At 37.5% G+C, this 72,089-nt stretch overlaps 1 protein-coding gene and 1 long non-coding RNA gene across 2 annotated transcripts in view; both read right to left on the bottom strand.

The window, feature by feature from the left end:
• Nucleotides 1-4,530, bottom strand: part of LOC113078276 (uncharacterized) — a 12,532-nt gene extending 8,002 nt beyond the window's left edge. The window contains exon 1 of the long non-coding RNA XR_003281478.1: nt 4,490-4,530. This is a non-coding gene — a long non-coding RNA (uncharacterized LOC113078276). The remainder of the gene's footprint in view (nt 1-4,489) is intronic.
• Nucleotides 4,531-48,057: 43,527 nt separating this feature from the next.
• LOC113078275 (GTPase IMAP family member 7-like) lies at nt 48,058-66,846 on the bottom strand (the record flags this gene model as incomplete). The annotated part of the gene is made up of 8 exons (XM_026250603.1): nt 66,815-66,846; nt 66,234-66,275; nt 65,465-65,548; nt 57,061-57,102; nt 56,296-56,379; nt 51,163-51,228; nt 49,914-51,011; nt 48,058-48,089 (listed from the first exon to the last, which is right to left on the bottom strand). Coding segments are annotated over exons 1-8 (1,458 nt in total), but the record flags the coding sequence as incomplete, so codon positions are not given.
• Nucleotides 66,847-72,089: the final 5,243 nt, after the last annotated feature.

Below are 72,089 nucleotides of genomic sequence, written 5' to 3'. Positions count from 1 at the left end.
GAATCACATCCAGTTTGAACAGGTTGTTTCCATTCACCTGACAATCGTTCCGATGAGTCTAATACATCCCATGTATGTCCCACCAATGAACACTCATACATTGCTCATCGACAAAGACCTGCTAGAACACTTTGACCCTTTTCTGAACTTCAAACAGCTAAAAGACTTTGCTCAAGTGCAAGAACCTCTTTCTCTCCAGCCACACAGGTTGCTAGAGCCAGACTGTAAGGTCGCAGAGGTCACGGGAACTCCCACAGAGCCAGACGGTCAGGTCACAGAGGTCACGGGAACCCCAGCAGCCAGCCATGAGTACAACGCCCTAACGTCAGGCCCAAGTTCAAGCCTCTGTACCTTAGTCAACAAACAGGGTACGGTGGTACCAGCTTACACCAAAGGGGTCGCTGTTCGGCTCAACCTGCAATGTGGTCAAACCTTACACCACATGCTGGGTTTCTTCCAATCCTCACCTGAATGTGTGGAACTCGGACTCACACTTGCAAACAACAAGCATGTCAAACACCAACATCTGTTCCAGCAATGTGATAACATCACAAAAACACACAATGTGATCATGTACTGGAAGAAGGTAAAAGGACACTCGAAGTTACACGGAGCAAAAGGGGGATAATGCCAATATATTTCCATGACGCAGCATGTGCTGCACCACGCAGCACCAGAGCCACTGACAAAACACTGAAGCAAGCGTCATGCCAGCAGCAAGATGTGGCAAAACATGGGTGAGGGCGAGCTAAACCCAGTCGCCGTCCACTAAGCAAAGAGGCTGCCCTGTCCAACCAAAGACAGCCCTCGTTTGTTTCTTTCTCCCCTTTCTCTCTCTCTCTCCCTATTATCTGTACCAGGATGCTGCTGTGGTTTGCCGTGCCGTACTGGCAGCCAAAGAGAGGACAGCTGCCACCGAGAAAACCGCTGAGACTCCTGACTACCGATGGACAGGGCACACTACCCCAGCACTGTAACCGAATACAGCTGTACAAGGTTCCGATGGAGAGAGGACTCCCTCACTCACACTGAGGCCGATGTAAAACACATGTTCAGCCAACATGAGAAAGTGACTGTTACACAAATGGAGTTAAGTGGACACCACCACCGCTCCAAACAGTTCCTGGGAGCTTTGCTTAGAGCCGCTGCTGCCGCCAGAATGTTTAACATTGTTATGTCCAGTGTCAGTGCAGTGAACCAGACCGTAAACTCCTTGAAACCACTGTTTACTGTCTTCCAGAAGGACTTTACCCAGACTCAGCTGTTTACAGCGTTAACAACAGACATGCTGTGGGAGGTTAGCTCCTCCAATGACAGCCTAACCACGAGTAAAACCCCACCACACATGATACCCTTAAGCCTTTTGTTAACTGTGCTGGCTTACACCATCACCATGCCAGCTGACCTGCTACACATACACCTGGCCAACTCTCTGGATAGCGCCTTCCTACGGCACGTCAACCCCAAACAGAGAGAAGTGAACGTGCTCCTGAACCAACCATCAGCGAGTCAAGCCAAGTCTACAGACCTAAAGACATTGTCAGTGTCAGGATGTGGAAAAGCAACACCCACACCAAAACACACATTCCAAATGTGGTGGCCTACCACGACAGCGACACACAGCTGTACCTGGCCCCAAACATACACATGTGTGCTTTGTCCAAAGACATTCATTATCTCTGCCTTAGCAAACCCTTCCTCAGACACAACTCTGAAGGAATCTGCGAGCTGCAACCCTGGGTCAGCGATACGCGCTGCCCTGCCGAAGCCAAGCCTCGTACACAAGTCACAGAAACGCAAGCAGAGATTGTGGGTAACAGCCCTCCAAGCACAGCCTCGACAGCCCGTTCTGAACACGTCATCTGCGGTCCAAGTCTGGACTGCTCCCGACACTGCACGGTGCATCTCCACCGTCATTGGTCCCGCCCTGACTCGTGGCGTGACCTTCATCCTATACAGGATACTCAACGAGATGCAAACCTCTACAGCCAAACTCACGACAACTGTGGCTGGAGGTCTCCGATGGAATCCCCGGAAAGGGGGTGCCAAGTCAAAGACAACACCGAACCTCACCAAGCTGAATCCTCAGCTCCAGGAACCACCTGCCATCTTGAACCACCTGCCGTCATGATCCACCTTTCATTTGCCCATAGTGATGATTGCCGTCCGATGATGTCCACACAGGGACTTCACCCGACGGAAAAGGGGGAAATGTAACACTAATGAGCTGATGGTATTTCAGCCATCTGTTCCATACTAGTGAATCCTGACTCTTAACACATTCGGAGTTCAAAAGACCAGAACGTGAGTAAACAAGGACCTTCGTTGTTTACATAATTCACCATTTTGGCCGCCCTGAAGTCGGCCACATCCTGCCTTGAGTGACAGTTATTTACGACAAGAAATTCCAAAGTCACGTGGGCGAGCCTCAAAGGAGACAATAAACCAACCACATTCCAACATACACAAGAGGAAACCTTTCGTAAAGTTCCTTACTTTTGTAAGTCCTTATTAATATGTATTTTTAATGTTTGTGTATTGCATAAAAATGGTTAATCCTGGGTAAATGGTTAAAGTGCTGACTTATAAGTGGACATGTTCTCCTCAGCCTAACTCTTTCTCAAAGAGAGCCATGGGCTGCAACCCCCAGTCCCTTGCAGCTCGTAAAATTTTACAACCACACAGGACTTCACAGGACAGGAAACCTAATCCTTACAAAAGAATGGTAAAATATACTCAAATGTAGTCTTAATGTGTATATTATTGTTTTTGCGGTGCATTAGAGGTTTCCCATATAAATTGGGACTATCTGCAGTGTTATCATGTGTTAAGCAAATCTTTAAATATGTGTAATTCTGCATTTGAATGTAACTTCATGTTTTGATCATTTATATATATATTATGTTTAGTATTGTTCTAATCGTCATGCTCTGACAGACCCATTTATCTAGAGCAAAGTAATGAAAAATGTATGTAATCTGAATTACAAACTTGCTAGAAATATCCCTGAGGAAATCTGACATGCCCTAGATCACCAGGGGGTTGTTTTCTACAGAGACAAAGGAACTTTTTCCCGCTGCAGATCGCGGACGTTCATTGGATGTTCCCTCGAAAAAAGGGCGTGAACCATTTCAAGCTATAAGAATCGACCGAACAAGGTCCGCCCTCTCTTCTTCTCGTTCTTGGTCCTCGGACACGCTGCTCTCCTGTGCGACCAACATTGCTTCCGCGAGGCCTCATAGCGCAAGCCCCCTCAGCACAGGGGCTGAGAGAAAAAGCCATTTTAATGGCTCCTTTGGAAGCTTTCGTTTTTGTTGTTTCTTTTCTTTTCTTTACTAAGTTTATTTGACTATTCGCCTCTCCACACAAGGAAGACAAATTCTGGAACATTGTTTGTTGAACCTTTCAAATACCGCGCGAGGACAGAACAAAGGACCACGTGCTACACGCTCACGCCAAGATCAAGCGCAGCGTGCACGCGCGTCACATGGTCTCCAGGACCACGCACGCTGTTTTCAAAAGGAACAGTGCGCAAAGCTCACACGCTCGACGCCGATCTCACACCACGCACACTGGGCCATGCAAGTATCAGTTTTCTATGGAGATTTAAATGCTGCTTTAAATTGTTGCTATGATCTGATCGTTGTTGGCTTCCAAAAGTTACTGACTATGATTTCCATACCTGAGCTCCTTATGTGATCTCATTCTATTTTCTCTCTCTCTCTCTCTCTCTCTCTCTTTTATTTGGATTCCGTTATGTCTTGTATAAAGCTTACTGTTTGTATTGTCGTAAGCATTTTAACTCTGTGTCATTTGTAGTTTGATGTATTACTAGTTGATTTATTAAAAAAATCCATATACTGACGATTGGCTTGGACTCCACCCCACTTACATTACGAGTCACTGAGATGTCTGATCTTTAGCTACAAGCTTTAAATTTAGAAACTAAATTTATCATAATGATAGGATAATGTTTTCATGGCCAGAGAATATTTTTCCTTGAATTATAATAAGTGATAACTTTATTGGAAATTGATAGGTCAGTCTGGTTTGCTGGACAAACCACTGTTTGATTTGCAGTAATTTACAGTAAGGCATATCACAACAATTGATATGGAGAATGGAATATTGACATATTAATGAGTAAATTACAGTGCCCTGTGATTATTTATTGGTATAGGCAATTGAGCTATTTTTCATAATCAATCAAATTTAATGTAACTGTCATCTGAGATATTAATCATATTCCTGATTAATTATTCAAATTCCCTATATATCATTTGAGTTAATTATTCTGTAAGACTCATTGTTGTTACAAAGAATAGCACCAAGTGTTGACAACCGTACAAAGTCTCGTGTCATTTAGATAAAGGGAACATTTGTTTTTATTTCAGCAAACATCATTTGGGGTCTCAAAAGACCTTGAACAGCACATAAGAGTTAAACAAAGTGATTTTCATTATTTTGATTGTCTGTGAATATTACTGACCTCAATCTCTCCAGTTTACAGTGTGAATCCTTAAGTACGTCACATAAGTGATTCAGTCCTGTGTTTTTTATTTGATTCCTGCTCAGGTCCAGTTCTCTCAGGTGTGATGGGTTTGATTTCAGAGCTGAAGTCAGGATGAGACACTGTTTCTCTGTAATACTGCATCCACTCAGACTGAAGACAGAAAGAGAAAACACAATGAATCAGACATTTTATGTTCATGTGGAAGTAATTCATCATGTGTTAACACCATACAGTGCAATAAATAAAACACTGCCAAAAACTTTATTATATGACCATAAACAAAAACAGAAGAAAAAAGATGAACAAAGTAGACACAGGATGAACTACAGAACTACTTAAAATAACATTAAATGTGTCACATCCTTTCCTTTTCCTGAAAGTAAACAGTAATCTTTAATCTGACTGTAACTACTGTAGAGTATAATGATACAAACTGTAGTTTCTCCAGCTTGAATTGTGTGTTCATCAGTAGATCACTGAGGTGTTTCACTCCAGAGTCTCCTAGTAGTTCATTCCAGCTCAGGTCCAGTTCTCTCAGGTGTGATGGGTTTGATTTCAGAGCTGAAGTCAGGATGAGACACTGTTTCTCTGTAATACTGCATTCAAACAGACTGAAGACAGAAAGAGAAAACACAATGAATCAGACATGTTATGTTCATGTGGAGTTAAATTAATTTTGAGTAAACATCATACAGTGCAATAAATAAAATGTTGCTACACCTTGAATACAAAATAAATAATTACATAAACTAAAACAAAAACAAAACTAGGATTTGAGGATATTAGTTACATTTCAAGTCTGGAGAATCTTTAGCCAGGAAAAAAAAAGGTTTGTGATTTGTGATGTAATTAAGATATAAGATTAACTACAGAGAACACTTTACAATAAAATATATAAAGTTTAAATGTAACAAATCAAGAAAATTAAAATTTACTTCAAGACATTTTAAGATTGTAGTTTGCAGTCAACAAGTACATTTTGTTCAGATTCAGTTCTTTTGTGAAACAGTTTTTTATTTATTTTTTAATGCAGCTCAGGAATTAATTTTTGATGAAGAGCTGATAATTGTTTGCTATTGCTGAGATCTCATGTGACTTACAGGTTTTCCCACCTTTCTCCCATCAGATGAGAGAAGAGATTATTTTATGAGTGAAAGTGATAGTTATTTTCATTACAGATCACAAGGGTACATTCATTTTTGGAAATAAATGATGTATGATAAATCAATCTGACTGTAACTGCTGTAGAGTATAATGATACTAACTGTAGTTTCTCCAGCTTGAATTGTGTGTTCATCAGTAGATCACTGAGGTGTTTCACTCCAGAGTCTCCTAGTAGTTTATTCAGACTCAGGTCCAGTTCTCTCAGGTGTGATGGGTTTGATTTCAGAGCTGAAGTCAGGATGAGACACTGTTTCTCTGTAATTCTGCAATCCCACAGACTGAAGACAGAAAGAGAAAACACAATGAAACACAATGAAAATACATATTGTGCTTCAAACAGGGTAACAGTCAGTGAGGATTATGGGAAGTTAGTTTTTAAAGGGTCATGAAACCCCAGACTGTTTTTCTGAGATTGCATCAGAGGTGTGTGTGTTTCACTTCATAGAAGACAATGCATTCATTCATTTTAATTGTTGGACAAATCTGGTTAATTCTGAGTTTTTTTCTATTATTTTTTTCTTCTAGGTTTATAATCCACATTGTGTTGATTAGTTTGTGACGTGGTAAAGGACTATAATACTGAAGCTGTATTAAAGGCAAACTGATAAACACATTAATAAAATACTGTCTATTTCTAATGTGTTCACATTATTTTCTTCACCCCCTGTGCACTTAAAGGGATAGTTCACCCAAAAATGAAAATTACCCCATGATTTACTCACCCTCAAGACATCCTAGATGTATATGAATTTCATCTTTCAGACAAATATAATCAGAGTTACATTAAAAAATGTCCTGGCTCTTCCAAGCTTTATAACGTGAGGTCGGACTCAAATGAGAATTAAAATAGAGGACTGTAACATTACTAGTCATGTAACATGTGAAATGATGTAAGATACTCACTTCAGTGTGTTGAGTGTACAGTGTTTATCCTGCAGTAGAGCAGAGATCTGATTCACTCCTGTGTCTCCTAGTTCACGTCCCCTCAGATTCAGCTCTCTCAGGAGTAACGGGTTTTTACCCACAATTCCAGTCACATACTGACAGCCTTCATCTGCAGCAGGACCCAAAAACCTGCAGGAGAGAAGATGAAGCTGGAATCAATTCAATGTGCACTGCATCACAAAACATTTAAAGATTATCAAACATTGTTTGTAATGAAAAGCTATAGTTCAAGTTTAAACAGTTGAACATTTAAATACACAAATATGTTTAAGAAGGACAAAAGTCAATTATTTAAAAGAAACCCAGGGACAAAAGCTCACTAGATCATGATTCTCAAGCATCTGAAGATCTTTCTGGCTTTTAAGCAGGAGATGAGGAAAGTTAGCAAAGAGAGAACTAGCTTGTGACAGCTAAGCATTCATAGTGATATATTTAGTTGATCTTTTGATGCCGGCTCTTCCTATTATTATGTAGCAGAATTCACAAACACTGGATTGCTGATCCACTAACAGAGAACATGATCTGGGTTCAGACCATCTCTGGATAGTTTTATTTAACTGATGTCTGTGTTGATGCGACAGTAATTCTGCTCATTATGAGAGGAACTGCAGGTTCAGACGTGTGTGTGTGTGTGTGTGTCACTGATCCTCTCCTGACACACATCACATGTTTGTGATCTGCTGTAGTAGATCTACAGTGTTGTGAATCTGAGCTTGATGGAATTTAAAGCTGCAGTAGGGAACTTTTGACGCTCTAGCGGTCAATAAACAGAACTGCTTGCGTCTTGCAGAAGAACATCGTAGCCGGAACTACTTCTCTCTGTTTATGTCTATGAAGAATCACAAAGGTACTGGGTTACTCCGCCGCGGGTATCCCCGAAGCAATCTAAAATAGTCAGAATATAAACACTTATTATAGGTGCACCCTAGTGATTCAGGACAAGCTAAAAACACGGTTTGGAAAACGGATTCATGGTGTACTCGCTTATTATATACATTTTTCTACATTTTGAACACAAACAAAGTTACGGAACGCAGCTCTGATTGGTTATTTTTTACCGGGAGCGATGTATTTTCTGCAAATGGCAATAGGACCACTGGGAGGAGCCAGAGGAGCTTTATTTTTTCACAGATTATCTGTCTCATATTCTACTGTCAGGACATAATGACAGGTTTAACAAATATGTAAAAAATATATTTTTACAAAAGTTACCTTCAGCAGCTTTAATGTACAGTGCATTCAGTAACATTTAAACTATCGGGATACTAAATCACACAGATTGTTTTTTCATCAGAAATGTCCACAATAACACAATCATAATCATCACAATCATAAATGCAGTGTTGGGCAGTAGCGTCGCTACAAGCAGTGAAGCTATTAGTTTAACTACATTTCTTAGTAGCGTGGTCGAACTTTCGCTGCTTTTTTAATCAAATAGCTTGTCAGTAGCGAAGCTCTTTTTTTTACACACTCTTCCACACTAGCTACATTTTCGCAAGCATTTCTGAAGCCCAAACTCAAATCGGGAAATACAACTGCTAAGATCGCTGATCCTGGATCAGTAGTGACGCGACAGCGCTACTTCATCTTGTTCGTGTTTATGGTGGATAACAACCAATAAGCATTATGATGCATTACCGCCACCTTCTGCTCCGGATGGTACCACTCCTTGGCCAGTCACGCAAAAAATTACTTGATGAAATGATGGCAGAGGATGAGGTCGGAGAACAGTTAATCAAGAGGAGGGAGTCGCCGTGGCCGTATCCCGACAATTACATGACACTGACCGAGATAACAGAGAAAAAATATGTTTTCAGGTGCTTACTGTGCAACCCCAGATTGAACCTGCTTTCAACTTCGAAGACATCAAACAAAAATTTGAGGACACATATTCAGGTGATTCCCAAATGCACAACCATCACAATTCAGTCTTCAAACACAATCTATGCACTTTCTAGCTATCTTTTTTCTATCTGTTGGTAGAATAAAAAAGCGTTCTCCCTTGTTAATAAAAAGAAAATCACAATTCGTAATTGATATGATTATATTATTTAATTATAATTTAAATATAATCAGATTATATTTTCACATAATGTTCTTTAGGGTGATTTCATGTAGAAAACAGTAAATCAGAAAATAAATCAATTTAGCTGGGTTTCAAAAGACATTCACATTGTGAATTTGTAATCTGGGACAGGTTGTGCTGAAATCTGTGACATAATTTTTTTGTCTTAGAAATAGTTTAATTATAGCAACTATTAATAGTTTTATAAGCAAACATACTTTTTTCTGCATTAAAGGGGTTATGTGTATATGTATGCAGATAGTTTTGCAACATATTATGTACAACTACATCTCAAACATAATTCAACTATTTTTAGAAATCATAAAATTTCATAAAATAACATAAATCATAATTTCAAATGTTTTTAACATTTCCTAGAGGGTTCATCCAACTAAAATGGCCTCAATAGAAATGGAACGTGAGCACACCAGGGAATGAGGAGGAACACCCTGTTCCTCTCATACAAGGCAATGTAGGAAAGTATTTCAGAGGAGGTAACCCCACTGTAACCCAAGAGTGATTTGACAAGTTGATCCTTCATACAGGAGTATGTTCAGGTAAATATCCTCTTTATTTTGATATGTGAACTGGTGTTGATGCTGTAATTCATGCATCTGCTTGAACATAAAGGCAACCACTTACATCTGTGTAACTGAGCTTACTATTACTGTATAATGAATTTTTCTCATAGGTTGTTAACTGAATGTTAATCTACGACTACTTAGAATGAAGATGATTCTAAATAGGAAAACTCTTGTTATCATTACTATCACTATTATTGCTATCACTTTTCAGTAATTTATGTATTCCTTTTCTTTGCATCTTTAAGGTAATGGCACCTGTGGCCAAGGCCATTGATGTACTGCAATCTGATAAAATGGCCTACACTGGAGTGTTGGTGCCAACCATCTCAATTCTCCTCGATAGAATGGAGCATATAAAGCATGAGGCAAACATACATCACTGTAAACCAATTATAGATGCAATCATCAGTGGGGTGAAGCAGAAGTTTGGATACATTTTTCAAGATGCAAGGTTGCTCATAGCCTCTGCAGCTCATCCTATGTTCAGACTGGCATACATCCCCAGTGGAAAGAAGGCTGATGTTGTGTCCAAAATAAAAGCAGAAGTAAACCTGCTTCAAACTCAATGTGCAGATAATGATCACATGCATACAGATGGTGAGGACCCAAGTGATGACGATGATGAAATAACTGCATACTTCCTATCTCTCAGAACAAGACCAGTTCTGAATGAAGTAGACAGCTACTTGCACACACTTTGTGTGTGTTTTTTTTTTTTTTTTTTTTTTTGTGGGGGGGGGATGGGTACTGTTTGGAGGTCTTAATTATTTGCTTCAGTAGTTTGAGCTGAGTTTAGTTTTATTTAACTTGCATTTTGTTCTGCAAAGGCCTATATTAAGCATGCCCATGCAAACAGGTACGTACACAAACAGGTGCGTACACAAACTTGTGCGTACATTATTACATGGATTAAATGTATTTTGATTGTTTCCAAATTGATAACACAGCAAACATAGAATGTTGTGAGGACGTCACCAGTTAGTCGTCATTTGGTCAGCGCGACATTACTTAATGGCAACGTTTGTCACGACAGTGATCCAATGAGGCACGGAGATAGAACCAATTGCAGGTAAGTCGTTTATTTAGGGATAATCCAAAGGGGTAAACAGTCCAGGCAGGGGTCAAAACCAAACATAATCCAAACCCAACATAAACTAGACACGGAGACAAAGCAAGCCAAGGCAAGGCAAGAGTAGACGGACATGAATAATACACGACATTAAACAAGGACTCCATAACACAGACTAAGACAGACTGGGTATAAATAGACAGAAGAATAATGAGGGAACAGGAGACAGGTGGGGGACAATCAATTAAACAACAAGGAGGAAGGTGACCAAATAAGGGAACAGGAAGTGATCTGTTGACAGACACCGTGAGAAAGGAGGACATCTAGTGGAACCCCAGGGAACAACAACCCAGACACTGTGACAGTACCCCCCCTCTACGGAGCGGCTCCCAGGTGCTCCATGACAAGACACAACACAGAGACCAGGAGGGAGGCGGACAGGTGGAGGCTCAGGGGGAGGGACGGAGGGCCAGAAAAGAAAAACATGGGGAACAAACACCAGAAATGTAAACATAAAACATGGAGACCAGGAGGGAGGAGGAACGGAGGAGGTTCAGGGGGAGGGACGGAGGGCCAGACTAACTGAGGGGAACAGGCAGACACATAACAAAAACCTAAAACACAAAACAGAAGTCCATGAAGGACATAATGTGGCGTCCACCAGGGCGGAGCAGAAGACCACCACAGCCATGTGGTCGAAGCCAGAGCCCTCCAGGGTGGAGCGGAGGACCACCACAACAGTGTGGTCAGGGCGGAAGCCCCCCAGGGCGGAGCCGAAGATGACCACGTCCTCGTGGTCGCCACCAGAGTCCCCCAGGGCGGAGCGGATGACCACCACATCTTTTTGGTCAAGGCCGGAGTCCACCAGGGAGGAGCGGAAGACCACCACATCTTTGTGATCAGGGCGGAAGCCCCCCAGGGCGGAGCGGATGACCACCACATCTTTGTGGTCGGGGCCGGAGTCCACCAGGGCGGAGCGGAAGACCACCACAGCCATGTGGTCAGGGCGAGGGCCCCCCAGGTCCAAGCGGAAGACCACCACAGCCATGTGGTCAGGACGAGAGCCCCCCAAGGCAGAGCTGACCTCTGTGCGGCCGGACCAACAGGACTACGAAACTCCAGTAATCCCCTGGTGTCTTTACTGGACTCCAGAAGATCCGTGACTTGACCTGACTCTGGAGGGTCATCGGTGACTAGCCCTGACTCCGGAGAGTCCACCAGGACCTGACTCGACTCTGGAGAGTCCCCCGGTACCTGACTCGACTCTGGAGAGTCCACCGGAACCTTGTGGCACCTTGACTGGCGACTCAGACGTTGAGCCTGCCATCTTCTGCTGTGTCTCTAAGCTGGCAACCATCTTGGGTTGTTGCGCTGGACCGGTGGTCAATTTGGGTATTGGCGCTGGGTTAGCGGCCCTCTTGTGCTGTGGTGCTGGGCTGACCGTTATCTTGTGCTGTGATGCTGGATTGGTGGCCATCTTGGGTTGTGGTGCTGGCTCAGCAGCTTTGACGTGCACAGTCTTGGGAACCTCCAGGATCTGTGACAGCCTGGAGAAATACTCCAAGAATGAGTCAGCGGCCATCTTGGGTGTAGGCTCTGAGCTGGTGGCCATCTGGTACTGTGGTGTGAGGCTGGCCTCCATCTTGCCCCATGGTGTGGGGTTGGTGGCCATGCACCACAGCGGCGCTGGGTTGGCGGTCATCCTGTGCTGCGGCGCGGGGATGGCGGCCATCTTGTGTTATGGTACTGGGCTGGCGACCACTTGGTGTTGTGGCGCTGGGCTGGCGGCCATCTTGTGCTGTGACGCTGGGCTGGCGGCCATTTTGCTTTGTGGTGCTGGGTTGGTGGCCATGCACCGCAGCGGCGCTGGGTTGGCTTCCATTCTGCCTCTTGGTGCTGATCTAGCGGCCATCATGGGCAGTGGCGCCACCATGGCGGGCGTGCGCTTCCTCTCACCTCTCCGCTCGCCATGGTGAGACGGTGGCTCTGACCCATTCCACAGGAGCCCCGGGTCAAAGGGAGGCCATGGTTGAGATCGATGCTGAATCTCCTCTCGACCTCCTCCTCGGCGACCTCCCCTGGTCCCCCGGAAAATCACCAGGCGGGTTCCCTCAAAACCGCCTCTCTCCTGCTCTGGGGCTGGGGATGAGATATGGGCCAACATACCGCTGGTTCTCGTGTGACGGAGTCCCTCTGTCATGGCAGTGATCCAATGAGGCACGGAGATAGAACCAATTGCAGGTAAGTCGTTTATTTAGGGATTATCCAAAGGGGTAAACAGTCCAGGCAGGGGTCAAAACCAAACATAATCCAAATCCAACATAAACAAGACACGGAGACAAAGCAAGACAAGACAAGACAAGACAAGACAAGGCAAGGCAAGGCAAGGCAAGAGTAGACGGACATGAATAATACACAACATTAAACAAGGACTTCGTAACACAGACTAAGACAGACTGGGTATAAATAGACAGAAGGATAATGAGGGAACAGGAGACAGGTGGGGGACAATCAATTACACAACAAGGAGGAAGGTGACCAAAAAAGGGAAGAGGAAGTGATCTGGTGACAGACACCGTGAGAAAGGAGGACATCTAGTGGAACCCCAGGGAACAACAACCCAGACACTGTGACAACGTTGTGAGGACGTCGTGGTAAAGTTCCATTTTTTTAAAATCTTGGCTAACTTCCCAGAAATGTCATGTGCACGTACTCAAAAGACGTCGCTAGTTAGTCCCATTGGGGACGTTGTAGCGATGTGGTCAGCTGGTCTTCAGATAACTTTTAATATTATTGCACTAGATGTATTATTATTATTAAGATACCATTTGAACAGCATATTCTTTGGGAAATATAAAAAAAAATTATCAAGCATGTTAAAAGAATATATATATATATATATATATATATATATATATATATAATATATATATATATATATATATATATGCCATCAGTTTAAGAACAATAAAATAAAATAAACAATTTACTTAGCAAATGGTGATAATGTTTGTTAATGAAAGAGAGTACGGGACAAATTAACATTTAAACCTTAAACTAGCAGCGCACATCACTTTCCGAGTGAAGTGCGCGACGTGCGCGTGCCCGTCATTTTGTAACGGTCAACTTCCAGCGGACGGACACGGAGGAAAGGTTAGTCCTATAAATCTACTTTTATTCATATATTTTAACTGATAATGTTAAATGCCATCAAAGAGGAGTAGTATTTTGTATTTTTGTAGGTTTTCTCTTCCAATTTAATAAATAAATGCTCTGTTTGGTTAATGATCAAACAGCAGTCTCAGAGGTGGTCTAAGGTAACGTTAACTGTTAAAATTGAATATAACCTTAAGATACCTGTTTAAAATTATTTGAAATTTAACACTATAAACTATACAGTATTCACTTTCTAATTATTCAATTTTTAACCGTAGTAACGTTAATTAGTTTGTTTGAATGCCTGCCGCTCGAGCTTGATGATGCTCATGCTAGCCATGCTGTGATCTTGAATATAAACCGCTGTATAAAGTTTAACGTTAATTAGACCGAGGCTGCCGAAATCATGTTCAGTGTAACGTTATGTGGGATTAATAATTTCCCCTTTTTCTCCCTCAAGTGGCAGGCTTGTAAATTCTGTCATCTGTTCATTATTGTTGTTGATGGTGTTTTTCACATGCATGCCTTTTAATGCTAGTTTAAAGAGCCAGTAAGATGAAAATTCTAAGCTTCCTATCACTGTTTATAAGTCCTGTACATTAGGTTTAAATCCATCCAAGGTTAAAAAACATTGTCATTTTGTCAAAATATCATTTTAAAATTACCTCAATTCTCAGAGATCCCCAAACGGTTCGCGCGAAGCTGTTCAAAAGATTCAGTTTCCTTAAACCCCACCTTTCGGTAGCATACTGTGTTCTGATTGGTCAACTAACATAGTCAGGTTTGATTGGTTGTTCCGCACACACCTCCACGGTAAACTATGCATTAGCATCTGTTTGGGGTGAATTATGTCTTATTCCTCTCATCGCGAAGCAAACAGTAAAATAAAAAACTTGAACAGTCTCGCTGCTTTTTCTTCTGTGTGGGTGTATTCAAACCGCGCGCTTCAGTTTGAATCTGAAAAGCGCGTTCAGCGCGGGGGCGTGGTCACATTAGATATAATGAAGGGAGACGTGAAAAACGGACATCACATTGTTTTCATATGGATTACTTTATCACAGAATATTTTCGGCAGCACTTGTTTAGTTTTAAAGAAGACATGTCAAGCTTTCTATAGATATCTCTCTCATGTCTCTTCGTTGAGAATTCACGGAGTTACACTTCATTTTAATGACATGTTTGTACATGACGATCAGCGCAGACAGGCTGCAGACAGCACACATACTGATAAGACGCTCGGGAGAAAACAAACACATAACTTCATAATCATACTTCGCGTTGTGATTCGGAGATGCTCGTTGTTCTAAATAAAGTTGGTAATGAACCATCTTTTATGGCTAAACGCTTAGAAAATCCCGCTGTACTCACCGAGATTAGAAAAGCAGTCATCAGTGAAATGTTGTGAACACAACAAAAGGGATTTGTTGTACTGCTCTGGTATTGTGGTAAAAATTAATTTTAGCCATTGGTTCTTCTGATTTTCATTCTTTGGCAGTGAAAATAAAACAAACTTGCCTTTACAATTAAAAACACACTGTCTCCTCAACATGATGCTATCACACCAAACAGAGCATCTGTGTGTGTGTGTGTGTGTGTGTGTGTGTTGGGGGGGGTGGGGCAGGTCAGAGTTTTGTTTCTCCCAAGACGGTAGGCGGAGATTATTATGCAAAGTGCTCCTAGTGACGTACATAGAGATGGGCAAAAGATTTGAAATCTATAACGACTCGTTTCAGCGATTCAGAGTCGACTCCTTACTTTAGAAGCCAATAACTTTATAAATCGTGTACTTTTTGGATTAATTACTTTGCACATTGTTTACACTGATGGACAGCTACATCATACACTGTAATACAGGTAATTTTTGATTTCCCATATGTGTGTGGCTCTTTAATTCTCAAATTGATCTGATACTTTCGTTTCACAATAAGTAAACAAATTGTTCACTTTTTTTAGGTCTTTACCATAGACTGTATAAAACAAGTCCTTACTGCCACCAGTTGAGTCCATGATTCAGTGAGTTCCTTATAAGGAAATATATTTGTTACCACCTAGTAATTTAAATGTATTATTTATTGCTTTAAAATGAACACATATATTTATCTTCAGGGGAAGAGACAGTTTGGGCAGCAGCAACAAGACAACTATTACAAGTAGAGATGGGTTTCAAGAACTGGTACTAATTTCGTTCCTGACTTGTTCCGTACTGAAAACATTTACATAAGGTACAGGTACAGGTTCAATAGTGCTACTATCAGTATTCTTGTAACATTGATTCATTACCCTTTAGACACAACCACATATCCTCCAAATCATCTCTGCGTGGATGGCAGCAAGGATCCAAGATCAAGAGATTATTCTTAATGGAGACTGTTCCACAGGAAGCAGTTTCTCCTGGGTGAAAAACTAAACCTGGTTGTTTCAGCATCACTCAGGCAAGACTAAATACTTTTAAATTGATTTCAGTTGGTTATGTGTTTCAGGTCATCCTGACCATTCTGCTGTCCTGGATGTAAGGCCGTGCTGGAACTACATTTCTCGTGGTTGAAAGATTTGTGCAGCGGTATCCAGACATATAACGCCCCATCACACAGGGCGTCAGCGCCTCGTTTACTTTTAAATGAAGTGACGTCAAGCATGGTGAAATTAGTTTTAGAAATTAATTCTAAATAGTAGGGGTGTAACGGTACGCAAAAATCACGGTTCGGTATGTACCTCGGTTTTAAAGTCACGGTTCGGTTCATTTTCGGTACAGTAAGAGAAAGAATGCAAACATTAAACTTCAGGTTGTTTATTACTACACACTTCTAAAAAAAAATACTTTTTAATAAAATATATATAAAATAAAAAAAGAATATGAAATAAAATACTGCTGCAAGGTTCTCCACTAAATAATAAAATACTCTCAGTCTCAAACCAATATCATATAATAAATATAATGAAAAATATAAATAAATAACTAACTATGATTACAGTGCAGCATTACCAATCCCAGTTTGTAGGCCTGCTTCACCAGAACTGTGCCGTGCCTTCTGCTGTAGGTGACATAGGGGGAGACCGCCGATAGACCACGCTCTTGTCTTCATGACAACAATATCTGTACTTCATGTTGAGCATAAATATAAAGCCTACTGATAAAGGAAACCGTCAACAGTATTGACGGCAAAATAGACTACGTATGTTTGCCAGGTGCAATATTTGAAAATCGATAAATATTCATTTATTTTTTAAATTACATTTATAGGCCTAACTGAATTTATGTCAACCTATAGACTTTCGAACATCAAAGTGTCATGAATTAATATGTATCTGTGTACAAAGTGACATATAAACATTTTCCTATTCTATTTTGCCTGGAAACGCTTCCAACATGCTTGTGTGTCGCGTGAAAAATAGGCGTCGGTTCTATTTCTAGCTTGCACGCGTTTTCCGCGCGTCTCACTCAAGCAGTCTGCAAGCTCTAACCTGTTAACATGGGAGCCGCACGCAGCTGATGCTTGCGCCACGCATCCAGTGTGTCGCCGCATCCAGTGTGGCATTAGAATCAGCTGCAGGGCGGGCTTTGCACTGAACGCGGAGACTTCCGCCATTTAATATGTTCGTTTGGAAACACGAAAATGTACTTATTTTCCGCGCACAAAATATTGCATTCCGTCATTCGGTACACACGTGCACCGAACCGAAAGCCCTGTACCGAAACGGTCCGGTACGAATACACGAATGTTTATGTTGTTGCCGTTGAAACACACACACACACACACACACACACATATATATGTGTGTGTGTGTGTAATGCATGTGTGTGTGTGTAAAATACATTTCTTTTAAATGTATAGCTCAGTAATGAAGGCAGCAACATGTGGTAGATGGGACAGAACAAGAATCTTTCATTGTACTAATGTATTATAATATGAAGGGGTATGCGTGCAGCGCGTAAACACAACCAGTGCGCAGAATGATGCACTTGAAGCAACACAGAGTCACAGCGTGTAGCATTACTCACAGAAATGTTCAAAACACCAAAGGAAGAGATATTGCTGTGTATTATATGTGTGCAATATTTTGAGCCTTTTCTTTTAACAGTTTTAAATATCAGTTAGTGTGCGCTCTTGAAGAGAGTATCATTTTTTTGACTGTAGTAACTAGGGCTGGGATGATACGCTAATCTGCCAATTCACTTACATTTACATTTACATTTATTCATTTAGCAGACACTTTTATCCAAAGCGACTTACAGATGAAGACAGTGGAAGCAATCAAAAACAACAAAAAGAGCAATGATATATAAGTGCTATAACAAGTCTCAAATAGGTTAACACAGTACATGTAGCATGGGATTCTAACTAATATAATAAAAAAAAAGAAAACAGATAGAATAAAAAAATAAAAGAATAGAGCAAGCTAGTTAGAATCCAATACTATCCCGATACTTGTGTGCCGATTCAATATATATTTATAATTATATATATATAATTTAGCATTGTGATTATAGTTATATAACTATTGCAATTCGTGACTTATCCAAATTGTCTGTAAAATGATGTTTGTTTCTGTAGATTTGAGGGAAAGATTAAAAACAAGGAGGTCTGGGAATGACTGAAGGGAACTGACAGCAGTGAGGGAAGGAAGTAATCACCAGAATGTAAGTTCTTTGAGAATGTGTGCATTATTACAAGTTGAGTTTTCATTTAAATGTGGCTATGTACACAGCTGGTCAAAAGTAAAATATACTTTAAAAGTTTAATTTATTTCTATAACGCACAGCTATATTTTCAGCATTAATTACTCCAGTCTTCAGTGTCACGTGATCTTCAGAAATCATTCTAATATGATGATTTACTGCTCAATACATTTTTCTGATTATTATCAGTGTTGAAAACAGTTGTGCTGCCCAAACTTTTTGTCTACACTACAGTTACATTTATTTATTTATTTTTTTGGGGTGGAAGCCTAATAGCAAGGATGCATAAAATTGAAAACCAGTGGTAGAGAAGACTTTTTGTAACTTTGCAAAAGATTACTTTTTTTCCAATTTTTTGAACTTAGTGTTTTATAAAATAATAATGAAGAAAAAATTAAACTTTCCAGAAATGCAAAGTTTTCTTCCCATCATTTCTAATATGGGGTGCGTTTCCCTAAAACCAACTGTGGTCACAAGTTCCTTCGTTACCAATAGAGTTCAGTGGAACTAATGACCGTAGTAAGCTAACTGCAGATGTGATTCACATCATGAACGTCATGAGCAGATGTACACTTTGATCATAGCAGCAGTAATATGCGATTAGGTGCATGTAAATGCACTTATTTGTGATAATGAGCAATGTTTCCCGATCAGCAAATCAGTATATGAAAAAGATCATGTGACACTGAAGACTGGAGTAAAGTTACTGAAAAATTCAGCTTTGCCTCATAATTATTTCAATAAATATGTTTAAGTATATTAAAAAAAAGAGTATGAAAACTGTTATTTCTTTCTGTCTTTTTTTTACCATTACTTTTTTTTTTTTTTTTTGATCAAATTAATTTTGCCTTGGTGAGCAGAAGAGACTTCTCTTGAAAACCATAAAGAAAAGATTCCAGATGTTTGACTGGTTGTGAACATACATGAGCAACATTAACAAGATGATCCTCCCTTTCAGCTCAGAGGATGTTGACAGTGCAGGTCCAGGATGAAGAAGAGGAGGAAGAACACATTTAACAATTTTCTCATAAACTTGCCATGTGGTATAATAAACAATGAACATAACTACAATAATATGCTAAATGTTCTGCTGCTGGGGTAAGAAACACCCTCTTCCTCTTCTCTATCAGCTGTCCTGCACCTAACTCTGCCTCCTCAGCACTGTCTGAAAGAGTCATCTCCACAGTCAGTAATCACAGATCACAGATTCTTCTGAGAAAGTCAGTACACTCATTTTCTTAAAACAAATAATACAGGAGAGATGCTAGAAATCTCTATAATGTTCATTTTTCATATCTTTACGCTTTATGAATGTTTTTCTTCCGAGAAGCTCAAAAATTATGGTTCTTTGCTTTATTGTTTAGGTTTATCCTCTGATAGTGAGCACAGAGCCCTGATCATGACATGCAAGAAAAAGAAAGAAATCATGTCCATGATTTACTAATTTGTTCCCTCGATGTACTAAAACGTGCACAGTTACTTTTACATTTCATTGATTTGCTAAATCGTATGCACAATTTACTAATTCGTTCTCTTGATGTATAAATATTGTACACGTGTCAGCAAATCGAGGGAATGAAATAGAAAATCGTGTGCATGAATTAGCCAAAATTTTTTCCTGCATGTCATGTAATTAAAGCACATCACCACCAGACATTTATACCAGGAGCCTCATATACGACGCTCACAGTTTTACTTTGTGCAGTATCTCGGTGCAGTATCTGCTGAATTGTTTCATATCTATTTATCATGTATTTTTTGTTTCACTAAATTATGTAGAGTTGTATCAATAAGTTTACTGATAATTATTTATAATTTTCACTGATAACGTCATTAACTATCTCCCCATCCTTAAGACAAACATTTTCTGTTGTTTATATTGTGTAATCTATGAATTGATGTGTTTAGTGTTCTGTGCTTATAACTTAGTAACATTTTGCATGGTTAAAGAAGAGGTGCAATGTTCAAAATGTTTTGGCCTAGTATTTGTAGAAAGTAGTGCTGAATAAATATTGATTTGTGAATGAATGCAGTGTGTTTTTGTCTATTTAATATTAGAATGTAATGTTTTTGTATTTGTTTGCATTGCATGTATGTAATTAATGTATTAACTATGAATCCCCTATAATTAGATTATAATTAGATTTCATAAGGTTTATTTTTTGCACCAAAGATGGATCGAGTTTATTAGTTCTTTATGTATTTCAGGGTAATGGTGAGGTGAAAATATGAATTACCAATATGATCCTGTAATGTCACGTCCTCATAACGTGCCAGTTTGGTCATTAGGACGTACTCATCACGTGCCAGCGACGTTCCACTATAACGACGGATATGGGAATCACAAAGTTACGTCACTGGAACGTTATGTGGTACGCAGAGGTGGGTAGAGTACCCAAAAACTTTACTCAAGTAAAAGTAAAAGTAATTCTAGAAATATTTACTCAAGTAAAAGTACTAGTCTTGAATAGTTACTTGAGTAAGAGTAAAAGAGTATTGGATAAAAAAATCTACTCAAGTAGTTAGTTACTAGTTACTTTGGGTCATATATACGGAGCCTATTTTTATTTAGCTATATAGATCAAATGTATGTGTGTGTGTATAAATGTATATATTTCATCAGCCTTCACTCCAATTTATTATAAAACCCTGTCTGTTTACTTAAGTAACATATATAGGTGTCATGCCATAACATATTTTTAATACGACTGACTTTATATTAAATGTGAATTTAACATTGAAAGTTAATGTGATATAAATATTGCTACTAATCTTTCATTGTTCAGAAAGAGAGCAAATAACATTTACATTATTAAAGATCATTTTCACTGACAGTCTAGAGTTCAATCACTCTCAGAAACTCCCATTAAAATCACTGAAACTGTTAACACTGTGAAATCAATATCTTAATTATAGATTCGTACACTCATCTGCACTTTGTTGTTTCTGACGAGAGAATTCACCAGAAAGAGGTATTCAGTCAGCGAGCGAGTGAAGGAAGCACCGGCATTTCAGCGATGACTCATCGGAACACCTCTGATTGGCCATTGCATTCAAAAGCTCAACAGAATCTTGTGTGATTGGTTATAATGCGCAGCGCTGTAAAAACGTGTCTGTCTCTGGATTAGCGCCAGCAAGCGATCACAGATCTGAATTTAACAGCTAATGATATGACTCGCTGAAGGTACTCGCACCGGTGTGATTGTATTAAAATTAATAAAATCTTAATCGGCTATTTTTTGCCTTTTGGAAGCTGCATTCAGCTTGACTCCCCTCTGTTATAAGCAACACATGTACAACAAACTAAGGTCACAGTGGTATCGTGAACTGTAATCGAATGTAGCCCAAGTTATTACCTGTTAAACAGTAGACAGCACACACGTTCATCTAATAAGGATCTCCATCGCAAGCAAATAATAGCCTTTGCAGATTTGCTTTCAATTCAGTGCAATTCCATAGCCCCGTTTTCAACGCTGCTGATGTTAAACGTTACAACTCTGAGTGAACCACTTCAGATGCTCAGCGAGTGCGGCAGGGAACTGAACAACTCATTCAAACTGATTCATGAACCAATTCACTCGTTCGCCAATTGGTTTGATCAAGCGTTTGAACAGAATTGACTCAAAAGAATGAATCATTCGCGAATGGGCATCGCTCATTGCCCAGAGAAAAGTAGACAGCGCGTTTGGAATAAACTGAAGCATTTTTAACATTTATTGCATTAAGATAAAGTAACGAGAGAAGCGTCGCCCACAGTAACGAAGTAAAAGTAACTCAAGTAAGAGTATAAAGTACCCATCTTTAAATATACTCCGAAAAGTATTAGTTACCCCCAAAACTTACTCAAGTAAATGTAACTCGTTACTACCCACCTCTGGTGGTATGTCGCTGAGACCTACATGGTATTTTATAGGAACGTCCTCACGTGCCAGTATGGTCGTTGGGACGTACTCATCACGTTCCAGCCCCATTCCACTATAATGTCGCCACGACGGATATGGGTATGAAGTCCCTTACGAAAATTAACCATGGTTTTACTACAAATAAAACCAAAAAACCATGGTTACTGTAGTTAAACCATGGTAACCACAAATTAACCATGGTTTTGTTATATTAACCATAGTTTAACCATGGTATTTGTAGTAAATCTGTGGTTTTACAAATGGCAGTCAATACGCCAAAAAAACATGGGTTACTACAGTTTTACTATAATAAAACCATGGTTATTTTTCGTAAGGGGTGTGAATTCTGCCAAATCTAAGGCCTTAGCAGGAGAAGGAGAAGGAGCAGTCGACCCTTCCATCGCCGTCAGTCCATGTCCATTTTTGAATGGGATTGAATGGGAGGGCAGACGACAGACCCGCGGCGAAGTCACGGCGACGTCACTGTTGGAACCAATCATAGGTGGCGACGTAACGACGGCGTACGTAAGAAATTTTTCAAAAATAGTACGTGTCTAAGTACGTCTGAACTAGCTACGTCGCTTTAGATGACGGCTGATATTTACATCTTCTCAATATACGTCGCTTTACACGAAATGTAAAGTTTGCATTACAGTAGATGCATTTGTAATAGGTTGTTTTTTAGATATTTCCCAAACTTGGTAATAGTGCATAATAATTACTTGTATTTGATAAATTCTGTTTATCTGTTAAGTTGGTGTTGAAGTACAGCACATTAATGTTCAGTTTGCTTGGATGCTACAAAAAGTAGGGAAAAACTGAGAGGAAATGCATGATTTCGGCTTGAATTACATTTCTTTGTTGTTTCCTTGTGATCTTGACATAGAAGAGTGTAATTTTAACAGAAACAAAGTTGTATTTATAATATATATTCATTAGACATTCGATCTTTAACATTAAATTGCGTCAAGAACAAAGTCGTTCTAAGCAAACATGCTTAGGTTTATTAATTTATAATATTTGGGACGCTAAGGTTGTGATATTAAGGTTGTCCACTAGATGGCGCCATGGGATTGATTTTAACCCAAATGTGCTTCGAGAAGTTTTAATTCCTCATGAATTGAACAGTGGTGGACGAAGTACACAAATCAAGTACTTGAGTAAAAGTACAGATACATATGGTAAAATATTACTCCAGTAAAAGTAAAAAGTACTCCTTTTTCAATTTTACTCAAGTGAAAGTACAAAAGTACTCAATTTTTTATGTACTTAAGTAAAAAAAATACTGCAAGATAGATGTTTGCAATTTTATATAGGCTACTTAATTTAATTTTATATTAGCAAATTTTTTATAATCCTACTGCTCAAAATACCTGGGATTTCTTCAAAATAACCACTATATGGAGTCGAGATATATTTTTGTTGTTGATATGGACTACGCTGACGAGAGTGATGTTCACTGTGAAGCTTACACTGTGATGTACCTGAGGGAAAACAGAGATGACCATCTGATTTTCACCAGTAAGAACAAAGTATTTTAAAGTTAGTTGTTTTACAGAACATCAAAGTTACAGTACAGACCAAAAGTTTGGACACACCTTCTCATTCAAAGAGTTTTCTTTATTTTCATGACTATGAAAATTGTAGAGTCACACTGAAGGCATCAAGGGCTATTTGACCAAGAAGGAGAGTGATGGGGTGCTGCTCCAGATGACCTGGCCTCCACAGTCACCGGACCTGAATCCAATCGAGATGGTTTAGGGGTGAGCTGGACCGCAGACAGAAGGCAAAAGGGCCAACAAGTGCTAAGCATCTCTCGGAGAACTCCTTCAAGACTGTTGGAAGACCATTTCAGGTGACTACCTCTAGAAGCTCATCAAGAGAAAGCCAAGAGTGTGCAAAGCAGTAATCAAAGCAAAAGGTGGCTACTTTGAAGAACCTACAATATGACAGATTTTCAGTTGTTTCACACTTTCTTGTTATGTATATAATTCCACATGTGTTAATTCATAGTTTTGATGCCTTCAGCGTGAATCTACTATTTTCATAGTCATGAAAATAAAGAAAACTCTTTGAATGAGAAGGTGTGTCCAAACTTTTGGTCTGTACTGTATGTATGACATGATAATAAGGCCTGAAGTTAGGAAGAACATTTTAAGGAAAAAAATAATAAAAATTTTTTCATAATGATTTTTTGTCTGTGGTTTAAAAACACCCATGGCCAAACGGGGTGTATCTCTTCCCACTGATAATTACTGTAGTTACCATGTTCTGAACATCACATCCTTTCTTTTATAACCAGATATATATATATATCTGTCTACTCGTCTAGTTAATACAAACAATCAACATATGTATAACGTTACTGTCGATAAACAATATAAAAACAGACGTCACATAGGACATTTTAATAAAACTGTTAACATTAGGGGCAGCGGTGAATTTGAACGTGCACGAGTTATTGTATTTAATCTGTGTTATTTTATGTTTTTTTTTTTACCTAGAATTGATGTGTCTGCATCGTCTGCACTCGAGCATTTCAGTGGGCTTAAATAGATCACTCTTTACAACGGATGTAGTTCCCAAACAACTGACAGTTTTGACCTAAATATGATTTTCAGTTACAATAATTAATCCAAAATTTCGACATTAATAACTTACTTTAAGCAACATCAGACGCACGCACGCTCACAAGATCTCCCGGTTCTTACTTCTGGAGACTCGCACTAAACGGTTCATTTGAATCAGTGAGTGGTCGACTCCAGAACAGCTGCAATCGGATCATTCAAATTCGTAAACGAATCGTTTGGTGTGATTCGCGATCTGATTTAAAAGTTTATTTTGAAAAGATTCAGTTCGTTCATGATGAATCAGACACCGCTTCTGCGTGTAGGAGCACATGGTATTATAGGGAGTAACGATATGTTTTATGAAATGTAGTGAAGTAAAAAGTACGATTTTATGCTTTGGAATGTAGTGAAGTAAAAGTAAAAGTTGCTCAAAATAAAACTACTCCAGTAAAGTACAGATACTTGAAAAATGTACTTAAGTACAGTAACGAAGTAAAGATACTCCGTTACTGTCCACCACTGGAATTGAATCAAATTCATGTGCATAACTATGGTGCGCTGACAGTATAGTTTTATATAATTACAGTACATAGAAATCTTTGAATTTTATATTTATCATTACATTAACTTTTATAGACATCAATAAGACATAAAACATCAAGATAGGATTAAATACAACCCCAAATCAGAAAAAGATTTTTAAAATGCAATAAAATCAAGATCTTATAATAAAATCGTATTTCTATTGTTTATTTGATTGGCAAAAGTGCAAAGAAAAGATTTTCAATGTTGTCACTGACCAAATAATTGGTAATCTGTAAATATAAGATAACTGGGACAGAGACATGTTTAACACTGTGTCCCAGCAACTCTTTTAAATTACAATGTTTAATTTTTTGTAAATTGAAGATAATAATAGTTTTTTTTTTTTTTTTTTGCAAGACTTCAGCTGCTCATCAGTCTGTGGTCATCATTGCCTGGATGTCCTTTTCATTATGGGTTAGGGTTCATGATGTTCAATATAGGAGACAGACGGACTGATCTAGCACATTCACTCTGTCTCTACAAAACCATGCTGTTGTAGCACATGAATGAGAGAAGGACAGAATGAGAGCTGGTGTTGTCTTTGTCTAATATCCATGGACTTCTCTTGAAAGATGTCATCTTGATGGCAGTATATGTCTCTGTACAATACCAATGACATGTAATGCCTCCAAGTCAGTGTACCCTCACACATGCCAGTCACCCATTCCCCTTGCTCTGATAAACCCCCATCCAATAACAAATGTTTGCTTTTGCATCTGTCACTGGTAAAATTCTGGATGGCCCATTGGTCTTTGGGACTGAGAACTCATCTGTTTTTCCCAGTGGACTCATCTGAGCACATCACACATTTCCATTGTCTCTGACTATCTGAGAGAATCGTGGCATCACTGCATAGAATTGATGTATAGCTTTCTGATGAGTCAAACCTGATACCCTGACCTATTACCAATTTACTCTGATTAAAGACAGTTTGAACCCTTTAAGCCCTGAGGCTTCACCTCAGTAAAGGTATTGTTTTTGCTTTGACATACACAAAAATAATGACTCATAACTCAAAAACTGTATCAAGTGTGAGTCAAAAGGATGCTGTCATTTGATAGAAATCTTTCTATATTTTTAGAGGGAAAAATCTTTGCCCTCTGAATATTCTCATGTGGAGAAATAGATGATAAAATGTAAGAGAAATTTGCGTGGTCAAGGGATATTTTTTTATATCTCTTTTATATTTATCTCAAGATAAATCGAGCGCAGCGTTAGTTCAGTCAGGCCACGGAGGCAAGGCTGTGAACAGCTGATGCGGTCAGCTGTCAAATCGCTCCAATCACCACCTCTCTCCTATTAGACACGGGACATATATATATATATATATATACACGTGGTACCACTGCTCAGTAAGTATGCTCAATGGCTCACAACCCTCCCTCCCTCCCCATTATGAGCATGAGCACACTACTGTGCACCTTCTGGCTGTCGTCTTCTTTGTTTCAGATCACTAAGGCTTCCAAAATCTTAGCTGGTATGGACCTCACTGCAGAGAGACACCCATCTTCATAACCAGGCTACAGGATAGACGTCCCACTGCCACATCTACCTGATTATCACTGTTTGCTTTAAAGACTTTATTAAAAGTCTTAATTGTTATGTATTTATAAAATTTTAGACACATTTCAATTGTGAGAACCTGCTGTAAATAATGATAGGACATTTTCCTCAATCAGACCATGTGTTATGAAACGACCAGCATAAAAATCCATGAGAAGTTAAACAATGTGCACACTTGGAGTTTATAATTAGATGATGAATATCTTTAGATCTATGACAGATTATGGTAAACTCTTTTTAATCAGGAGAATTTCCTGAAAATAATGACATCCAATTATGAGCATGTTTTGAGAAGTTACGAATAAAAACTTGTAGCATTGGGCCTTTTTTTCTTTGCTGCATCGTATGTGTTCCTGTGACCCTGTCTGATTTAATGTGTTGTGCTTTATGAGGAATATCTATCTATCGATCTGATCGACTGATTATGGTAAATTTTGTTTTATTAATCAGAAGAATTTTCTGAAAAGAAAGTGTCATTTTTCAAGATCTATGCATGTTTGGCAGGAGTGCAACCTCAGATTTTTTATATATATATTATTTAATTAATTAATTATTATTTTGCTCAGCTCCATGTCATAATTAATTATGATGTATTAAAGCTTTATGAGAGATATCTTAGGATCTAAATGATGGATTTTCTGCAAATAATGACATGCCTTTTTCTATGATATATGATGTTTCATGAGGTTACGAACGAAATCGCCATTACAGATATATTTGATGTTTGTTTTTTGTTATTTTTGCCAAGCTCCTGTGTAGTTTTATGCGTGTTATAACTTAATAGAAATATCTTTAGATAATGACAGATTATAGTGATCTGGGGCTCTTTTTAATCAGGAGAATCTAAATAATGGTATTTATTTTTGTTTTATGTTTTATAAAGTTATGAGCAAAAAAAAATAAAGCCCAAAAATAATATTACATACATTCATTAGAGCTGAGATATTTGAAGATTTTAAATAAATGTTGGTTATTTCATTCAGGGGTTACTTATTAATTTGATTATTTTTCATGCAGGAGGTGTTCTTTCACTTTCATTTATTATTATTATTATTATTATTATTGCAGCCATCAAAATTAAAATGTGTTTATATTTAAAAAATATATTTAATATTTTAAATGATTTTATTTGTCCTTTTGTTATTTAAATAACAGTTAAAGATTAAAGATTGTATTGTAAAACATTTACAAAAACTCCAACCGATAATATATTTGTTATTAAATGAAATTAAATTAAACTTTCATCTGAAACATCACATGGTTTTCTTGTTGTGACTTTACTTAAGTTTAAATATTTAATAACCATTAAAAAAATGTCTATTTTGTTTTCAAGTCATCAAAACAGTTGAATCATAATATGAAAGTATACTTTGATTTTTATTCTTAGTAATTTTTTTTTTCATTTATAGATTTCTCACGATCCAAAATTATGATTCAGAGAATTGTGATGGCTTTAAGACCTCTTCCCACAATATTAAATAAAGCAGTGTCAATTTTTTTATACTTTGCTTTATTCCATGAGCAAGCAGAGTATGAACAATGTTTAATTAATGAAATCTGAAAACAGCAGAAGTCAACAAATTAAAAAGGGGGAAAAAATACCAGAAAATAAATTGATAAACTACTAAAGTGACAAAGTGGCACTTCTCCGGGTGTGTGTTCACTGTGCACTTTGGATGGGTTAAATGCAGAGCATGAATTCTAAGTATGGGTCATACTTGGCTGTTTATCATGTTATCTCTTTTTTTATGAATACATATATGATATGTTTTATAAATATTAGTCATGATAGTTTTTTGTAATATTCAGTGAAATGAGCCATTGTATACTTATCGGAAGCCAAAAATCATATGTTTGAAGGACATGGAAAAATTATTGGATTATAGGAAAGTCTTAGAATAACTTTTATGTCCCACAGAAGAAATAAAGTTCTTGATTTTGGTGAACTATCCTTTAAGTAAAATCAAATACATTACTATATGCATGAAAGTATACTTCAGATATTACTTATTATAACTGGATTATAGAAAAACATGTTCACTTTCATTTTATTGCTTGGTAAAATTACACCTCCGATGATAATGTATTATTTAGAGGGTTAGTGTAATGCAGAGATTTATTTAATTTTTTGGCAGACGTCAGTTGAGGCGACGTCAGTTGAGGCGACGTACTTATCACGCGTCATTTGAGGCGACGTCAGTTGAGGCGACATACTTATCACGCATCAGTTGAGGCAACGTCAGTTGAGGCGAAGTACCCTTCTCACACGTAAAAGTACACGACTGTCGACTTCGGCAGGTAATTCTGTCACATTCCACCTGCCATATATGGGAATCACAAAGTTACGTCACTGGAACGTTATATGGTACGCCGCTGCGACCAATATGGTACTTTATAGTAACGTTCTTATAACCTGCCAGTTTGGTCGCTGGGACATACTCATCACGTTCCAGCGACGTTCCACTATAACTTCACCACGACGGATATGGGAATCACAAAGTTACATCGCTGGAGCGTTATTTGGGACGTCGCTGCAACGCATTTGGTCTGGTCCAGTTACATCATCACGACGTGTTAGCTGGGAAGGAACACTATAAACAGTTGAACTAAACAATTACACCTGCCTATCTGTTTGACTGACAGTTTTGAGCACTGAGATAGCATTGACTTGTAATAAAATGCGTTAAACATAAAAAGCTTAGATGTAGCAAGCTACTGTTGATGTAGCTTAGCTTGCTATACATTTCCCAGGGGGGTAGCTTCATTTACTGTAGAGTAACTGGTAGCTTAGCTCACTACATTTTCCAAGTACCTTGCCCAACACTGCATATATGTTAAAACTCCTTTACGTGCAAGCATCGCCGACGGCCCCAGTTTATTGTTTCACTTTCACACCATGTTAAACATCTCTTACTTGATCTGGACAAACTGGGCATCAATTGGAAGTTTAAAGACTAGCTTCGATATTTGACCAATGTTTTGATAAAAATTTATTGCAGTGACAGTTATTAAGTGATTTATGTCAGGAGTGCAAAATAATAAATCCGTATTATGCCACATTTTGAACAGAAATTCACCACTCATTCATATTCAATCACGTCAGCAGCGGCTTATTTGTTTTCACATAGACTCACAGCGTCAATAAGGATTTATAGACAGCAAAAGCAGTAATATTGTGAAATATTTATACTATTTAAAATAATTGTTTTCTATTTGAATATATTTTAAATGCAATGTATCCCTGTGATCAAAGGTGAATTTTCAGTGTCACATTAATCAGAAATCCTTCTAATATGCTGATTATCAATATTTAAAACAGATGAGTAAATTTTATTTCAGCATTCTTTGATGAATAGAAGGATCCACAGATCAGCATTTATGTGAAATAAAAAGCTTTTGCAACATTATACACTATATCAGTCAAAAGCTTAGTATAATTTTTTGTTTTGTTAAATAAATGATATAAATTAATACTTGTATTTAGCAAGGATTCTTTAAATTGATCAAAACTGATGATAAAGACATCATTTTACAAGAGATTTCTATTTCAGATAAATGCTGCTCTTTTGAACTTTCTATTCATCAAAGAAACCTGAAAGAATTATACTCAGCTGTTTTCAACATTATCATAATACAAGTTTTTGTTTGTTTGTTTGTTTGTTTTTTTAGCAACAAATCAGAATATCAGAATTATTTCTGAAATTTTCTCTAATTTCTAGCTTTTAATTGGCTTAGAAATCCATAAATGCTGGAAAATAACAAAGAATAATGATTTTTTTATATACTACAAACATTTTTTATCACATATTAAGGCAGAATAGTTTATATACTGTAATAAATGCTATGTCAATTAGCACTGCATTGTTCATATACTTTATTAATCACCTGCTGGAGATTTTTTTGGACTTGAAAAAAAAAAAAACAGAAAATAACTGTTTTCATACGGCGATAGCTGGACGCTGTTGTTGTCCATACTAGGAGTTTCCTGATATGACTTTCTTTGCGAGAGCGCCCTCCAGTTTCGGGTATGAATGAAACACACACACACTGCAGGAGAGATTAGCGCTCTGTGATGTTCATCTCGCCTTCTCCGTCCGAAAACAGATCAGGTCATGCGCAAACTGTCTCTTTGAGTTTAAATCTATATTTATTCACACCAGCTCTTGAAAACCTCTATACAAACACATTTGCCCGAAAAAGTGCGGGGGACGAATTTCCATGATGATAAAAGTGTGTGTGTGTGGGGGGGGGGGGGGGGGGGGGGGCATGTCCCCCGCATAATCTACGCCCCTGATCAGGGTTCAAAATTAGTTTTGAGTAAAAGTGTACTAATAATTTCATAAATTGTCTGATGTAGCTTGATGCTAACGTTAGCTCTAATGCTACTAATAGCAGGTGCATTTCTTCTTCATAATGCATTTCTTTCACAATAATTCACGTAAGGTCGTAAGAAAATGTTTTGTTGTATTTTTATAGTAAGACTTTTGATAAATAAGGGCTAAATGCATACTGAGCCACCAAGCTGATATCTCACTTCAGTCTTAGTAAAGCCTAAAATACCACAACAAAGGCTTATAAAGTTAATAAAAGCAAAATAATAATGATAAAAGAATAATGCAGATAATGTGTCATACCTGGCAGAGGTGTGAAAGACTCTTTGGTGAGAACAATAGAACCATGAATGGGGGAGTATCCATAGCCAAAAACACAGACAAATCACACAGAAGTGTTTGCATGTGAGATCTTACAGAGATGACAAGTGCCATAAATCAATCTGATTAGCCTTCTCTAAAAACACACATGACATGGCCTTAGAAAATATTTTTAAAAATAGTTTTACGATAGTTTTACAGATTCGATTATGAAATTTCATTTGAAGCTTTGGTAGACTTGTGGCTTTAGCAACACTGTGTTTTTAAACTCATATCCTACATCAACAATTTTTTTAATACATTTAAAAAATATGTTTTTAATATTTTTATTTTTGTTTTTATGTTTGAGCTTATATATATCTATTATCATAACAGTCTGAGTGATTCTGATTCCTGAACAGTAAACTTTGAAGTGTCAGCTTTGTGAACAAATGTTGATTATGTATCTAGTCAGAAAGAATCATGAGCAGAAACCTTTTTATTTTGGGTATGTCATTTCTGTCTCCATGCCAAAAAATGGGGGTGACTGGTAAGAGGTTTTAACTGAGGCACCAAAAGCCAAATTGAGGCACCGATATTTGTCATTTTTTAATTTATCGGCATCGGCCGATATCCGTGTTTAGTAGCGCCGATTTAAAGTCAGGCACGTCGGCGGGCAGCCCCGTGTTATTGGTGAAGCACCCCAAGCCAAAACTTTTGGAAGATTCAACAACAGTCCTGGGAGATAAATGTAGTCAGATAATTTCACTCTGTAAATGGGGTGGAGAAGTTGGCAGCTCTTACAAACACTGCAGCGTGATTGAGGGCTACGTTACTCCGCCCCGCTCACAGACAGCACCATGCTCAGAGAGACAGCTGTTCTGGAGTTGCCCAGAACGCTGAATCACATTTCTTCGGAAGCATGGTTTGATGCAGACAATAACCAGTTTTCCATCCAACTCATTTGTATTTAGGGATGTTAATATTCAATCATTTTCATGATCGATCGTAGTTTAAATTAACGATCAATTAATAACCTTAATGCTGCAAAATACGTCTGCAGCGGTATTATTAATATGTGCAAAAACCATTGGTAAAAAAAAGCTTTCTAACCCGAATTAAAGGTGGTTTAGTCTGAATAAAATGCTAATAGCCGGACTGTAAAATGAATAAATGTGATTATGATCATTTGATAAAATGAAGAGAGTGCGCCATACGTTGGAGATCATTTTACTTTGTTGATTGTTTCCCGTCAAGGAGACCGCTGAATGCGCATCTTTAAATGTTTTTTTTTTTAAACGCAACTGCAATGTTTTCAAATGCAGTGGTGCAATGGATCATCATTGATCCGTGATGCGTTTGGATCAATATCTTCGGTTTGGCACACACGTGACCCGTGGATTGGTTTCTGAAAAAAAAAACAAAAAAAAGTTGCGCATGTTCAGTCCACACTCGGTGGTCATGGCGAGCGGAGGAACGGAGAAGCTTGAATGCCCCGCGCATTTTGGCTTCCCTGTCAGATATAATGATGAAGGAAAGAGGTTAGAGTGTAAAACCGTAACGGTGTGTAGAGCCACGTTACGACATCCAGTCGCGCACCCACTTCAGCGAAAAGATTGTGCCAGATCTTTATGAACAGGAGAAGAAAAAAGTTGTGGATGAACTATGCCAAGGATCCTCTGTTGGGCTCACGACAGACGGGTGGACGTCCAGGGGGACGGAGAGCTCTGTGATGATAACTGCTCACTTCATCACAGCACACTGGGAGATGAGAAGACCGGCTATTATGTTAACATGAAGATATTAAAGCTGTGGTAGGGAACTTTTGACGCTCTAGCGGTTAATAAACAGAACTGCTTGCGTCTTGCAGAAGAACATCGTAGCCGGAACTACTTCTCTCTGTTTATGTCTATGAAGAATCACAAAGGTACTGGGTTACTCCGCCGTGGTATCCCCGAAGCAATCTAAAATAGTCTGAATATAAACACTTATTATAGGTGCACCCTAGTGATTCAGGACAAGCCAAAAACATGGTTTGGAAAATGGATTCATGGTGTACTCGCTTATTATATACATTTTTCTACATTTTGAACACAAACAAAGTTACGGACCGCAGCTCTGATTGGTTATTTTTTACCGGGAGTCAGAGTAGCTTGATTTTTTTCACAGATTATCTGTCTCATATTCTACTGTCAGGACATAACGACAGGTTTAATAAATATGTAAAAAATATTTATTTCCAAATTTCCCTACAGCACCTTTAATGCCATGTGCACTTTAAGTTTATTTAATATATTTTAATTTAATAATGTTAATAAAAAAGACAAAATGTATGTTTATTTGTCTCTGCCTTTTTTTTTTTTTGCTGATCCGAAAAATTATCCAATCCATACGAGGACGAGCGAGCGCGGGTTTGACTAGATGTGTTTGGAGGTTATTGCTCACGTCTCGTTCCGCACATATCCAAATGTTTCCATATTCGCAATGTATCTGAATAAACTATAATATTTTTTATTTCTTTAATGTAAACTAGATGGAAAAGATCATCCTCTTCACATGAGCAAAAACATCCTTGGCATAACAGCAGAGTGGACCAGTATACTACGGTCTATTTTAAACGGACCAGAATAACCTTTTAAATGTTTGGTTGACTGTACTTTATTTTAATAATGAACAGACTGCTATATAAGTTTGAAATTAGAATGCACTTTAGATGTTCGGTGTCATTTATGCCAAACATAAATGTTGCTGGTTGCTTGTGTGTTTGCAGCACTACTGTTATTTAATTTTTTATAAATTTAATTTTTTTATATTTTTCAGTTTAATAGATTTTAATTTCTAAAATTGTATTTATTTAAATGTATATGTAGTGGCTTCCTTTCCTTCTTAAGCCCCTTCCGTGAGGGAAAGTATGTTTGACGCTACACATGTTTAACCAGACTTGAAACTTATTGTAACAAAAAGGTGAAAACTTGGAAACAAAACTCTTAATTCAAAAACAAACAGTGTGGTGTAATGTAGGTCAAAAAACTGTCTCCCTTCCCCCTTCCCCCTTGCCACATCACTTACCGTTTAAGATGGCTACCTTCAGGAAGTCCCCAAAAGGTGTGCAATTCTTTCCCTTTACCACGGGGGAAGTACAGACCCTAGCTACATACAGCTGTGACATTAAGTAACATTATTAATAGCCTTATGGCTCCTACAGTATATTTAAGTTTACATTTATGTTCCAACAAACTTGACAAATTCTACTTGATAAATGCTCTAAAACTTATGTAAATGATTGACTTATCCAACACCAAACTACTGAACACCAGCACATCTAGTGACCCAAAATGTCTGTAATTTTTAACACAACTAAACTGTGCTGACATTTATCATCAAAATAACAGCAGCTGCAGCATCACATCTTCAGTGTTTGATCATTTTCAACAACAAATTGTGTACCTTACTGAATTAGTGAAATAATGTAATATACAATAATACACTTTAAAACAATATAATATAATACATTTTCTATATAATACAAATAATTCACATGTGTATCATTTATTTAGCATTATTTCATCAGGTCTCACCTCAGTGTCTTGAGCTGACAGTTTGGATCCTGTAGTAAATCACTGAGCAGCTTCACTCCTGATTCTCCAGGATCATTTCCTGTGAGATCCAGCTCTATCAGGTGTGAAGGGTTTGATCTCAGAGCTGAAGACAGAGCTTTATAACCTTCTTCAGTGATACTGCAGTCTGAAAGTCTACAAAGATATAAACTTGAATTGATGTGTTTGGAGGTTATTGCTCACGTCTCGTTCCGCACATATCCAAATGTTTCCATATTCGCAATGTATCTGAATAAACTATAATATTTTTTATTTCTTTAATGTAAACTAGATGGAAAAGATCATCCTCTTCACATGAGCAAAAACATCCTTGGCATAACAGCAGAGTGGACCAGTATACTACGGTCTATTTTAAACGGACCAGAATAACCTTTTAAATGTTTGGTTGACTGTACTTTATTTTAATAATGAACAGACTGCTATATAAGTTTGAAATTAGAATGCACTTTAGATGTTCGGTGTCATTTATGCCAAACATAAATGTTGCTGGTTGCTAGTGTGTTTGCAGCACTACTGTTATTTAATTTTTTATAAATTTAACTTTTTTTATATTTTTCAGTTTAATAGATTTTAATTTCTAAAATTGTATTTATTTAAATGTATATGTAGTGGCTTCCTTTCCTTCTTAAGCCCCTTCCGTGAGGGAAAGTATGTTTGACGCTACACCTGTTTTAACCAGACTTGAAACTTATTGTAACAAAAAGGTGAAAACTTGGAAACAAAACTCTTAATTCAAAAACAAACAGTGTGGTGTAATGTAGGTCAAAAAACTGTCTCCCTTCCCCCTTCCCCCTTGCCACATCACTTACCGTTTAAGATGGCTACCTTCAGGAAGTCCCCAAAAGGTGTGCAATTCTTTCCCTTTACCACGGGGGAAGTACAGACCCTAGCTACATACAGCTGTGACATTAAGTAACATTATTAATAGCCTTATGGCTCCTACAGTATATTTAAGTTTACATTTATGTTCCAACAAACTTGACAAATTCTACTTGATAAATGCTCTAAAACTTATGTAAATGATTGACTTATCCAACACCAAACTACTGAACACCAGCACATCTAGTGACCCAAAATGTCTGTAATTTTTAACACAACTAAACTGTGCTGACATTTATCATCAAAATAACAGCAGCTGCAGCATCACATGTTCAATGTTTGATCATTTTCAACAACAAATTGTGTACCTTACTGAATTAGTGAAATAATGTAATATACAATAATACACTTTAAAACAATATAATATAATACATTTTCTATATAATACAAATAATTCACATGTGTATCATTTATTTAGCATTATTTCATCAGGTCTCACCTCAGTGTCTTGAGCTGACAGTTTGAATCCTGTAGTAAATCACTGAGCAGCTTCACTCCTGATTCTCCAGGATCATTTCCTGTGAGATCCAGCTCTATCAGGTGTGAAGGGTTTGATCTCAGAGCTGAAGACAGAGCTTTATAACCTTCTTCAGTGATACTGCAGTCTGAAAGTCTACAAAGATATAAACTTGAATTGAAAGCAACAATTTGGTTATTTTAGTAGCATGAAAAAAAAAATCTAACTTATTTTTTTGTCATCAGTGACTAGTGTGAGTTATGTCCTCTTGCAAAAACCTTTCTAATCAATGAAGCTGTCTGGACTGAAAAAAAGAATCTTGTTTGCATAGTATCCAGTCCGTGTACTTTTGCACCTATTAGTTTTTTAATTTTTGTTTTAACTCAGAAATGAAAAAAATGTGATGCGCACCTGAGTTCAGACGACAGCGTTCACATCATCCAAATAAACTGAACTGTGACGTCAATCAAAACCTGGTGCAAACCAAAAGTGCTGGTGTGAAAACACCCTTAAAAAGGGTGGTCTGGGGTATGGTTTAAGTGAACAATGGTACGGTTCACTGCTGATGCGAACGCAATTGTAATAAATTTATGAAGTGAACCGCTATTAATGACATATTACTTGTGTGTTTGTGTTTGTATTTGAGCGGACAGAGCTCTCGTCGCGGGAGGAGAAACTCACGGTGGCGGGCTTTGTGTTTACATCAATGATTGCGTGATGCCGTGATACTGTTGTGATCTCCAAACACTGCTCACCCCTGGTGGAGTTTATGATTATTAAGTGCGGGCCGTTCTATCTGCCGAGGGAATATACTGCTATACTGCTCATTTCAGTGTACATTCCCCCGTTCAACATTATCAGCAACAGGAACGACGCACTAAATGAACTGTAACAGCACATCAGTGAGCAGCAGACAGCACACCCCGATGCTTTTCTCATCATAGCTGGGGATTTCAACCATGCTGACTTAAAGAGTGTGTTTCCAAAAATACACCATATTATATGTCTTTTTTTAACATTCCCTTATTGTATAGTTGCATCTACATTTTATATTCTGATCTAGATTTTTAGGCTTTAATGTTAATGTTATCTGTGTGCACCGGGGGTCTGAGATTAACGCAATTTTGATTCTCTGTATGTATGTACTGTACATGTGGAAGAATTGACAATAAAGCAGACTTGACCTTGAACTTGAACTAAACAAATCTAACTGTTAAAAAAAAATTATATATGAAAGTGCAGAGAACAATTTTATGCATATGCCGCCTTCTCCTGTGACGTTGTTACTACCGTATTTTCCGGACTATAAGTCGCACTTTTTTTTCATAGTTTGGCTGGTCCTGCGACTTATAGTCAGGTGCGACTTATTTATCAAATTTAATTTGACATGAACTGAGATAAATGAACCAAGAGAAAACATTACCGTCTACAGCCGCCAGAGGGCGCTCTATGCTGCCAGAGATGCTGCTCAGTGCTCCTGTTGTCTACACTGAAAACATAGAGCGCCCTCTCGCGGCTGTAGACGGTAATGTTTTCTCTTGGTTCTTGGTTCTAAATAAATGCGACTTATAGTCCAGTGCAACTTATATATGTTTTTTTCCTCATCATGACGTATTTTTGAATTGATGCGACTTATACTCAGGTGCGACTTATAGTCCGAAAAATACGGTAAGCAATCAGGTAAACAGCTGCTGGCTTTATGACGCAAACGAACTCTGGTTCAGACCCAAATAAAATAATGTGAATGCAGTCCAGCGGGGTTAGCGGAAGCAATCGAACTTGGGCTCTGACCAAGCCATCGAACCAAGTGTGAAAGCATAAAATGAGGTGTATTGCAGGCTGTAGTATGCACTGATTACTGTTACAGTTCTAAATCACCTTAGAGGACTATTTACATAACCAATGTCCAGTAATTAGGAGAGGATTAAAGAATCCAGAGTCATGGGTCCAACTCACTCAATGTATTAATGAAAGAATGAATTATTTTTTTTCACAATATTAAAGGTACAATTTGTAAGATTTTTGCAGTAAAATATCCAAAAACCACTAGGCTAGTGTTATATATTTTGTCCAGCTGATTACTAACAATATCTCTAATGTTTTCAACTACTTGTAAATCATTAGTAAATATACAATCTAAACAGTGACACGGCCACCGCGAGAGGACTCGTCTGATCCATAGTCTGATGACTTTGTATGTAATCTACTCACGTAAATTGTTGAACTAGCATTTGCCATGTATGTCCAATTATTTTGTTTGAATGTACACATGTGTATATATTTGTTGAACAAGTGGTAATCGTTTTCATATTGTCTGATTGATGGCCGTCAGCGGTTGGGTAGTAGACAACAAATCCCATCAAAGCCAAATAGAGGCCTTGTCTCCAGCAGCTCCAGAGACAAGCGCTGCGACTCAGACATCTTACAGGTGTTACACACCGGATGTGTCAGCTGTACTCTATTCTGATGTTCAAGCTTCAACAGTGAATCTAATCACTAGTGCACAGTCAAATGTTCACTTAAAGAATGAACAGTTGCATCAATTTATCTTTGAATGAAGTTGATTGAAAAAAACTAAGCTGCCAATCTTCCAGCTTAGTGTGAAGTCAGGACACACTTACATTTGTCCCAAATTATTGTTAAGCAATTTTAATGGAAAACTACACTGTACAAAATTATAAACGCAACACTTTTTATCACACAGCACAATGCCACAGATGTACGTAGCAAGTTTTGAGGGAGCGTGCAACTGGCATGCTGACTGCAGGGATGTCCACTAGAATTGTTGCCTGTGAATTGAATGTTCATTTCTCTACCATAAGCCATCTCCAAAGGTGTTTCAGAGATTTTTTGGTGTACATCCAAACGGCCTCACAACCACAGACCACGTGTGACCACACCAGCCAAGGACCATCACATCCAGCATTTTCACCTCCTCGTCTGAGACCAGCCACGCAGAGAGCTGCTGCAACAATCGTTTGCATAACCAAAGAATTTCTGCACAAATTGTCAGAAACCGTCTCATGGTATGGACAGGCATATGTTATGGACAACGAACATAGGTGCATTTTATTGATGGAATGTTGAATGCACACAGATACTGTGACGAGATCCTGAGGCCAAGTGTTGTGACCATCACCTCATGTTGCAGCATGATAATGCATGGCCCCATGTTGCAAGGATCTGAACAAAATTCCTGGAAGCTGAAAACATCCCAGTTCTTGCATGGCCAGAATACTCACCGGACATGTCGGCCATTGAGCATGTTTGGGATGCTCTGGATCGACGTATACAATGACTGCCAATATCCAGCAACTTCACACAGCCATTGAAGAGGAGTGGACCAACATCCCACAGGTCACAATCAACAACCTGATCAACTCTATGTGAAGGAGATGTGTTGCTGCGTGAGCCAAATGGTGTTCACACCAGATACTGACTGGTTTTTGGACACCCCCATACCCCCCAATGCAGTAAAACAGTTTTATTGTGGCCATTCTAAGGCACACCTGTGCAATAATCACGCTGTATAATCAGCATCTTGATATGCCACACCAGTGAGGTGGATGAATTATCCTAAAACAATATTTGAAAGAAATATGCCTTTTGTGTACACAGAAAAAGTCATAGATCTTTGAGTTCAGCTAATGACAAATGGGGGCAAAAACAAAAGTGTTGCATTTAGAATTTTGTTCAGTGTGAGTATGTTGTGTTGTAATAGACACTGAAAGATTTTGAGTGATGCCCAGGGCATAATTTGTTCTGGAACAAGCCGGATCCAGAACCTCTGAAATCTGATCCATCACCTTATTTTGCCAGATCCCCCTCCTCACGCGCAAATGACCTATAGTATACATGTGATATAATGAAAATCATCTATTATGAGCATGCTTGCCGCACTTCTAAATTTGAAATAACGAACTTCAGCATGCAAAAGCAGTGACATGTGAACACCCCAGGCCGCAGTCATAAGACAAAACGGACAGATCCAATACTGATACACATGCATTTTCTTTCTCAACTGTTTACATTCACTTAAGACAAAACAGACAGTGTATTTGATGTTATTTTGCATTTATTTGGATGGTTAAAGGCGCAATATGTAATTTTTCTGCTTTAAAAATAGCAGAAATCACTATATGTATGTTATATATATTTTTTAGTTGTGTACTTACATCATCCCGACAGTTTCCACGAACTTTCAAATCCGGAGAAAATTATAGTTTAATTAGAAGACACGGCACGTTTCTTTATTTCCGTTTTGTCGCCTGTCTATGGCGTCATATAAACTTTGACCCCTCTAGTTTATCTAACTTCCTGCGGAACCGCCAAATACAAAGGTGAACAGAAACAAAGACGAGACGACGAAGAAAAAGTAGTAGCCTTGATTGAGACTATTATATTTTATATTTATATTCGTATATAAACCTCAGTCAATAACTAAGTTATGGATCATGATTATGTTTTGCCTGCACGTTCTGTGAAGCGCAAACGTACGGGCGAAATAAATGACCCGAGATGGTTTTGGGACAAGATAAGAAAGTAGCTTCAAATGCAGTTCTCTAACTTGTTCGATATCATACTATAACGTAATTATAATTATTAATGAAAGGCGGCCGTGTTTTTTTACATATATTACTACTAGCTAGATGGAATATTGATTTGATAGGGGTCTCATAATTCATATAGATGGTTTCATCGGGCGCACGCGCCTGGACCTAAGTTAACTTCCGGTCTGTGTTGTGTATATCGGTCTGGCTGCAGTGCCTTCTACAAACGCAGTTAAAGTCAAGGTGATGAGTAGACTGAAGTTGGGCTTAGGTGGTTGTGCTGTGGGATGTGTTTCCCATACATTTATTTATTTTTGGAGACTCACCACAATTTTAAAACTGATTTTTTTTTTTTCAAAAAGGCTTCATTGAGTAACGTTAAGTACTGCACGTTTAATAATAATAATTCCTTACATTTATATGTTTAAATATCAAAACGAGGCACAGGTGTTTTTATATCGCCGTATTTCAGAAGGAAGACTTGCATGTTAAATGCCTGATAGCAGCGTATGAGCGTACCAGCTCTGCTTTGTTTACAGCTGTTACTGGGGAAACCTCTATTTCTCGTGCTTTATGTCTATGCTTTAAAACATCTACTGTTGGCAAATAATGAATTGCATTTTCATTAAGTCCGCCTGATTCACGCAGGAAACATTTTGTTATCAAAAAATATCTACTCTAGAGGGACTTGGCTGTTGTTATTGATTCTATTTGGAAGTCTACCGGAAGTTAAGTTAGGTCCACAAAAGCGCTCATGCCCAGTAAAGTTTTATTTATGTTGTTGCCGTTGAAACCATCTCTCCATTCCAAAAGACGTGATTGTCAAAATACTAAGTTAGAATGAGTGAGGAATGACAGGGAGCAACAGAGCGCGTGTTCCAATGAACAACAACTCCCATGAGCCTTACGCTCTTTCCCGACGTCATCAAAGTACGTCTTATGATATTATTTTGAATGAGTGACCCCTGGTGGCCAAAAATTCCATACTACACGTTTAAGCTCAACAAAGTACAAACATTTTTTTTTTATATAAAAATCTCAATATGACACTCGCGAGGTGACTTATCAGGCCATGCTTTGATACTTTTGCACACTTTGGCTGTGAGCCCACAGAAAACCCACTTCTGGAGTATCGAATGGCTAAAAAAGACTTAAAATATGTGCAAGTGATTCATTTTTGTGATGATGCAACAATGACCTGATTAGGTAATTGACAGTTCTGTCAACTGTCCCAGAATGTGAGTGAAAGCCTAGCATCGCAGCATGGAGCAGCTCTTTTAGTGCAGACGAGATGTGCTGATGAGAAGCCGCTTTGAGAGAGTCAAAGAGAGAAGACACAGTACAGCTGAATCACTCACACTGTTCTCAAATGACAGATTTAATCTGATAGTTTGTGTGGATTTATTTACTCATCTATATTGAATTGAATGTTTTGTAAGAATATCCGGTAACTGGTATTGGATCGGTATCTGTATCGGCCAATACTGAACCCTAGGTATCGGAATCGGAGGTGAAAAAAGCAGATCAAAGCATCCCTACTGCAGACTGTATATTTAATGCAAATGCAGCATTTTTTGATTTGATAACTGCACTAACACATATCACAGTGTCAGGTTCATTTCAATTAATTGTGCAGTCCAGATGAGAAGTATCAAATATTTTCAAATTTATGAAACTGTGGTGGGTCACTATAGTCTGCGTAATTAATGGGATGCACTTTTAAAATACTTACTTCAGCTTTTCCAGTCTACACTGTTCATTTTCAAACAGAGTCAAGATGATCTTCATTCCTGGGTTTCCTAGTTTATTCTCACTTAGATCCAGCTCTGTCAGATTTGAAGGGTTTGAATTTAGAGCTGCAGCCAGAACATGACAACCTCCTTCTGTGATACAGTTGTTCTTCAGTCTGCATAGAGAGAAAACACTTGAAAAACAAGTATTAACACAATAATATTGTTAAAAAAAATACAATTTAAAATAATAGTTTTCTATTTTATCAGCCATTACTCCAGTCTTCAGTGTCCCATGATCCTACAGAAATCATTATAATATGCAGATTTAATATCAATGTTAGAAACAGGGCTTAATGTTTATTTTATATATTTTATACTTTTTTAGGATTTGTTGATTATAAAGAATTTGTTTATGTTATAACAATATCTTTTTACTATGACTTTTTTTCTATTTGACACAAACTTTCTAAATACTACAGGTCTTTTTTTTTGTTGTTCAAATAAATGCAGGTTTGATTGATGAAGATGTTATTGTTGTTGTTATTTTGCTCTTTTATTCAATTTATTCACAGTTCCAGAATACCACTTCAGTAGTTGAGCAAAAGTGCTTTTATAATTTTTTTCCTAGCTGTGGAATGGGCAGGATTTCCTCCAATTTAATCAATAATGACTACAGGTATATTCATATCATTACATTTACATTTATTCATTTAGCAGACAATTTTATCCAAAGCAACGTACAAATAAGGACAGTGGAAGCAATCAAAAACAACAAAAAGAGCAATGATATATAAGTGCTATAACAAGTCTCAGTAAGGTTAACACAGTACACGTAGCATGGGATTTTAAATAATATAATAAATAAAAAGAAACAGAATAGAAAAAGAATAGAGCAAGCTAGTGTTAGAGGTCTTTTTTATAATTGTATAATAAATAAAAAGAAGTAGATAGAATACAAAAAGATTAGAAACGTAGTTTTTTATATTCTTTTTAAAGAATAGAATCAGAAAAGTGAGTGCCAAAGTTAGAGGGTCAAATAAAGATGGAAGAGGGGTGTTTTAAGCCGTTTATTACATATTTATTAATATTATATTTATATATTATTAATATCAATAATATGATATTATGTTTCATTGTTACCTTAAATGAGAAACACACACACATTACAGTTACAAGTTGGCATTTATATCACAATGCATCGTTTCTAACATATTTGCATCTGTAAAAAACTATTAATATATAATTACTATTGGAAAATGTTCGGCAATAACGTATTACTTAGTAACGCATTACTGTCATTTGATTAATTTTTAATAACGGAATAATTTAACGTGTTATAATTTTCAAAATAGTAACTAGAGTATAGTTACAAGCCGTGGTCTCTATACGTTACTTCCGACAGAGTGCAGTTTTTTTATAATCTAGAGACTGTAGTTGATTGAGCAGGTAGACAGAGGTATTGTTGTTGTTGTGATGTTCAGAACATGGTAACTGCAGTAAATATCAAAGTGGGAAGAGATGCACCCCATTTGGCCAGGGCTGTTTAGACCACAGACAAGGTTTGAGAAGGAAAAACATTATTATGAAAATATAATTATATTTTAATTAAAATATTCTTCCTAACTTCAGGCCTTATTCTCATGTCATACTTTCTTCTTACTGGTGAAAATCAGATGGTCAACTCAGCTTTCTCTCAAGCACATCGCAGTGTAAGCTTCACGGTAAACATCACTCTCGTCTGCATAGTCCGTATCAACAAGATAAATATATCTTGATTCCATATAGTGGTTATTTTGGGAAAAAATAACCTCCACGGTCTGGCTTTACAGAAATTCGCTGGTCAGATCACAGACACAGAACAACAACACCCGGACTCTGTTTTAATAATTCTTGGGGACTTTAATAAAGCAAATCTCTCTCATGAACTGCCAAAACACAGACAGCAAATCACATGTCCCACCAGAGACAGTAATATATTGGATCACTGTTACACCACAATAAAGGATGCATATCAACTCTGTTCCACGAGCAGCTTTGGGACGTTCTGATCACTGTTTGATACCGAACTACAGGCAGAAACTAAAATCAGCTAAACCTGTATTAAGGACTGTAAAAAGATGGACTAATGAAGCAGAGCAGGATTTATAATCTTGTTTTGACCTCACTGATTGGAGTGTTTTTGAAGCTGCTGCCACCGATCTGGATGAACTCACAGAGACCGTAACATCATATCAGTTTCTGTGAGGATATGTGTATTCCTGCTAGGACTCAGCTAACTTACAACAATGACAAACCTTGGTTCACTGCAAAACACAGACAGCTCTGTCAGGCCAAAGAAGACACTTACAGGAAGGGGGACAATGTCTTGTATAAACAGGCTAAATACACACTGGAAAAGGAGATCAGAGTGGCAAAGAGGAATTATTCTGAAAAACGAAGGACTCCAATGACTCAGCATCAGTGTGGAAAAGTCTGAAAGAGATTACCAACTACAAGACACCACCCCCCAGCACTGTGGAGAATCAACGACTGGCAGACGATCTGAACGAGTTTTACGGGGCGGAGAGGTAGCACTTAGTTTCAAGTGAATGCTCAAAATACAATATTTGGGTAACACTTTACAATAATTAACTAACGCTTTAATACAATAACTAACATTAACTAATGTAATCTTATTGTAAAATGTTACAATTCTTTGTTATTAAAGCATGTAAAATTTGAGCACAGTGGAGAGCAGCGTTTTGTTAACTTTGTGGTTTATATTTAAATTTTTTTCGGACATGGTAACACACGGCCCTCTTACTCAGGGTGACACAAGGTGATCAAACTAGTCAAACGAACCGGGCCTTGGGGGTCAAACATGCTCGGTCATGGTTAAGATTGCCTAGTGTAAATACACCCTTATTCTCCCGCATCCGGCACATATGAATCTCTACCAAAGTCCTTTCAGGCAAGTCGTGCCACTTGGCTGCCATCTTGGCAACGCCTCCGGGCAGCTATTACAGACTAACAACACCAGGCTCCTATCTAAATGAATGGGCAGAGAGTCAGAACTGCACTTTTACTGGTCACCGGGACATAAAAACAGCATGTATAGAAACAGCAGTAAAATATGATAAAAATCGCTAAACTATTTTGATGACTTTGCCCCAAAATAAGGTTTAAAACACCTTTTCCCCCACAGGTTATACCTTTATTACGCATGCGCAAGGGTTCCTCAACTGTGCGCATACGTCAGTGGAACCAGACGATAGGCTTAAATGTTTCCAGGCTTGACTGTTAAAAGCAGATGATTGGCTTTCCAGTGGGAGGGGCGGGACATGTGCACACAACCGCCATCTTTGCCATTATGGGTTTTCCTTATATAGTTGTACTGAGGATTAAGGAAGTGACATGTCTCTTATAAACTGTCTCTGGCTTCTACCCACCCATGCCCGCACTCGCCCATCAAGTGTTGTCCCGCGCTGCACTCCCATGGGTCCCATGATGGTGCAGGTCTCTAAAGTGTGTGTTATAATGTTATGATCAAGCCTCTGGACTCTGAGAATATCTTGTTTTTTCTATAACACACTATTAAATATTTTCTATAAAAATGTTAATGCTCTGGCAGTGGCAAATACCTTGTTTTATATTTAATTTGATGAAATTAATGTTATAAGTTGAGATTTACAAGAAATATGTAAAATGAATAAAGCTGTAAAAAAAGCACCTTTTTTTAAGTGTTTGCAAACCAAATGTTATTGCACTTTTGTTCATATAGCAGGACTTTTAAATGAAAAAAAGTGCACAGTGTACTACTCTTGAATGCATTAGGGAATTCTGTGCACAATGCGATTAATCACAGACAATCATGCATTTAATTGCGATTAAACATTTGAATCGGTGCCCAGCACTAATACTCGGAAGAAGTGAACACACTGTGATCACACACCCGGAGCAGTGAACACACACCCGGAGCAGTGGGCAGCTATAGATCCAGCGCCCGGGGAGCAGCTGTGGGTTCAGTGCCTTGCTCAAGGACACTTAAGTCATGGGTATTGAGGGTGGAAGAGAGCACTGTTTATTCACTCCCCCGTCCCACAACTCCTGACAGCAACGAGACTTGAACCTGCAACCTTTGGGTTACAAGTCCAACTCTCTAACCATAAGGCCACAGCTGCCCCTGTGAATATATATTAGGGCTGGTGTTAATTAGATTAATTATGGAGAAAAATTATTAACGCATTTCATGCACTTGCCCCGCCCCAGACCTATGTGGATCATCTTACATTTCATACAGTCGCATGATCAGACAACAACTTACTGCATGATGGAGCCTAGAGAATATCCCTTAAATTCAAGATATGGGGCAAAATGCCTGTTTGAGATTGTGTCTCATATTTACATCTCATAGTTAAGAAATATCACACGAGCTGTAGGCTAAGTGCAATATTACACGAGTGTAAATGTGATACTCATCTTATACAACAGTTCATTAAGAAGTCAATATTGTGTTATTTTAGACACAATGTTGTCTGTTTTTCTCAGTTTTGCCAACCAGAAGATAAAGACAAATCGGAACTGTTCATCGATGAGCAACCCACAGAGGAATTTCATTTCTTAACATGTTTTGAACAAATTTGGTGAACCATTTGGCGCATTGAACCATTGGCCATAGTCCCATTAAATTTGAAGACAATAATTTTAAATAGTAATTATTTTCATAGTAATAATAAAAAAATGAAGAAAATTAATTAATAAAGTTATAGATAATTTATAGGTCCAAAAGGGTATATGTAATAAATTTTTCAAACAAAATATTTCTTACTGAACCTACTTTTTTATCTCTGTTTGACGCTTTGCACAACGACTTTAAATTATCTTTTCAGATTTATTTCTCAAAATTTGATGTGCGATTAATTAGATTAATTAATCACCACATCATGTAAATAATTTGATTAAAATGTTTATTTTTTTATATATATATATATATATATACACACTCACTCACAAATCAGGGGAAATAGAAAGAGTACTACGCAGAAAGAAAATTATTTTCTAGTTAGTTGAAGCTGAAATTATAAATGTTATATTAGAGCAGTAATGTAGTATCATCAGCAGAATTTAGAAGATACACACATCTGAGATCCTTTATTTGAAACATTAAAAAATATTTTAGAGTGTCTGCTTTTTAACTTTAAAAATATATTTATCTGCTTTTACTTTTGCAGCTTTATGATCCAAATATTTTCCTTAATATTCCGTAAATAAATTTTAATAACTGAGAACAATACTCACATCAGTGTGTTGAGTGTACAGTGTTTATCCTGCAGTAGAGCAGCGATCTGATTCACTCCTGTGTCTCCTAGTTTACGTCCAGTGAGATCCAGCTCTCTCAGGAGTAACGGGTTTTTACCCACAATTCCAGTCACATACTGACAGCCTTCATCTGCAGCAGGGATAAAACACATGTGAATGAAGCACCATTTCAATCCAACGAGTCAAAGAGAACAAAACCTTCACTTCCTAGTAAACTGACATTAAATATCACCAAGAAATGTAGGAGAAACCACTTAATATAATAATTTTTCATATATGACAAGTTACGTGGCCTCAGAGCTAAGCAGAGAACACAATTGCTTTCGGAGGTGGATGCCAGCTGCTTGGGGACACAGTCGAGTAAGACAATAATACAGAAATACTTTGACGACAGACTTTATGGACAAGTTAATGCACAATTACCATTTTAAATTGACAAACTGTAATACTGTATACATTTTAACAAGATATTAAAAATTATCTGTGGGGTATTTTGAGCTAAAACTTCACATACAAACTCTGGGGACATCAAATAATTTATTTTATATCTTGCAAACAGGGGTATAATTAAGACACCATTAATGTGAAATTTAATTTGACAACAATATAGCATGACCACTTTTCGATCTACCGTAATGTTTTTTGTTTGGCTCCTGAATTATTCACTCCTTTTCCTTTGTATTCAACTGTAACGAGATGTGTGAAAGACAACATATACTGAACACTTATGGTCTGTTCAGCCGATTTACTTTACAATAGTTAAATACTAGATCTCATGAATAATTCACTGGAATGCAAGAGGAATCTCTTGGTTTCCTTCCCAAATCCTAGTATCTTTTTCTTTTCTTTTTTTCTTTTTTTTCAAACAAATGCTTTTAAATATTAAGTAGATGTCCCTTTCTTTTTCCTTCTAATGCCTATTGGCACTGTATATGGGTAAGTTTTTTTTAAGCAGGTAAATATGATGTGTTGTCTGTAGGGCTGCAAACAAATGATTATTTTGATAATGGATTAGTTGGCCGAATTCTTATAATATTTTTTTTTCTTGATTAATCGGGTTAAAACCCCTATTTTCTTTATTTTAATTTTATTGACAAAAATACACTATTCCACATTCTGCCCAATGTCCTTATAACAAATGTGCCAACTGAATGCTATGAAAACATACAGTGCTTAGCAATTGATTAGACCACCTGTCATAAGACAAAACACAAATATTTTAGAAATAAATCTAAAAATGTAATTGTATTTTTTGGACAAATAACAAACCAAAACAACTAAATAGTATTTATTCACATAATAAGAAAAATAGCCTCCTTTGTCTTTGATAACAGCTTACATGCTTGATAGCATTGTTTTTGTACTTCTTGACTAATTGGGTATCTGAATTAAAAAAAACACTATAAGACACTTGACAAATTTTTTCAATTCTTTCTTTCAGAGATAAAAACAATAATTGTATTATAACATTAAAGAAGCACAAAGTCACTTTTATGGACTTTTTCATTAACTGTTCCCTACTGGTGGAATGACCTCCCCAACGAGAATCGGCTAAAAACACAAAGTTTCATTTAATTTATTATATAATTAACAAAACCCTCTAAAAGACCTCTAACATTAGCTTGCTATATTTTTCTGCCAATAATTAGTTTTATTTCTCTCTCACTATTTTCATCTTCTGTTTTCAGATACAAAGCTCAGAAAGGACAAATGGTGAGTCTATATGCTTTAAGAAATTATTAAAAACTCAGCTCTAAATCAGGTACATTCAAATTATTACTAATTATAAATCCTTAATTATTCTTTCAACCACATAAACTCATGAAAAAAACTATAGTGCAATTGTTTACACCCAAATATTTATTATTTTCAAAACGAGTTGGTTATTGTTTTGATTTACAGTTAGTGTGCTGAGCCTCTGTATAAAGTTCTGTATAAAGTTCAAAGAATCTACCTCTTTCTTTCTCCTCTTCTTCTCTTCTTTGTGGTTCCTGTTGTTTCAGTTTCTCCCATTCCACTTTTTGTCTCTTCATCTCCTCACGTATCTTTCTCTCTTGTTCCTTTCCTTCTTTAATCTCTCTTTTATATTGTTCTTCTCTCTCTCTAAACTCTTCTTCTATTCTCTTTTTCTCTTTCTCATAATTCTGTCTTTCTTTCTCCATCTCCATCTTCATCCTCTCTTTCTCTTCTTCATGTTTGAACTGAAGTTCTTCTTTCTCTCTCTCACTTCTCTCTCTCTCTTGTTTAAGTTTCTGCTCATATTCATCACGTGTTTTCTTGATTTCCTGTTGTCTCTGTTTCTCCCATTCCTCTTTTTCGCTCTCCATCTCTTGTATCTTTCTGTCTAGTTTCTCTCTTTCTTTCTCCATGATCATCTTCATCTCTTCTTCTCTTTCCCTGACTCTCTCCATCAGTATATTCTTCTGTATTTCTCTATCCATCTCTCTGAACATCTTACATGAGTAGTAACTCTCTCCGTTCTCTTTCACCATGTTGTCTATCTTCTGCAGTAGATCAGTCACCTGTGTTCGGTCTCTAGTCTCTTTATTATTGAACACATGGAATCTGTTTCCACACTCATCGATCAGGTTTTTAAGGCCAGATTCAGGTTCTATCAGATACTCTTCAATGGTTTTGTTCTGCAGATCATCTCCTCTGGTGAAGAGCACTATGGTGTACTTTAATGAGTTTTCACCAAACATCTCTTGAATGATCTTTACTGATGTTGCTTCTTCTTGAGTGAATCGTCCCAATGGGATCAGTAAGAGAAACACATGTGGTCCAGGCAGGATCATAGAGATACAGTTGCTGATTTCTCTCTGGGTTTCTTCATTACTGAGATCAGTATCAAACAGTCCCGGAGTGTCGATCACAGTAATGTGTCTGCTGTTGATTTCAGATGTTTCTCTTCGACACTCTTTAGTAACAGATTCTTCAGAAAAGTCTGATATGAAAACTTCTCTTCCTAAGATTGTGTTTCCAGTTGAACTCTTCCCAACTCCAGGTTTGCCCAGCAGCACAATCCTCAGTTCATCTTCACTTTCTCTTGAATCTAAAGATAGATGAATAATTTATACTGAAACATCATGTGTTAATCATATTGTTTCTCTACATATCATTTTACTGCTTTGTCTCACAAATTTGTGTAGACTTCAGCAGTCATGAAAAGTGTGTTTAATTAATGCAGATTTTATGGTCATTACCTTGTGACTGAAGCCACATCTCTAATGAGTTCCACAGTTTTTCCATCTGTGTCTCCATCGATGTCTCTGTGGAGAAACAAAAAAACACTGTTTGTTTTAACTAAATAATCTGCTCCATTTCCTCCAGCAACACAGACACTTGTGTGTTTGGACCAATCATGCGAATCATAGTGTAGCACATTATTAATGAGCTAAATATTATCTGGATCTTCTCTAATTCTACTTTGTCTTCATTAGTAAAGAGACTAAGTGTGACGATTCGCGCAACAGAGAGACACAGGAGAGAGAAAGAGATCCAATTGCTGGTATTTATTCAAGGGGTGTTCCAAATTGTTGAATACAAGCAGAGGTCAAAGCCAAAACAGACAGTCCAAAAATAAACAAACAAATAAACAAGTAGGGAACAGGAAAGGGAACTCGGAAGACGAGAGGTTAGGGTCAATCTCGGGAGACGAGAAGATGAAGGGGAATCTTGGAAGACGAGAAGCTGAAGGGTAACACGAAGGGTAAGGACTCCATAAAACAACAGGGATTACAATATATAGGGAGACTAATGACAATAGATTTTCTGCACCTGGTGCAATTAACAGGAGTGCAATTACTGTGAATAAAGGACCAGACTAGAGGAATTCTAGTGCCTACTGTGAAGTGTCTAAGGGGAAGTGAGCTCACTACTGGACACCCAGGGAAACAGACACTAGACATGATGTGGTCTAGATAGGTTTGGAATGACATGATGTGGCAATAAAAGCAGAATTATAATTTTTTGGTTGAACATTGACAGTCAAACAACAGTGACAGTATTACTCAAACTGTGTCTGACGACTGTATTCAGCTGCATAACCTTGTCCTTACGTCAAAAAGGGATTTAAATTATTAATGGAAGTTCGATTAATTGTCAATAATAGATGCAATGGATTAATGCTATCAATATAAAGCAGTTTAATTTTGGGCTGTGTATGGCTCATGTGCATGTGACTGGATCTTTGAAAAAGAATAATTTACTAACGTACAAATTACGCTATTAATGTAATCCAGAGTGTATACATTAAAACAGAAACAATATGCATTTATTTTTTACTGAAATGTAGTAACTAAGTCATGTTTAATTATAATTTCCGCAGATATAATTGTTTTATACTGGGCTCTGCGCCAGTTGGGCAATGTCTTAAAATTTGGCATCGGACGATGTCTACAGTGAAACGATGGACGATGACATGGACGGGGGGATTGGGGGAGGTGTGCCCGAATCGTGAATCCTTATAAGGGAAAACAACTAACAATTCCTAACACCGTCTACACTGGAGGCAAGCGGTATGGCGTGACAAAATACTGTAGAACCAGTGATCTATAATAGAGATTCATTATATATATAGATCAGTCAATAGAACTCAGTATAATCAGTGATGCTGTCTACACTGGATGCAGCATGGCATGACACCACAAATCCCTGACAGTAAACTGCTGCCGCATTCTGCTTATGACATGCTGACACAAAATTAGACTGACTTTAGCTGATGAGGCTCGGCGCCACACGACAACTTTTGCGTCCGGTGTAGATGACTGAGAATGATGGGGAATGATTTGCTGATCCTCAGTACCACTGACAAACATATAATCTTGTAAAATGTGTGGGAAGTACTGTTGCTCCATAATATAAATAGAGTACATACGATCGCGAATCTCGAAAGTGATCGTGCATTAAAAAAGGGGCCGGGGCGGTGTGTGGGGGTGTTGTCTACTCTACACGTGTGTGCTTTCACGTGGAGCAGCATTTACAACACAGAGCAGTTGTTCACTGACAAGCTGCGAAAAACGTAGAGATTTACCACTGATTACAGAACTGGCTATATTTATCATGGGGGATGCACCAATGGGATATTTTGGGGCTTATTCCGATATTTGTCACTTCCTCTTTTATTTGAAATTTTGGCATCAAAATAGATAGTATTTTGATCATGTTTTAATTCAGCAAATTTCAATAACAACTGCATTAAATTATAGCAGCAGTTTAATTGCTGCATCATTTAATAATTTCTTTTTAACATGGATTGGATCTATTTAACATTCAGCAGGCCTACATAAATACCACAGAACAAAGATACATATTAAATAAGGGGTCACACTTTATTTTAGGGTCCAATTCTCACTATTAACTAACCATTAACTATGACTTTTGCCTCAATTAACTCCTTATTTGATGCTTATTAATAGTTTATAAGGTAGTTGTTAAGTTTAGGGTATTGGGTATATGTACTTTATAAGCACTAATAAACAGCCAATATGTTAATAATAGACATGCTAATAAGCAACTAGTTATTAGTGTGAATTGGACCCTATAATAAAATGTTACCAAATAAGGTGGTAGATTTAACTGTTTTCAGGTACAGACATAAAGAAAACAAATGTAAAATGATTAAATCTACAAATTAAAAGCATATTAATGCTTTATTGTAACAGACTTTATTATGATTATTCTTCTAATTTGTTTTTGTATACATTTAATTTTTTTTTATAAGTTTTAATATGGTAGAGATCTTTACTAAGGCGGGACTCTTATTTTGATGGGTTTTCTAGTCTATGGAGCTAACATTATATGGGTAATGACATCACGCAGTTCTTCAGATTTAAAGTTTGTCAGTTTAATAAGCACCCCCTGAAAAGGCATGAGCTCTGCATATATTTGTCTACTGTTACCTGTAATAAGTGTTTTGTGTAATTCGCTGTATGTTGATTATAAAGCAACTGAGAGAAAGTTATATACACAGCATATATTTTGTCATAGTTTTCATCATCAGATATTAGTTTTATCTCCGTCAGCATCTCATCTTCATCACAACAAAAGTCATCTTCGTTAACACTGACGCCAACTGAACAGAATTACTGCACCACACTGAGAGAAGTTTAGCGGTACTGGTGTTCACAACACATTTCCATCAGTATCTGCTGGGCAGATCCTTCACTGTACACACAGACCATAATAACCTACAGAGGCTAATAAGAATGAGAGAACCGGAGGGATGTGGCTCGAGAAGATTGGGGAGTATGACTTCAAAGTTGTTCATTGTCCTGGGCGCTGTCATAAAAAAATGCTGATGTGCTTTCCCGAAGGCCATGCTGATCAACTTTCCCAAGCAACCTTAAGAATCCCATCTTGATTAGCTCTCAGCTCTGTCACCAGGCAGTCCAGTGTGACAACAAACCTGTAAATAATGAACTTGCAGCTGTTACCACGGAGTCTTGTGGGGTTAGTACAACCTGCCATCACTGCCTGTCCTTCTTCATTCTCTGGGTGGACTACTGAAGAACTGAGTACTGCGCAAGCAGCAGATTCTGATATCACTTCCATCAAAAGATGGATGAAGGAAAGCAAGGAACGACCCTCTGGAGAAGATGTGTCACTCTACAGGCCAGCAATGAAAGCCTATTGAAGTCAGTGGCAAAGACTGTACCTAAAGGATGACATTCTGTTACGATGTTACTACCTAAATGAGGGCCCTGAGTTTTACAGTCATATTATCCTGCTGCGAGTTTTCCGGAAAGATGTCATGCACCAGATGCATAAGGGGCCAGTGGGTGGACATTTCGGTGTGGAGCGAACGCTGTCTTGCCTGCAGACCAGGTATTATTGGTACAAAATGTGAGTAGATGTTTCACTTAGGTGTTGCACATGCACCAGTTGTGCTGCAAATGCTCGGCCATTAAAGAGGCCTCAAGCACAAAGCTAGTGATAAACAAAATCATGGAGAAACTATGATGGTCCTTACTTTATCCTGGGACATCTGGACGACTTAATGTACCGGATCCAGAGAAATCCAGGGACCAAAGTAAAAGTCATTCACCATGACATGCTCAAACCATACCATTCTCGGCAACCCCTGGAGAACAGCTGGGTATTGTGGGCAATTATTAAGAACATGTGCTGATCAACTCTGTCATAACTTTCAGTTAATTTTTAATTTGTCCTTATCACAACAAAGAGTCCATAGAAGTTGGAATCATTCTATTATTGAGCCTATAGCCAAGTGCAGCTCCCCAAAATCCTCGAATGATTTTAAACCTGTAGCCTTGACCTCATTGGTAATGAAAGCTTTGAGAAAATGATCAAGAGGCTGTCCTACTGCAGGTTGGAGATCAGTTAGATCCACTGCAGTTCGCATCAGTTCTGGCAGAGATGTGGAGGATGCTGTGATCACACTACTGCACTTTATTTTTAGCCATTTGGATAGAACAAAGATTCATGTCAGACATTTATTTGTTGATTTTACTTCTGTTTTTAACACCATTCAGCCCTTTCTGCTCGCTGAGTGACTGGTTGCGGATTTTAACCTTGATTTGAATTTGGTGCGCTGGTTATTGGATTTTTTAATAGACAGATCCCAGAGTGTGAGGGCCAACAGCACCCTATCTGAAGTCACTTTTACATCCACTGGTTCCCCCCAAGGTTGCGTTCTGTCTCCTCTCTTGTACATCCAGTACACAAACCACAAACCAGTGTCGCAGTTTGTACCAGGATAGATACATAAGTTTGCAGATGATTCTGTCATTGTCATCCTGCTATCAAGGGATGAGCGGGACCATGGGCCAGTCCTCAGTGACTTTGTAGAGTGGTGCGATAGTTTCTTTTTACAGCTGAATGTATTGAAAACTAAGGACATAGTCATTGACTTTCGCAGGACACCACCTCCCCCTACAGTCACGGTTATTAAAGGCACAGACATTGAGCTCGTGGAGACATACAAATATCTTCGAGTCATTTTAGACAACAAATTGTGTTTTGAACCTTCAGTTGACGCCATCTCAAAGAAAATCCAACAAAGAGTGTACTTCCTTAGGAAAATGAACACTTTTAATGTTTCTTCAGAAATTATGACTCTGTTTTATTGTGCTTTTAATGAATCAGTTTATCTCTTTGTATAGCTGCTTGTTTTGGAAGCCTCTCCCTGACAAATAAAATCAGACTTGGTAGTCTGGTAGTTTTGTAGTTTGTAAAAACGTCATGGAGTCACAAAGTGACCCTCATTTTCTCCCTGTCATTTCCTGTCTCTTGCACTAAACTGTAACTATTGAAGGACAAAATAGTTCATGATCATACTCTTTTCGTTTTATTATGAAAAATATTGAGTAACAAACCTCCTCCATCACTTTCTGTGTTTATGTTCTCACTAAGATCAGATTCCTGATTCTTTCCCAGCAGAACATCACTCAGATCACTCACTGAAAAGAGCAGAGACACAAAAAAGAATAAAAAAAAGCACTGCACAATCATCAGTGAACATTAAAATCATTTTAAACATTCTAGAGAATTAGCAGATTTAACAAGACAGGAATTAATAAAAAAAATAAATAAATAAATAAATAAATTGAAAAAAGCTGTTTTATGGTGATTTTATGGAGGCTTTAGTCATTTTTGGAAAATGAGAGAAATAAAAAATAACAGAATTTATATTTAAACTTATATTGCCTAATATTTTCTTGCACAGCAGAAGTTGGTCTAACTATACATGTAAAAATCTGTTCTCATCAAACAGTTAACCACTGACCAACATCACATTCTGTCTCTCTCAAATACAATGAGACATTTACTTTATCAATTTAACTGTTTTGGTAAAACTGCACATATGCTAGTAATTCACAATCATAGCTTTGTTTTTGTTTTTTTTAGTAAATCTCAACATATTGGGACTAATCATTATTTTCATTTTAGGGTAACCTCTACTTTTACAGTTACAACATAAAGGCCCGGTTTCACAGACAAGTGTATTTCAGTTATAATAGCTCAGACTTACATTATAGTCAGGGACTAGACTTAAGCCTTGTCTGTGAATCCGAGGGAAGATTACTACACATAAATGTTAAACACATCTTAATATCATGCCAGCGAATTCATTTACTTACTGTTAGGACGATCATGTAGTGGACTATTTCTGTCTGCTGCTGCTAGAGAAGAAAAATCACACACACACACACACACACAGAGAGAGAGAGAGAGAGAGATTTGAGATTTCATACACCTTTATTATACATAGATATTAAAAAACATTACAAAATAACTTGACCAAAACAAATCAAACCATATACCCCAAGCTCAAATTAACAACATATCAAAAATTAATACTCCATCAACTACAACACAAATAATATTACTAAAACACCACTGTAATTCAAAAGACTCTAAATCATTCATTAGTTGGTAATACTTAAATTCAACACCCACTCGAGCCCTTAAAAAAGCTTTAAAAAGAGTTACAGCATCTTGATTTGATCTGTTTTCAATTCTGTTTCTCCTTGTAACATATATTGCAAATTTTGCTTGTCCAACAATAAAGTTGATCAGCTGCCACTTTATTCTCTGCTTCTGACAATATCTCAATCCTAAAATAAAGGCATTAGGAGAGAAGTTTTCCTGAAATCTTAAAAATAAGCTCTTTAACAAGGCAAAGATCGGTCCCAATCGAAAACATTCTGTAAAGCAATGAAAAACAGTCTCTCTTATCCCACAAAACACACATTTATCAACAACATCTGAGTTAATAACAGAGACAAAGGCGTTCACCGCTATAGCCCCATGTAAGATACGCCACTGCAGGTCACCAGACTGCTTATTCAATGGTGGTTTGTATAGCACCCTCCAAACCGGCTTGTCTTCTCGTAAACCAAATTTTTCTCGCCAAATAGTGTCTTTTTTCTGGTTTAATACCACTTTATTCAAAATTTTAACAAAACACCTATAAAGCTCTTTTCCTCCAGCAAAACTCAGATCCAGATCTTTTAGACCTTCTATATCTAGCAGTATGCTAAACATACCTCTCATATCAGGAGATATGGCAACTTTGGGAAAAGGATCTTTTATATCTGGAACCAAACTTCCATCAGCAAAGCTTTGTAACATAGTTAATTCTTCCTCTGTTAATCTTTTTTTTCAGAGTTTTAAAATAAATTCAGTTTGGCGTACGGATCTCTGACCTAAAATGGCGGCCAGTGCAAGAGCATCGCTTAAATGAGGCCCAGCCACATCAATTAAGTTCCTTAACTTTACCAAACCAGAGCCACAAAGTCTTAATGATAGACCTGGCAAACACTCATTTGACAAGTCAAAACGAGATCCTTTAACCAAAGGCTCCTCAAGTAACCAAAACAATGACTCTGTTTTACAAACCCTGATAATAATGAAAAGTCCCCACATTTTAAATAATCCATGATAAAATGAAGGAAGTCCTTTGAAATTCAGTTGTTTGTGATCCGTAAATACCAGAGTACTGTCAAGTCCAAGTCCATCAATCCTCTGTAATATATTCTGAGCCACTTTCCTCCAGACTAGATCTTCAGGCCCAGTTAGCAGTCTCTGGATAAACTGCAGGCGAAAAGTTGCAAGTCTACTGAACAGATGCACCAGACCTTGACCTCCTTCATCCAAAGGCAGGAAAAGTATGCTTTGAGGGACCCAGTGAAGCCGATCCCAAAAAAAGTCTACCAGCATTGCTTGTAATCTTGAAAGCAGACCGGAAGGAGGGTCTACACATACCAGTCTGTGCCACAATGTTGAAGCAGCCAAGTTGTTAGTTATTAAAACACGTCCTCTAAAAGAAAGTTGTGGATGAATCCACTTCCATTTTTTTAACCTACCCTCTATTTTTTCGATCACCCCAAACCAGTTCTTTTCTTGTGTGACAGCATCTCCAATAAACACACCTAGATATTTAAGACCTCCTTTTTTCCAAGTTAACCCACCCGGTAATAAAGGTGGCCCCTTCTCCCATTTTCCAACAATTAAGGCATCACTCTTACTCCAATTTATTTTAGCAGCAGATACATTCCCAAACTCTTGAATATTTTTTTACCAGAGTATTAATGTCATTCTGCCCATTGACCATTATCATTACGTCGTCAGCATAAGCTGATATCTGGTGTTGCAGATTAACGTTAGGTAACAGTAAACCTTCTATATTAGAGCGTAATTTGTTTAATAATGGTTCAATTGCTAAGGAGTACAGCATTCCAGAGAGTGCACAACCTTGTCTGATGCCCCTGTTAACACTAAAAGGGGCGGACAAACCACCATTGATTTTTAGCATACTTTCAATGTCTTTATATAACACTTTGATTACTCCAATAAAACCTGGACCAAAAACCTCAAGGGTGTTCCAAAGATACTGGTGCTCAACCCTATCGAAAGTTTTTTCTTGATCAATAGAGTTAAGCCTTAAATTAATGCCCAAAAGGCCAGCAACCTCCATTACAATCTTTAAACAAGAAAAATGTTATCAGAAATACACCTGCCCGGCACACAATATGTCTGGTCAGGATGTATAATGTCCCCCATCACTTCTCTTAATCTATTTGCCAGAGTTTTAGAAAAAAAATTCAAATCGGAGCACAACAAGCTCACTGGTCTCCAGTTCTTAATTTCCTGAAGGTCATCTTTCTTGGGTAGGAGAGTGATCACAGCTCTCCTACAGCTCACTGGTAAGAGACCTTCAGCTATGCTCTCATTGAGAACATCCAAAAAATCCTCACCCAACACCTCCCAAAAAGCTTTATAAAACTCAATCGGGAGCCCATCAATTCCTGGAGCTTTTCCACTCTCCATAGTCTGCAGTGCTTTCCAAAGCTCTTGTGCACACAAAGGCTTCTCTAGTGCCTCCTTTGACTTTTTTGGGAGCTTCGGTAAACCTTGATAAAAACTGGAAGACATTTCTTCATCATGTTTATATTCACTCCCATACAGATCCTTATAGAACCTTACAGCCCTTTGTCTTATTTCAGACAGCACTGTAAGCTCTTGCCCGTTCTCCGATCGCAAGGAGTGAATGTATCTACTCTGGCCATTCTTTCTTTCCAAATTAAAAAAGAATTTGGATGGGGCATCCATTTGTGTTAAATTTTGGTAGCGTGACCTAACCAATGCACCTTTTGCTTTCACGCCTAGCAGGTTTGCAAGAACCATCCTTTTGGACTTGAGAACATCAACACCATTTTGTCCTCCAGTGGACTCCAATATTGTTTGCACCTCTACAATTTCCTCTTCAAGTTCTTTCATTTTTTGTGTGATATTTTTAGAGACATTGAAAGTATACTGTTGACATAATAACTTGGTTTCAACTTTTCCAACATCCCACCATTGTTTTAAATTGATAAAACACTTTTTCTTTAATTTAAATTCCTTCCAAAAAAAGGGAAAAACCTCTTTAAATTTTGCATCACTCAACAAAGATACATTAAAATGCCAGTAGGCACTCTTTGACCTTATATTTGATATAAACACTTTACAAATAACAATAGCATGATCAGAAAACCCAGAAGGACTAATTACACAGCTTTTGACAATATTGAAATGATGTTTAAAACAGTAGAGTCTATCTAATCTGGCCAAAGAAATAAAATTCTCCCGAGTATGCAACCATGTATATTGTTTATCATTTCCGTTTAAACGTCTCCATATGTCACACAGTTTATGGGTTTCAATCAAGGTGCGCATGGTACGACTGGAAGCTGTATGGGGTTCAGCATGATTTCGATCTAGTACACAATTCTCAGTACAATTAAAATCCCCACCTAAAAACACATATTCATCTGAATTACAGCTCTGCAAAATTTCATTAAGATTATTAAGAAAACAAACTCTCTCATTACCACTATTAGGGGCATATACATTAATAAACACCACATTAAATTTTTCAAACTGTGCACGTACAAAAATTAGTCTACCAGCAATTTCTTGCTTCACTTCAAAAGAAACAGGAGTGAAATGTGTAGCAAAAAGCACAGCTACCCCTCCTCTAGAAGAACTCATGTGAGAGCACACCACCACCCCTTCCCATTCTCTCCTCCAATCAGTTTCATTTAACACATCACTGTGTGTCTCCTGAATAAACATCACATCAATTTTCTTTTGTCTTATTAATTCAAATAACAATGCCCTTTTATAAGCATCTCGTGCACCATTAATATTAAGAGAGCCTATTCTCACCACACTCATCAAGAAGAATGAGAGAAGGATTACACACAAAGCAGCTTTCAGCATGTAAAGACAGAGAGAACTACATTGTTTCAAACCCATCCTCTGCCTGAAGTTCTGATCTTAGTTTAGCAATAATTTTCCTTAATCTATATATTTCTTGAACAGTGAACTTTTCTTCACCCTCACTCCTCATCAACATCACAACAGAATCAACAAACATTTTACGATCAGGAAAAAAGTCTGTAACCTGCACATTTTTCACATTTTTTGATCTTTGTAGAAAAGATTTGACTTTATCAAAAGAATAGTCACTACTTGTATTCCTTCTACTCTTAATTTCCTGAGTTTCACTGTCAGAATCTTCAACAGCACTACTTTCAACATCATCACATTCATCAACCTGTGTTTCAGACCATTGTTTTGACTTTCCATTCCTCATCTTTGCTTTGTTTCTTTTTCTCTTAACAGGAGGTGTCTTAAACAGTGCGTCATCGCCCACATGATCTGTAATAATTTCTTCTCCAGTCACCCGTTTAGCTGCTTTAACAGCATCTATCACCTCGGGTTCTCCCTCCGCAGCAGTACTCGCTCCTGCCTCTGGTGCAGCAGACGCACCTTCAGCCTGATCAGCTTCAGCCGAACCACTGACAACCGCATCTACAACCTCTTCATCAGCCTCGACATGAGCGCTGTCATCCGCGCTCTGTACCCGGCACGAACTACGAATGTGGCTCTCTGATCCACACTTAAAGCATTTCATAGTCTCTGAACTTGCATAAACAACATAGTCAAAGCCATCAATTTTGAATTTGAACGCCACACTTAGATCCTCGACTTCACTTTTAAGAACCATAAAGATTTGTCGTCTAAAAGAGACTACGTGTTTAAGTAAAGGGGACTTACAGCCTAGCGGAACTTTCCTCATTTGTGAAACAATTTTTCCATGTCTAGACAATTCCGCTATCAACAAGTCATCTTTTATAAACGGGGGAACATTGGACAAAATTATCTTTTTTGCCGGTTGAACTAGAGGAATTACTTGCGTAAACGTATCCTGAATAGAAATTCCATTTTCCACCACCCTGTTTACTTTCTCAACGTTATCCAAAAAGATCACCACAGCACTATTCATTCGAGATGCTGACATAATACTGTCGTGTCCAACAATCTGTCCGACCGCTAAAGTGCAGTCTTCAACTGAGCAATTCATTACCTGCGCAATCTTGATTCCATGCCTGCGAGAAAGCCGCTCATAACTCACGCGCTCTGAAGACGCCATCGTCAACCAGCGCGTGCTGGAAGACTGCGCTTCCCGAACACCTTACGCAAACCTAAGTTAAACTCTGGCAGACAGAAGCAAAAGTAGGTTAGAAAAAAAGGAAAAGAAACTCAATCTCACCGAAGAACTTTCACCCACACGCTCTCCACACTCACGCTCGCACCGGAAATGACGAGAGAGAGAGAGAGAGAGAGAGAGAGAGAGAGAGAGAGAGAGAGAGAGAGAGAGAGAGAGAGAGAGAGAGAGAGAGAGAGAGAGAGAGAGAGAGAGAGAGAGAGAGAGAGAGAGAGAGAGAGAACTGAACAGATGATTTATATTATTATAATAAATTATAAAATGTATTTATTAATTATTAATTAATTATTAAATTATTTATAAAAGCCTGCATGCACTAAAAAGCTGTGACTTCACAATGTTTGCATATACCAACTAACTGAGTTCAGAACAGTGTGCTGCTGATCACAGATCATTGAGATCAACACTCATTTGATTGGTGACATTATTATTTTCCTTAACTTCAGAACATCTACAAATTACACTTCAACTCATGATCTATAGCCTACACAAAAATATGAATAAATGGACAATAATAATAAAAGAAACCTCACGCAGGTTATTTTGATGGGTTTTCTAGTCTATGGAGCTAACATCATTTGGGTAATGACATCACGCAGTTCTTCAGATTTAAAGTTTGTCAGTTTAATAATCACCCCCTGAAAAGGCATGAGCTCTGTATATATTTGTCTACTGTTACTTGTAATAAGTGTTTTGTGTAATTCACTGTATGTTGATTATAAAGCAACTGAGAGAAAGTTTAATGTGCTGTGTTTTGTTTAGGTCTTATGGTGATTTTTTTGTATTGAAAAATGATGCAATAAACAATAAAATATCAGTAAAGTTTTGGTCATCATTCAGAAAAGGTCTGCTACATTAATACAAGCTAGAAAAGTTATTTAGTTAAGAATAGTGTGCAATCCTTTGTTATTTGATTAGCATTGAAGTGCAGACAACAGCGCTAGGATTATGCAACAGACTATATACAGCTTTGTGCCTTCACACAGTTAATTAATAATCCATTGGTTTGTTATATCGGCCTTTTTCCTTATATACCAGTTGAACCAGTTCACCAGATCGTACTGAATCATTTGAACCGGTTTGCGTCTCCAGTAAGCATTAATCCAAAAATGACTATAAGTTATTTTCTTTTTAAGAAACTGTGACTCCATGTTGTTTCAAGCTCATCATTCTGCACACAGGATGCTCATTTTGTTAAAGAAGACACAGCATATATTTCTTCATAGTTTTCATCATCAGATATTAGTTTTATCTCCGTCAGCATCTCATCTTCATCACAAAAAAAGTCATCTTCATTAACACTGACGCCAACTGAACAGAATTACTGCACCACACTGAGAGAAGTTTTAGCGGTAGTGTTCACAACACATTTCCATCAGTATCTGCTGGGCAGATCCTTCACTGTACACACAGACCATAATAACCTACAGAGGCTAATAAGAATGAGAGAACCGGAGGGACGTGGCTCGAGAAGCTTGGGGAATATGACTTCAAAGTTGTTCATCACCCTGGGCGCTGTCATAAAAAAATGCACCAGTTGTGCTGCAAATGCTCGACCATTAAAGAGGCCTCAAGCACAAAGCTAGTGATAAACAAAATCATGGAGAAACTATGATGGTCCTTACTTTATCCTGGGACATCTGGACGACTTAATGTACCGGATCCAGAGAAACTCGGGGACCAAAGTAAAAGTCATTCACCATGACATGCTCAAACCATACCATTCTCGGCCCCTGGAGAACAGCTGGGTATTGTGGGCAATTATTAAGAACATGTGCTGATCAACTCTGTCATATCTTTCAGTTCATTTTTAATTTGTCCTTATCACAACAAAGAGTCCATAGAAGTTAGAAACATTCTATTATTGAGTCTATAGCCAAGTGTAGCTCCCCAAAATCCTCAAATGATTTTAAACCTGTAGCCTTGACCTCATTGGTAATGAAAGCTTTGAGAAAATGATCAAGAGGCTGTCCTACTGCAGGTTGGAGATCAGTTAGATCCACTGCAGTTCGCATCAGTTCTGGCAGAGATGTGGAGGATGCTGTGATCACACTACTGCACTTTATTTTTAGCCATTTGGATAGAACAAAGATTCATGTCAGACATTTATTTGTTGATTTTACTTCTGTTTTTAACACCATTCAGCCCTTTCTGCTCGCTGAGTGACTGGTTGCGGATTTTAACCTTGATTTGAATTTGGTGCGCTGGTTATTGGATTTTTTAATAGACAGATCCCAGAGTGTGAGGGCCAACAGCACCCTATCTGAAGTCACTTTTACATCCACTGGTTCCCCCCAAGGTTGCGTTCTGTCTCCTCTCTTGTACATCCAGTACACAAACCACAAACCAGTGTCGCAGTTTGTACCAGGATAGATACATAAGTTTGCAGATGATTCTGTCATTGTCATCCTGCTATCAGGGGATGAGCGGGACCATGGGCCAGTCCTCAGTGACTTTGTAGAGTGGTGCGATAGTTTCTTTTTACAGCTGAATGTATTGAAAACTAAGGACATAGTCATTGACTTTCGCAGGACACCACCTCCCCCTACAGTCACGGTTATTAAAGGCACAGACATTGAGCTCGTGGAGACATACAAATATCTTGGAGTCATTTTAGACAACAAACTGTGTTTTGAACCTTCAGTTGACGCCATCTCAAGAAAATCCAACAAAGACTGTACTTCCTTAGGAAAATGAACACTTTTAATGTTTCTTCAGAAATTATGACTCTGTTTTATCGTGCTTTTATTGAATCAGTTTATCTCTTTGTATAGCTGCTTGTTTTGGAAGCCTCTCCCTGACAAATAAAATCAGACTTGGTAGTCTGGTAGTTTTGTAGTTTGTAAAAACGTCATGGAGTCACAAAGTGACCCTCATTTTCTCCCTGTCATTTCCTGTCTCTTGCACTAAACTGTAACTATTGAAGGACAAAATAGTTCATGATCATACTCTTTTCGTTTTATTATGAAAAATATTGAGTAACAAACCTCCTCCATCACTTTCTGTGTTTGTGTTCTCACTAAGATCAGATTCCTGATTCTTTCCCAGCAGAACATCACTCAGATCACTCACTGAAAAGAGCAGAGACACAAAAAAGAATAAAAAAGCACTGCACAATCATCAGTGAACATTAAAATCATTTTAAACATTCTATAGAATTAGCAGATTTAACAAGACAGGAATAAAAAAAAAAAAAAAAAAAAAAAAATTAAAAAGCTGTTTTATGGTGATTTTATGGAGGCTTTAGTCATTTTTGGAAAATGAGAGAATGTTTAAATAAATAAAAAATAACAATTTATATTTAAACTTATGATGCCTAATATTTCTTACACAGCATAAGTTGGTCTAACTATACATGTAAAAATATGGGGGTCTTTCTCATCAAACAGTTAACCACTGACCAACATCACATTCTGTATCTCTTAAATACAATGAGACATTTACTTTATCAATTTAACTGTTTTGGTAAAACTGCACATATGCTAGTAATTCACAATCATAGCTTTGTTTTTGTTTTTTTTAGTAAATCTCAACATATTGGGACTAATCATTATTTTCATTTTAGGGTAACCTCTACTTTTACAGTTACAACATAAAGGCCCGGTTTCACAGACAAGTGTATTTCAGTTATAATAGCTCAGACTTACATTATACTCAGGGACTAGACTTAAGCCTTGTCTGTGAATCCGAGGGAAGATTACTACACATAAATGTTAAACACATCTTAATATCATGCCAGCGAATTCATTTACTTACTGTTAGGACGATCATGTAGTGGACTGTGTCTGTCTGCTGATGCTAGAGAAGAAAAATCACACACACACACAGAGAGAGAGAGAGAGAGAGAGAACAGAACAGATGATTTATATTATTATAATAAATTATAAAATGTATTTATTAATTATTAATTAATTATTAAATGATTTATAAAAGCCTGCATGCACTAAAAAGCTGTGACTTCACAATGTTTGCATTTACCAACTAACTGAGTTCAGAACAGTGTGCTGCTGATCACAGATCATTGAGATCAACAATCATTTGATTGGTGACATTATTATTTTCCTTATCTTCAGAACATCTACAAATTACACTTCAACTCATGATCTATAGCCTACACAAAAATATTAATAAATGGGCAATTATAATAAAAGAAACCTCACGTAGAAGTTTAGTTACTTCCTGGTGTCCAATGGATTAAACATAAATATAAGACCGAAGTGAAATATCATTCAATAAACTAAATGAAGTAAACAACTCTATGTTTGCTAACATTTCATATATACATAATAAATCAATGAAACGTGGCTGCATTTATTCGTATCCAAATAGTTTCTTACCTGACGCCATTTTTACACCTGAACAAATTGAAAGAAAATCTCTGATAGAGGGCTGACCTTCGCACCTGTTGTGTAATATTCGGTTCCTGTGAAAAACAGTTCCGGTGGGTGGAGTTTACATGAATAATCATTAATTCCCTTCATGGACGATTCTAGGATTTTCATTTTAGGGGGGTTCAGCCCCCAATAAGGGTATGATTTAAAGAATATGATTTGATTATTAGGGTAGGGTTTTATACTACTAACCTTATTCCGATCCACTATTTCATTGTATTCCCTGTATTTCATATATAGGAGTAGGAGTACTGACTGAGCCATAAACAACAGTATAAAAAACAAATGGAAAAATTTAGATGTGACCAGTCATTGGAATTTTTTTTTATTTTTTTATTTTTTTTTTTTTATAAAGACTTCTTTATTAATAATTAGGACATTCATGTTTATACTTTGATAATACCACTTCTTTTTCTTATGAAATGTACGTGAAAATTGGTAGACAATTAAAACAACATAAGGGTTCAATGACTGCTATGAATCTTGGGAACACAGTGGTGTTGTGTGTTTGAGAGACTGCTACGTTCTCTTCTCACCTGACTGTTGCTCATTTACAGACCTACTCCTGCACGACAAGAAAAAATGTTGTATATCCATCTACAATTAAATATAAGTTATTATTATTAGTAGTATTATTTAGCTTTTTAGCCTTTATAATCAACAATACGGTTGGTTATACATCAAGTCATCCCCTGAAAAATTATTTCATTTCAGTATAATTTATAATAATTACAATACAATAATAACAATAACTAACCAGCTAATATTCATTAAGAATATACAAAACATGTATTCATGTAATTGTCTATTGGCAATATGTTTAATCTGTTCTACATTTATTTATATTTAATTAAAAATAACAACATTAATTATCAATTTGCCACTTCTATAAATCAATTACTTAAAAAAACTAAATCACAGATCCCTTTACTCTACTCTTACTCTAATATATGTATGATGATAGACTAATGATTCATTATTACTTAATACAGAATTATATTTAATAATACAAAACAAAATAACTTCACATGATGTTTCTCTCTCTGCCATTTAGTGCTTTCAGACAATGATGTGTGTCTTTAATCATTTCTGTGCATGGCTGCATAATGTAATGCCGAAATACACAATTATATTAATAATAAAAAATAACATTTATAATAATACATTTTAAAAAGTAAATAAAAATAAATCACGTTTTCTAAAGTATGTTTTCATGGGTGTTAGTCACTTCATTTTTGTTGGAAGATAAAACAACTGCCACACTGTGAGAAGGGCTGAAGGTGAACGCAGCGAAGACGTATTGGTGCACACACACACACACACACACGCACACCTTGTACTCTCTGATGTTTGCTCTGCTCTTCGACCCTGAGTGCGAACTGAAAAACACGCTGAATACATTGCAGACTCAGATCAGGGAAGGAGCCGGTGTTGTGTAATATTCGGTCCCCGGGAAAAACTGTTCATGTAACTGTTATTACATGAATATTCATTAGTCGTCTTATTGTGAGCGAGCGTGCCCTTGAAACAACGCGCAAACGAATGGAACTGAAAATATCAGTGCATGCTCCTCAAATAGCTACTCGTTTTAATGGAATATTTTGAACAGCTAACGATGTGTCTATATTAATCACTGAAGCATTGCAACAGTGTCAAATCAATGCAGTTTGTGTAATATTAATCGTCTGTAAGCTGATTTGCTTGATTGATTGCAGGCACACAGAAAAACAATAAGCGAATAACCTATGCTAACCGTGGGTGATATAACGTTTCTTAATCATATTTTTGATGTGTTTAGCTTTTTATACATTTCATTTGTGGTGCATTAATTGCTGTTTGAATAGTATGATTAGCTAAGTTAGGCTACTGGTGACTATTACTGCAGAGTCTTCATGACAATGCCTGAAACAAATATAGCTTATGTGTTTAATAAATATAGGCCTCCTTTGTGAAAAAAAAAATCACTTTAGTGTACTTTTATAAAGTGTACTTATTATACAAATAATCAATTAAAGTGAACTAAAATATACTTTAATGTAAAATAAAAATGCACTTAAGTGTGAATTATATGTAGTGATTTTGACACACTTAATGCATATTAATTGTATTTTATTTCAAATGTATAATAGATTAAGTTCATATTAAATGCAATTAGTGAAAATTAAGAGTGATTTATTTCAATAACTTAAGTGGAACTTTAATACAACTTTATATGTACTTTCTTAATTGCTTATCTTCAAAATGTAATTAAATTGCACTGCACAATGTATGTGAACTAACATTTACTTTAATGTAAATTAACAGTACACTTAATTCTTAATTAAATGAATTGTTTCAAACACATGCATATTTGCAAAAAAACTTCAAATATATCAATTTAAAATGACATTAAATGCAATCAGTAGAACTTTAGAGTTATTTTAACAAATGTTTTTACAGTAATTAAACTGCTTCTATTGTGTGTAAAACATGGTTATGATGTACTTCTTAAAATACTGAAAACTAATTGTAGTTAATTAAATATGCATTAATTTCAGTTTAATGCATTGAGAACAAACAAAAACCACAACGCTTACACTTATAATAAAACTGTTTGGTAGATAAAAAAAAATATTAATCAAATGTTTTGTTTTGCAAAAGTAAATTTAATGAAAGAATAATAATAATAAAAATGTATTTTCAAACAAACAAATACATTAGAAAAAAAAACATAAGCAGAATCTTAGTTTAATATTGTACAATTTGAAACAAACAAGTATCAATATTGCATAATTAAAAAAAAAAAAAGTTAACTTACAGTATGAATTTTTCACATTTTAACAACAGACAGAGACACACTTAACTTTAGGAGTGGTCCCTTCAAAATGAGCAATCACAGCATCTGTGAACACAAAAATAAAAACAATTTTATGATAATCACTGTTAGCAGATTTAGCTGCAATGGTTTATCTAGGTTGGTGTGGCGAGTGGGGCAGGGCCGAAAGGCGTGGGAACGAGGAGTGAGGCCAGGTGTAGTGATTGGAGATGAGCTACACCTGAGCCCCACCGCTAGTATCGAGTCCCACGTAGGAGATGGAAGGATATAAAACTGGAGTGACGACCGTGAAGGACGAGAGAGGACCAGGCCTGGGACATTATTTTATGTGTTTGCTTTTTATTTATGCGCGTCAGTCGCCGTGAGGGGCTGACGCGCTGTTTTGTTTATTTTTGGATATTAAAATGAGTTTTGATTGTGCGCCGGTTCCCGCCTCCTTCTTCCCGATGAATATGGAGTTTTTATCGTTACAGTGGTGCCGAAACCCGGAAGAAGGAGGCGGTTAAATCTAAGTATTAAATGTTATACCAAATGTTAAATGTTAAATCTATAAGCTAAATCTAAATATTGAATCTAAATGTTAAATATAAATATAATTCTAAATGATGACTCTAATTGTTTCGTGTGAAACTAAATATCAAAATGCTGGTAACCGGAAGTGCCAAAATAAAAGTTTGAGGAGATCAGTGTGTGTTTATGGCATGGTTTATAGTGTGTCAAATAAAGAATAAAAACCATCTCATCCGAGGAAATGGACTCTTGGACATGGATTATCGTGATAATAACTACCTACAATAATAAACACGTTTGGAAAACTGTATTTGAAGAGTAGGCTAGTGTCACTTTTATGAGAAGTGCGGGAATGTAATAGCAGGCCACGAGGGGGCTCATTCCGATGCTCTCGGGTCACGCCGATTCGTTTGACATTTTAAACGACAGTAACATTACCGTACCTGGTCAGGGGTGGGTGAGGATATTCGCTTGTTAAGTCTGACGTCACGTAGCAGCGCTTCCGTGTCCAAACGGTTACCACGAGACAACAAATGGTGCTAATATAAACTCACAATGTTATAGAATACTAGCGAAAAAGTTATAATTTTAACCTTTAACTCCATACCGAAGTACCAGATCAATCAAAATATAAATATAACAAATATATTACAATTATTTGTGTTTGGGACGCTGTGAGCACGGAGACTGTAGTGTATAGAGGTCGGGATCGTTGCGTCACGTCGCAATGCATTGTGGGAATCGCGGTATAGATGAAATAGATGTACTGTACAGGGCCGTGCACAGGGGGGTGGCCCGGTGGCCAGAACAACTGCCCCTCTGCCCTCATCGACTGAGGTGCCCCTTTTCCCCACCGCTGCGCTCAAAGCATTCCGTTGATTCTGCGAATCCGCTCCAGGTTTTCCCGCTCGCTCCGCACTCCGCAGCATCACTCAGGCCGGTGACACACTGGATGCGTGGCGCAAGCGTTTCAGCCGCGTGGCGTGTCGGTTTTTAATTCGGCTCCCATGTTAACAGGTTAGAGCTTACAGACTGCCTGCGTGGGACGCGCGTCTCAGGCGCGGCGGCAAACGCTTGCTTGCTAGAAATAGAACCGACGCCTATTTTTACCGCGACACGCGTGCGTGTTGGAAGCTTTTCCAGGCTAAATATAATAGGAAAATGTGTTTAAATGTCATTTTGTACACAAATACATATGAATTCCTGATATTTTGATATTTGAAAGTCTATAGGTTGACATAAATTCAGATATAAATGTAATAAAAAAAATAATAATAATAATTATCGATTTTCAAATATTGCACCTGTCAAACATAATCTATTTCGCCGTCAAAATTGACGGTGTCCTTTATCAGTAGGCGTAGGTGTAGGTGTGTAGAAAAAAAGTATATATTGTTGTAATGAAGACATGAGCCTGGTTTTGTCAACGGTCTTCCTCTACAGCAGCAGCGCGCCAGCGCCGCGTCAGGCACGCTTCTGGTGTGTAAAGACACAGAATCCGCCACGCTTCTGGGACGCTTCTGGGACGCTTCAGACACGCGGCGCTCACGCCACGCAGCCAGTGTGTCACCGGCCTCACAGTATGTGTCTGCGGCGCTTGTGAACACGACAGTTCACGAAAGCTGTCGCTTTAACAGGTAGGCTATGCAAGACAGTGGTTGAATCTGCGAAATTAGTCTTTTTTTTTTTTTGTATTTATGTCGGTAATGTTTTGTGCTCTTGGTCTTCTACTAGTGCTAACAACTTGTACAACATATCCACGTTCTAAGAAGCTGCTTGTCTAATCAAATTATAATTGTACTCTCGATCAGATCAGATCTAATACAAATAACTGCATTTTCTGATGTTGGCACACTTTGTAGACAAGACAACCATAAAAAACAACAAAAAAACAAT

This window comes from Carassius auratus, unplaced genomic scaffold (genome assembly GCF_003368295.1).
Source record: "Carassius auratus strain Wakin unplaced genomic scaffold, ASM336829v1 scaf_tig00025090, whole genome shotgun sequence".
NCBI classification, from domain to species: Eukaryota; Metazoa; Chordata; class Actinopteri; order Cypriniformes; family Cyprinidae; genus Carassius; species Carassius auratus.
The sequence above is the reverse complement of the archived record's forward strand: the minus strand, read 5'-3'. Positions and strand labels throughout refer to the sequence as shown.